The 72089-nt window shown below is 37.5% G+C and overlaps 1 protein-coding gene and 1 long non-coding RNA gene across 3 annotated transcripts; one reads left to right on the top strand and one right to left on the bottom strand.

Annotated features, from left to right (window-relative positions):
* Positions 1-43956: 43956 nt before the first annotated feature.
* On the bottom strand, positions 43957-48781 carry LOC118977503 (uncharacterized). Its single transcript, XR_005064536.1, has 2 exons — positions 48612-48781; positions 43957-44937 (listed from the first exon to the last, which is right to left on the bottom strand). It is a non-coding gene; the product is annotated as an uncharacterized LOC118977503 (long non-coding RNA).
* On the top strand, positions 44749-71731 carry DSC1 (desmocollin 1). 2 transcript variants are annotated; one of them, XM_037032428.1, is made up of 17 exons: positions 44749-44826; positions 47381-47465; positions 48728-48930; positions 50565-50684; positions 51745-51900; positions 54469-54613; positions 55929-56095; positions 56491-56625; positions 58017-58202; positions 61495-61754; positions 61903-62045; positions 66303-66515; positions 66975-67220; positions 68479-68600; positions 69341-69592; positions 70314-70359; positions 70440-70520. In XM_037032428.1, exons 1-16 carry the CDS (start codon positions 44764-44766, stop codon positions 70347-70349), a joined length of 2532 nt encoding a protein of 843 aa, XP_036888323.1. In that variant the 5' UTR covers positions 44749-44763; the 3' UTR covers positions 70350-70359; positions 70440-70520. The 2 variants fall into 2 exon arrangements, with proteins under 2 accessions (XP_036888323.1, XP_036888316.1); XM_037032421.1 differs by lacking the exon at positions 70314-70359 and having other exon boundaries at positions 70440-71731.
* The last annotated feature ends 358 nt before the right edge of the window (positions 71732-72089 follow it).

Genomic DNA, 72089 nt, shown 5'->3' with positions numbered 1-72089 from the left:
CAGTCTATATCATAGGTGGCAAACACAAGGCCCACAGGCCAAATCTGGCCCTCCACCTTGTTTTATCTGACCTGGAACCTTGTTTCTACCCAGAACCTTGTTTCTACCTGGCGGCGGCACCGAGCTCTTGCTTAACTGTTAAGGAGTAGTTACATTTATACAGTCCTCAAGTTACATTCGGCCCTTTGAAGGCAACCATGAGGCTGATGTGGCCCCTGATGAAAATGAGTTTGACACTCCTGATATGTTAATAAACAAAGTAGATATTAAAGGTCCATGTGTTGTTCAAGGCTAATGTATTGAAGGGCAATGGCTGGACTCTTAAATGTATGTGATCACTCAAAAAATATATGAAGACTTCCAGTTTTCTCATAAGATGTTGAAAGCTGGAAAGAACATTCCTCTCGTTTTTACAATAGTGTCACAGAAAGTCAGACAAACTACAAATTTATGACGACTTTAAACCCAGGAAAGAGCTGAAGTCACAGGGCAAGTAAGTAAACCTAAAAGTTAGAGGAGGAAAAACCCCTGCAGGGTAAGAGGATGTGAGCAGTTTTCCTGGTGTAGATGCAGCAGCCAGGTGCACTGAGAGGCCTGGAACTCAGTTAAGGAATGGGTGGAACCCAGAAGTCCCCACCTGTCCACACGCTCTCCCGCAGGAATTGCACCTGGCTCTCACAAACAGATTGATGAAAGTCCCGAGAAAGCAACTTATTGGCATAGGTGTGGGGGAGGGGAGTAGAAGTCCATGTAGGAAAAGTAAAAACTCCTGTGCAGATCCTTCTTGCTTATTGCTCCTATGAAAAAGGAGCCTATAACTGTAGGCAGAAGGCCAACAAACATTGGTGCATTATGTCACTGGGGAAAACCATTCTAGCTGTTCGTGGGAAACAGAAAACCCTCTCTAGTCCTGGAGAAGGCCAGGGCCACATGTAGGGTCCAGAGCTATAGCTTATAGGTGGGGCAGGAACCCTAAAAAGGTCACATCCTCAAGCTCCAGGGACACAGTGCTTCTATGAGACTAAGGACTAACCAGAATAACAGAGACTCCTCCCGTCACCCACCAAGCTGATACACACTGAGCAGCAAGTAATGGTGGAATAACGCTGGGGGAATTGTAGGAGTAAGAAAAGTGAGACTTTCTCTGAGGCACAGCAGGAAGGGAAGACCTCAAGCTAAAGACGAAGCAAGTATGGAGAAAAAAACCCTCTACAAATTAGTCACAACCTGTAGGGTAAGTGGAGGCAGTCTGCCTTCCTCACCCATGTGTCTGGGCAACTAAGGGAAGCAGTGTTTCCATAGCCTTGGAGGGGCCTGATAAGTAGTGTTCTCACAGCCTTGAGACTGGGTCTGATAAACTGTTCCCATAACATGAAATGGGCTTGCGTGTGCAGAATTATGCTTTGTCATAGAACTTTCTGGCTTTTTGATGGAATTGTTTATTCGAGTACTTAAGAGGGGCCAGGGGCTCCCTGTGGGGTTACATGCTGGGGTGCCATGCTGGGGAGCAAGGGCCACGATGTGTGAGACATTCAGGGAGACATTCAGGGAGACACGCAGCTTTCAGCATGTGTGACGCGCCCACCTGTGAATAAAGGCATGCCAGACACCCCAACAGCTCCATAAATATTTTCTGTCTGCATGAATGCCATGAACCTGAGAGACCTTGAACAGTCGCAACACACCACCCTAAATGCAAGATGCCTCTCGGAGAGCTTGAATGCTATGTTATACTGATTGTAACCATGGCATAGAAAACACCAGAACCAATGCAACATCTTCCTAGATTGACTTGCCTACCTAAAATAAAGTTCTGGTACAATTAAAGGTACGTTGCATGCAAGCATAGAAACTACCTTGGTTTCTGTTTTCAAACAAGCTGTCCAACTTTCAGCCAAAAATGACAAGGCATACAGAGAGGCAAGAAAAGACAGCAAACTACCAAGATAAAAGCAGTCAATAGACCTGAATTCATGTATGGTGGAGATGATGGGACTATCGAAAAAAGAATTTAAAATAACTATGATTAATACATTGAAGACTCTACAGGAAAAGACTGACAACACACAAAAATAGATAGGCAATTTCAGCAGAAAGATGGAAACTATAACATGGAATAAAATAGAAATGTTATAAATAAAAGCATAGTAATAGAAGTGAAGAATAACATCATAAAGCTCATTAGAAAACTTGATATAGCTAAGGGAAGAGTTAGTCAATGAGATAATTGGCATTAGGTCAATAGACCGTACTCAAACTGAAACACGGAGATCTAAACTGTACTTCTCTGGCAGGGAGAATGCAAAATGGTACAACTACTTTGGAAAACAGCCTGTTCATTTTTTATAAAGTCAAGCATACACTTACCACATGATCCAGGAATTCCACTAAATCCCCATGAGAAATAAAAACATTATGATCACACAAAAATTATGTGTAAATATATATGAAGTTAATTAATAATTGTTAAGAGTTGGCGAAGAACATAAACATCTTGAATGGATGAACAAACCATGGCGCAATGGAGTAAAAAGGAACAAACTTGATACACAAACAAGTGGCTGAATTTTAAAAACTCTTGTAAGAGAAAGAAGCCAAATCTGCACGCCGACATACCATTGGATTTCATTTACATGAAAGTCTGAGAAAGGCAAAGCTGTAGATTTGGAGAACTTATTACTGGTTGAGAAGGGTTGTAGTAGAAGTTTAGTATAAAAAGGCAACACGAAGAAATTTGGAGGGTTGATGCAACTGTTTTCATAATTTTGATGGTGGAAGTATGACTGAGTGTATCTGTGAAAATGCTTAGAACTCAAGACCACAAGGGGTAAATTTTACTCACAGTTTGAAAATATGTTTGAGAAATGATGTAAGTTGTTTGTGTTGCTATACACAGGGTTTGGAATTAGAGTAGTTTTTAGGGCTGGTGGTGTTTAGCAATTACATTCTAAATACAATTCAAATTTGTTCTTACCCTTCAACGTTTGAATGGTTCCAGGGTGAGATCCCAAGACAGTGCTTTCTCAAACACTCTGTTCTAATAGACAACTCTAACTTAGAAGTGGAATGAATTTCTCTCTGGTTCTATGACCTACCCAGATTGAACATAATGTGCATTATAATATTTACTAATTTAAAAATTGTTTGTTTCTTAACTACTTAACATTTAGATTAGCCCTTTTCTTCTTCCTCACAAATACTCGCTGTCACTATCTCTCTCCATCATTTTACAAGGCATCTGATTGTTAATTCATTAGAGATGGCTTGTGGGTGTGCTAAAGAGCTATGAGGTGTCTTGGAAACATGCTGTCCTTGCCTAAGTTTGTTCCAAGTGACATACTTACATGGCATAGCTACTCAATTGACACTGCTTTGCTCCCCAAAGGAATAATGGTGAAAATTTAAATTATAACCAGCTTTATTCACATTTTTAAAAATCCTTTCAAATACTTTCTTGAATAATATGCACACATGCAAAGGAGAATAAATGGATGGAAATTTTAAGCACTGTGGGAGCTGTTTTTCAACAAGTGTTCATTTGGGTCCATTACTCGTAATGTTACCCTACTGTCGCTAATCAACCGCTCTGAAATGTAGAGAGATTAACGGAAACGCTCCGTTTAAAGTGTGGAGGAGGTTAACGACAAGAGCCTGAGGTGGAACCCTCTTCTTTTTCAATCCATAATATGCGAATGTTACCAAAAAGCTTTTGGAGAAAAATCCTCCACCTACTACTTAAAGCCAAAGGGAATCACAGAAATAAGTTACAAAAAAGAGATTCCAAATATGCCAACAAGTTCCTGATTGACTGAAGCATAACACAGTTTTCTTTTTTAGTATAGTATCTAGGATTTAATTTTTAGAATCAACATGCAATTAAAAAATGAGACAATTCTTGTATGATTGAAGCAAAAATTTACATATGCTCTTTCCTTTTGATAGGTGTATTGAGTTATGTCGGTAGCACCAAAATTTGTTATCTCAAGATTTAAGGATAAGTTAGGTTAGAACTACACGTCCAAAGCAGAATTCTTGTCTTTCTGGATGAAGTGTTCTCCTCGTGTTTCTTCTCTTTGTTGTTACAAGCACCTTCCAATTCACTTAGACCCAAGCCACACCATCTGCGACTCATTCTTTTCCCAGCTTCCTTCACCGCCACCCCTATTTGTCATTAAGTTGCTCCTGTCCTGTATCTGCGATATCTTCTGGACGAATCCATTTTTTTTTCTGATGTTCTGCCACTACAACATTTCTTCCCTCAAAACTTTTCACCGCTCTCTGCATGGAGCTTTGCTTTGGTTTCCTGCCCAGTGTCCTTTCTTCTAGAATTGAAGACTTCTAGATATTTTTGTCCTCATCCTGAATTTATTTGTGTGGTTGTTCTCTGTTCCCAGTCTCCCCTGTGACAGTGAATGACCACTAAGGTAAATATGACAATGCCTATATTGGATATGATTTATAGTTTTTTTTTAATACTGGGGTAAAAAGTTTCATTCACTCAAGTGGCAGAAGAAAGGTACTGCTCTTTCCTTAAGAAAGAGAAATATGCAGCAGTGTGAGGGTTGGACTTGAAGAAAGAGAGGGAGGCAGTCTAGGTGAGTGTGACTAATCTGAAGGACATACGATGGTTTGGGGGAAAGGTAATGAAGGCCTGAGCTAGGGTGGCTGCAGTGGGAAGGGAACAAATGACAGACTGAAATCTTGTTCAACAGATACAATCCGTAGGGTTCTAGCAAGGAATTGTTTAAAGAGAGTGATTAATAAGGAGGAGTGATGAATGACCATGAGGTTTCTAGTCTTTGTGATGAAGAAGATCAAAATGCCAGTAACAGATGAATGGGAGAGCAGATACTGGAGGCACTGAGAAGCACAGACAAGCTTTGCATTGATAGAGACTGGGTTTGCATCTTTTCTGTCACTTTATTCCACACGGTAACAGACAGGTGTTGTAATTTCTTTTTTTCTTAGTTTGCACATCTCTATACTGGGGTAAAAATACCCATCTAAACAGGATTGTTAGGAAGACTGAGTGAGCAACTACATGAAATGCACCTGCCACACAGTGAGTTCTGGACCCATAAATTGAAGTTATTATTATTATTGTTATTATTATGATTAAGGAACTAAGCAGCATCCTAATTATTAATCAGTAGTTAATGACTATCTATCTGTACTAGAACGGACACCGTGCAGCATTTCCACGAGGCATTAACATTCCGGGGGACTGACCTGGCTAATTAAGAGTCTAGCAGCCCATTCATGTAAGATGATCTGTCTTTGTGAAGAGCCTTCCAGAAGGTTTACTCAGTTCGTCTGGTTTGCTCGTGATTTAAAGTAATGTGGAGAGGATTCATAAGACCAAAAAGGAAAATGCAGAAAGACAGGCTGAAAAATCTAGGTGGGACCTGTCTGTGGGAGTCAGAGAGGACACATTAATGAGAGGCTTCATTGAGGGACACGCTGAGAGACAAAGGGTGCGGGCAGAGAGAATCTGCTGAAGTCAGAGCTAGCGCAGTAGACAGGGCGTGGGGTGTGAGCCGCCGGGGACAGGTGCAATCACCATAAAAAAGAGGGAGGTCCTGGAAAAGGCAGGCAGCAGGAGGGTGGGGGTATGGGAAGGGCAGGACTGGGAACTACAAATGGGAAATGGCCGGGCCTCTGGGGTGGGGTTCTCCCAGTAAAATCACTTGCCGTTGCTGGAACTGGTTTGGGTGTCTGACTTCCTTTATACTGTGGCTCTATTAAAAGGGCACTGCTTCCTTTCGGTGTCGGCTTTAGTCACTCCATTACTCACCTGAGGCAGCTAGAAGGCTTCATGCCGCTCTGGGAGTGAGAGGTTTGGAGCAGTTGCGTCTGTCCTGCTTGAGCAAGCACAAGCAGGATTGCGCATGTCTGGGACACGGAAGATGGTATCAGGACTGGGACAAACATAATATCGGGGTGGGACAGAATTATTACTTGAAATGATTATATTGCAAAAATGTGTTACCCATGAAGTTATGTGCGCGATACATACATAAGTATGTATTTAGGCTTTTGTGATTATAAATCCTTTTTTTGTTCTGTATTTTAAATTATAACCTACAGCACTGTGTGGTTGGTATGTAAGAAATAAGAAGAGGAGAGAGGACCATTGGAATGAAGACCATGGCTTCACTACATAAGTTGAACTGGGTTCAAATCCCAACTGTCAGTTAGCTGTGTGGCTTTAGGCAAGTTGCTTAACCTCATTAGACCTAACTTTCCTCACTCACTGAGAGTGAAAAGTAATACCTATTAAAGGGCTGTTATGGGGATTAAATAAAATATGTAACGGAGCCGGATGTAGTGCGTACTTAACAAATGACAGCTGTTATTATTTATTAAGTTTTAAGTTTGTGATTTTTGTTTCTCTTTTAATTTTTATTCTTTTTCCATTACCATTTAACCTCCTCATACTCCCCTCCCCCCTGCAATCACCCCATTGTTGTCCATGTCATGAGTCCTTTTTCCTTTTTTCTCAGTCCCTCCCTCCTCTAACCTCCCCTCCTTAGCACTTTTTTTTTTTAAGATTTTATTTATTTATTTATCTTTAGAAGGGAAGGAGAGAGGGAGAGAAACATCATGTATGGTTGCTTTTCATGCGTCCCCTGCTGGGAGTGGGCCTGCAGGGAACAGGCCTGCAACCCAGGCATGTGCCCTGACTGGGAATTGAACCGCGATCCTCTGGTTCGCAGGCCCGCGCTCAATCCACTGAGCTACACCAGCCAGGGCAGCACTTTTTTAAATAGTTATCTCACATGTATTTTCAAAACTTTCAAGGCAGGAGTGTGATCCCACTACCCCTCCCTTCCCATAGAGGAAGGGCACGACGTTATATTGGTTAAGCTATTTGCTGAAATCATAGAACTGAGGGGTACTAAAGCTAGAAGTCAAGTTCAAGTCTTTTGACTTTCTAGCCCAGTGTCCTTCCCACACATGATATAAAGACACTATTAAGAAATAATCAAGACTACCATTCGGCATTTATTCAGTCTAGTGGTCCATTTGTCAGTACAATATAAAAAGCACCACATATTCTAGCTCTGTGAAATGGAGTCTGGTTTGGGGGCAGTCATTTTGGTTTGAGAAGCTTTTCGTAGACCTGCTCAACCTTGTAGCTCTGAACATCTAGAGCAATATCCTCTTCGTTCACAAAGAGGGAGGAACCTCCGCACACAGGTGTACCAGGGAGATGGCCAAAGGTATGGGACAGTGGGAGAAAGTGTGGACGGGTTGAAGGCCTCTCCTGCTGCAGTCAGTAATCATTTCAAAAAGCAGATAGCTGCCACAAAGGCGGTTTTCATTTTCACCTGTGAAATGACTGCAGTGACTATCACCTATGCATGCTAACAGAGAGCCCCAGTACAGATAGAGGCCAGGCACTTTTGTGAAGGCCCTGCCTCCGTGGAAGTTTAATCTAGCTAGTCTAAAAAGTTTGACCTCAAAGTGGACATCAGTGGTTTTTCTTAAGGTCACTGCCACCCCTGATATGTTGCTACACTGGCTGGAGCTCACTGCCCTTAAAAAAAAAGCCCAAATATTTTAAGTATTGCTAGAAAAACCCTGCGAAGCTGGCTTTTTTTTCAGCTACTCATCTTCATCTTTTTGTGCTGTCCACCTCAAACTCTATGCTTTAGCCAGATCAAGATACTTAATGTCTATAGAGCAGACATGTGCTGTTTCCGATGCTCTTCCTTTTCCCTTGGTAATTCTTATCCTTCAGAGAGCAGTGTGAAGGTCATTTCCACCAGCTTGTCTTCCAGACCGCCCTTCCTGAAGCCTGGGATGGACTTCCTGGTGTGTGCTTTGATGACCACTCCCTTTTCCTGGCCACAGCCCTTCACACACACTGCAGTGGTGTTTACTTACCCCCCACCCCCACCCCCACAAGGCTCCTGTTCCTGGGGGCAGGACTCCCAGTTCTCCTTGTTCGCCACTGTACCCTGGGGCCTAACTCCATGCCTGGCATACGACAGTGCCGGATTTCCATAAATATTTGGTGAATGAGTAACTGTGTACTTCCCCAGTTTGTGAAGCCAGTGTCTCAAAGAAGAAAATGAAGTTTATAAGCTGAGCTTTCCAGAAAATTGTAGTCAGTTATAATACCACAAACATGCATGTTATTTTCTCTACATTTTTTTGCTTTTGAATGATAATGAACATTTTTGCCAGTCCCGAGGATTTGCGCCAGTTTGGGAAAGCAAGCAATATTAAACACGACAGTAGGTGGCTCATGTTTAAAAGCTGCGACAACAGCACCGGCTGGCATAGCTTAGTGGATTGAGCACGGGCCTGCGAACCACACAATCGCGGTTCGATTCCCAGTCAGTGCACATGCCTGGGTTGCGGGCCAGTTCCTGGCAGGGGACACACCAGAGGCAACCATACATTGATATTTCTCTCTCTCTCTTTCCTTCCCCCCTCTAAAGATAAATAAATAAAATCTAGAAAAAATTTTAAAAAAGAAGAACACTTAAAAAAAATAAAAGCTGTGACAGTAACATTCTAAAATTAAAGGGCTTGATTGGGTACTCCTAATTTAAATACAATATAATGTAGAAAGTGAAAAAGTTATTTTAATTTAAAAATAAAGAAAGAATATAATCATATTCAAAGTATAGATGAAATGAATATTGTGTTTGGTCCGCATATGATTAAATTTAGAAATAATTGCAAGACATATTATCAAGAAATTGATAAAATACCAAGCATGTATTCTGAGCAGATGTGCCTTTGCTGATTATGGAATATGTTTTACCCTAAATAGTCATACTTTGTCTTACTGGTAGATTATTTTGCTTTAGAAAAGTACTTTTGAGTTATTATTTCTTTTTTAAAAAATATAATCCTGACCCGAGGACATTTTTTCATTGCTTTTGGAGAGAGAACAAGAAGGGAAGAGAGAGAGAAACATTGATGTAAGAAAGAAGCATCAATGGGCTGCCTCTCTTAAGCTTCCCAACTGGGGATCGAACTCACAACTGAGGTGTGTGCCCTCATTGGAAACCAAAACACAGTCTTTTGGTGAATGGGATCACACTCCAACCAACTGAGCCACACTGCCCAGGGCTGAGGCATAATTTCTGAAATCTTACATTCTTTTAATGTCTAAGGCTCATGTAAGTTAAGCAGGCATTTAGTCTCATTTCTCCCTCACCAATCAGATATGTCCTTTAGAACGTGAAGATGAGGGCATACAAGCATGGATTGATGAAATGACTACGTTGGTTGTGTTTTCATAAGTTGTTTTATCCCCTTGACAATCTGCACAGGGTGCCACAGTCAGTTTTCATTTTACAGAAAAGAATGCAAAGCACAGAGAGGCTAAGCAGCTTGCTCAAGCTGGCAGAGTCAGTTTGTGAGGGTCAGGCTGTTCTGCTCACTCATGCTCTTTCTAACGTACCACGGATACAGCAGTTGCCTTTGTCTTAACTGAGCCCAGGTGCCCGAGCCCCAGTTTATTATTCCACCTGATGGACCATGTTCGCTTTGTTCAAATACACACTGGTACTGTCCCCAAGGAAACCTGGCTATCAGCAACATTTATCATAGTGGCATATTTCTGGGATCGGAATGTCCAAGTCTGAATTCTGTCTCTATCTTTTATTAACTGAGTGAATCAAGCAACTTACATAACCTCTGCATCTCAGGTTCCTCACCACTAAATAGATAGTAACTAACTCGCTGGGTTCTTCTGAGGATTATACATCATAATGAATTGAAATTGTTAAACCCAATATTGAACACATAGTAAGTACACCTCAAAATCAGGTGTTTTTTACATAAATCCTGATCACATGTTTTATTTATTCATTATTTTTTAAAAAGATTTTATTTATTTATTTATCTTTAGAGGGGAAGGAGAGGGAGAGAAACATCAATGTATGGTTGCCTTTTGTGCATCCCCTGCTGGGAGTTGGCCTGCAGGGAACCTGCCTGCAACCCAGGCATGTGCCCTGACTGGGAATCGAACCGCGATCCTCTGGTTCACAGGCCCATGCTCAATCCACTGAGCTACACCAGCCAGGGCCTATTTATTCATTATTAATAGTTTAATGTAATTGTATTAAAATAACATTTTATTAAAGAAATAACTTTGATTTACAGATTTACATAACATGTCACTGAAACTTCTGGGCCCTTGAATTCAGAACCATTAATTGGCTACTGACACTTTAGAATTTGTAAAATATACATGCACACATTTGCCATTTTCACAATTTGGAAGTGAATTTTCTTATGAGGTGTAGTGAGATTTAGAAAATGTTTGAGACATAATATAATATCTTCTTATATGCCTTTAACCGTTGATTACTGTTTTCCTAAAGGAAGCAAACAAAAGTAGATGTTTTTCATCTTACTGGAACTCGTTTTTTAAAACTGTCCGTGCCTTGACAATTTTAATTCTGTGAGTAAAATATATAGCTATTAACTCAAGCCTACATTATGGTAGTTTCCATGGCTGATTCTACTTCTCACGGAGACTTCATACTTGTCAAGAACCTCTTGCTTTGCTCTGCTCCTAATTTAAAAAAATTTAAAGGTCAAAGATAAGATATAATCTTCCCATTCCTTTACGTTGAATTTTTATAAAATCTTATTACAATTTAGTTAGACTCACCCAAAGAAGTCTTACCATATAGTCTAATGCATAATTTAAAGGAAGAGGAGCACAAATGCAAATACTTCCCTGCTTTCCTGTGGTGTCTGAGAAATTCGGTTTGTTCTATAAAGGAGAAAGTTAGACAACTGTAGCTGAATTTCATTTTTAGGTGAGATAAATAAACTCTGTAGTTCAATGCCTGACTTTGCCATGAGTAAGGTAAGAAGGCTGGGCAAACATGCTAACCATTTTAAAATTAAATTCTGCATGCCTTTCTAAACTCCACTCTCAGGTTCTAAACTGGCTTGCATCTGATGCTAGTCAAAAAATGAATCCCTTGTCTCTTTGCCTTGTTTTTTTTCACCTGAGAGAAGTCTAGCCACTGCTTTTTCCCACCCTCCCAAGGCTGAAAATCTTCCCTCATTCCAGTTTTCAAAGTATTTCATAATATGTATCTGAATGAGAGCAGTTTGGATACTCATAAGCTAGAACAACTCCACAAATTTAAATGAGAACAACAAAAAATTATCTAAACAAAAATGGTCCAAAGACCTAGTTTTCATTTTAAACTTATTTTTAAAAAACATATATATGTACATTCCTCTAATAGGACCCTTACTTCTAGCACAGAGAACACATGGCGTAAAGGTCCAAAAATTTCTTCAAGCAGAGAAAGTCGCAGGTGGAGACGCCTTCAACACTAACTTCTCTCGCTGTGCATTTTGCAGTTTTATATTACCAAGCATTGTCATATGAGATTTGTTTCCTCCAGGAGGCAATAAAGTGACTTTTCTCTGCTAAGTCAAGACTGATGTAAACAGAACTGTCAAACCCTCATGGTAAGAGACTTCCTGAAGTTTGCAGAGTTTAAACTTGCCAGACAAATCAAATACTGTCAAGGTAAACATGAAGGTTTTTGATGCAGATACCAGCATGGGATCCCTCCCCGAATTATAATCAATACACCACCACCACTGCCCAGCTGGCAAGTTGCATAATACAATCAAGTTATTCCGGATTATCTCAACCAGCAATCAGGACTTTCGCCCGGAGTTAGTCTGGCCTCAGAGGATGAATGGGGCGAGTCCCAACTTGGAGGAGCTCTGGGCTCAGATGCAGGGGTGGGGAGATGGGTGCACAGAAACCATCTCCAGCAGGAAAAGTGGGAGACACCCGAGGCCTACTGTAACAGCTTGATTGCCACTTTACGCTTTGGGAAATGGGCCTGACAAAAGGCCAGAAATATAACCTGCCCTGGTCCATGCAAATGTTAACTATACGCTTAAATTTTGCAATTTATTTTTAAACTTTATACATGCATTCTATTCATGTGTCAAATATTTTTGTTTTGGTGTAGTCTAAAAGTTTTGCTTTTAGACAGTGCATTTAGTAAATGTGCGTTTTTATTTTGACCAGACTACTAGATGTATACCTCAAGATGGGTTGGAAGGTACCAACAGACTATTTCTTGCCAAATGGGAGAGGCGGCCTAATTCTTTGACCTGGCAACCCTAGAGTTGTCACGACTTTGTGAGCTTTATAATGAAGTCAGTCATGAAAATTCAGCTGGAGTCTTGGAAGAAAATCAAGTTTCATCTGCTTGTATAAATCTGAAAGTCAGTGTCAGGTTTCTGGGCTCTTCAGATCAGGGAGATGTTTGGGCTTGAAGTATAAAGACCCAAGAGAGGAGAGGAGGAGCTGGTGATATCAGAGCTACTCTGAGGCCACAAGAGGACATCTGTGATCTGTACAGCAGGATCAAGGGCAAGAGAGAACATTTTCAGTGTCATTGTCTTGCTGAAAGCAATTCACTGCCAAGGTCCAAAGTTAAATTTGCAATAAAGAACCAGATTCTTGTTGAATAACTCAAAAGGAAGTGACTTTCTCCTTCATTCAAAGTAAATGAGAAGTAGAGACAACATGAATAACATCTTGAAGAGTTTGCTTAGATGAAGCTATTTACCCTAAATAAAACACATGGTAATTTCTCTTCTTCTCCACTATGGTGTTGATATCTGCGTAATAGCATTGAATAGAAAATGAATGGAAGCACGGTACTGCTGTGGGCCTATAAGGGTACAAGACAGTAAAGACAAAATAATCTCAGATGTTTAGAAAATGGTGTGTAATAGTAGCAATCACTACTTAATACAACCATTTTCTGATGGGACAAAAAGTAAGCATGCTTGGTACAGTTTAAGAACAAGAAACACAAAAAAGCAATGCAATAACTTAGAGACTTTTATGACAAATAATATTTTGGGATTGAAGATAAGCCAACCAATATAAGATTCTGAGAAGTTAGGTACGTAGTCAGAATGGGATGTTTCTTTTGAGATGCAATATCTTAATTTATAGTTCGTGAATTTGTCTTTTCCCATGATGATAAGTGAGGGAGAGACGAAAGGGAGAAAAGCAAAGGTATGTTTCCGCTGCGAGTGGGCCACGTACGCAGTGAATCAGTGTCCTAATCAGACAGGTGTGACTTCTCCTAAAAAAAAAAAAATAGGTTCACCCCACCCACCTGGAAATCCTCTTTTGCCCAAGCTCAGCATGCTGACTACTTTCTAGACATGTCACTATCATTTTTCTGGATTGGCAAGGAAATGACGTGAAAATGCTGAGTAGGGAAGATTAAATTATTATACAACTATAATGATGGCCTTGTCAGATAGGTTCAGTTATGAATGTGATATTTTTTCAATCCAAGAACTAAACTCATGTATACATGACTTTTTGAGTTGTTCTACATTTTTGATTTGTTCTGGCATTTTATATGACCTGTATATTTTTGAGGAAAATTGCCATAAATGTTTCAATTTACATTTTTTTCCTACAACTAATTTTTAATAGACTCTTTTAAGTTTTATTTATTTATTTTTAGACAGAGGGGAAATGAGGGAGAGAAACATCACTGTATGGTTGCCTCTCATGCACCCCCTACTGGGGACCTGGCCCGCAACCCATGACCCTTTGGTTAGCAGGCTGGTGCTCAAGCCACTGAGCCACACTAGCCAGGGCTACAACTAATTTTGTAGAATTACTTAGGTTAAATACATTTATGGTTTCTAGAAACTTTATGACTCATTTCATTAGTCATAGGGGAGAAAACAGAGGCCTGTTCTACAACCACAGAGTATTAGATTTTTGCTAGGACAATAATCCAGTCTCCACTACGAATACTCCAATTTTTAAAAACAGAATTATCTCATGAATTACATAAAATGAATAGAATCTGTAAATTATCACCAATAAAATCTGCATTTGAGTTGATTTTATTTTTATTTTTTACCACCATATAAATATTTAATTTATTTTTATTTTTTAAAAGTTTTAATCGTTTTTTAATTTTTCAGTTAAGGTTGACATACATTATATTAGTTTCAAGGGTGCACCCAAGTGATTAGACACTGTATAACTTACTAAATGGTCACCTGACAAATCTCATACCCGTCTGACACCATATATAGTTATAAGAATATTATTGACTGTATTCCCTGTGCTGTACTCTACATCCCCATGACTATTCTAGGCATTTGGGCTTAAATTCATGGTTTCCCAAGTGGCAATAATCTGAATCACCTGAAAAAATTTTTAAAAATTGAAAAAATAAAACAGTTGAAAGACCCACAACATACTTACTGACTCAGAATCCGGTAACTCCGAATCTGGTAAGTTTGGCATTATTGTATTTAAAAACTCTCCAGAGGTTTCTGAAGTCTTAAGTGTGAATCCATGTCTGGGAGATAGTAAGTGCTATCTTACTATCTCCAAGATAGTGTTTGCTTTCCAAGTCGGTTCAACAGAAAGTAGGCTGAGGTAATGAGCTCAAGTATCCAGCTACTTAAGGAATTTAACTGTAAAATTTTAGCTTGGCAAAACCCCAATAACTTTTAAATTCAGGCTATTTCTTTCAAGGCTTTTTGCTGACATTATTTCATTTGTGGTGTATGTAAAGTAATCTTTGAGGTTTACTAAAAGTCAAATCTACTGAGTTATTATGTAGGAATTTATACTGACTTTATGATCAAAATTAATGTTGGAAGATTTTAAATTGAGAGCTGTTTTAACAAAATTCTGAATAAATATGTGACAGTAATTAATGAAGTCTACACTTTTTAAAATTATATTTTACTTATTATGCTCTTACAGTTCTCCCACGTTTTGCCCCTTTGCCGCTCTGCCCAGCACACTCTCGTCCCTCGGGAAATCCCCACACCATTGTTCATGTCCATGGGTCATGGGTAGAAGTCCTTTCGTTACTCCATTTGCTATACTGTACTTTACATCCCCGTGGCTATTCTGTAACTACCTATTTGTACTTCTTAATCCCCTCACCCCTTCATCCACTTCTCCACACCCACACCCATTCCCATTGGACAACCATCAAAATGCTCTTCATTTCCATAATTCTGTGTTCTTCTTGTTTGCTTAGTTTTTTTTTAGATTCAATTATTGATAGATATGCATTTATTGCCATTTTATTGTTCATAGTTTTGATCTTTGCCTTAAATAAGTCCCTTTAACATTTCCTATAATAATGGTTTGGTGATGATGAACTCCTTTAATTTTTTCTTGTGTGGGAAGGTCTTTATCTGCTGTTCAATTCTAAATGATAGCTTTGCTGGGTAGAGCAATCTTGGCTGTAGGTTCCTGCTTTTCATGACTTTGAATATTTCTTGCCAATCCCTTCAAGCCTGTGGGATTTCTTTTGAGAAATCAGCTGACGGTCTTCTGTAGGTAACTGACTGCTTTTCCCTTGCTGTTTTTAAGCTTCTCTTCTTATTTTCAATGTTTGGCATTTTAACTGTTCTGTGTCTTGAAGTGGGCCTCTTTGCATCCATCTTGTTCGGGACTCTGTGCTTCCTGGATTTGCATGTCTATTTTTTTACTGAATCAGGGAAGTTTTTTTTCATTAATTTTTCAAATAGATTTCCAATTTCTTGCTCTTCCTCTTCTTTTTCTGGCACCCCTATGATGCAAATGTTGGGCATCCTGAAGTTTTCTCAGAGTCTTCGTATTCTATCCTTTTTTTTGGATTTTTTTCTTATTCTTATGATTGGTTATTGTTTTGCTTCCTTATGTTCCAAATCATTGTTTTGATTCTTGGCTTCACCCATTCTACTGTTGTTTCCCTGTAAATTGTTCTTTATTTCAATTAGTGTATACTTTGTTCCTGACTGGATCTTTTTTATGCTTCTAAGACCCTCATTAATTTCCTTGAGCACCATTATAACCAGTGTTTTGAACTCTGCATCTGACAGATTGTTTATCTCTATTTTGTTTAGTTCTTTTTCTGGAGTTTTGATCTGTTCTTCCATTTGGGTGGGTTCCTGGTCTCTTATTTTGGTAGCCTCCATATGTGTGTTTCTGTTTATTAGGTAGAGCTGCTGTGACTCCTCATCTCGGTGTCCAATAGGGTCCAGTGGCACAGCATCCCCTATCACCCTAGCTAGGTAGTCAAGGTACACACTTCATGTGGGCTGAGCACACCCTCCTCTCTTTGTTGAGCCTTGGTTGCTGTTGACAGGTCAATGGGAGGGATTTACATAGGCTGGTCAGTTGCAAGGACTGGCTATGACTAGTGACCACCACCCTCCACTCTCCATGCTAGATCAGATGTTCAGGGCAGGGAGGTGGTGCTCCACTGTGGTCCATAGCTATCTACTGGGTACATAGTCTCTGAGGTTTTCTGGGTTGTATAGGCCAAAGTCAGCCCCTACCTGTGTTTTGCCTGGGGCCACCCTGTCTTGGCTAAAAAGCAATCTGAGATGGCTGGTACTCGTGCTAGGCTTGGAGATTCTCAGGCAAAGCCAAGATGTTAATCTAGGCTGGCTGCTGTTAGTGCTGGGCCTGGGGTCACTTAGCAAGAGGTATGGGGAACTAGGGCCTCACTGAGGCTGGCTGTTGATTGTTTGGTAAGATTTAGGAAGTTTTGAGGCATGAGCCAAGACCCACCATTCGTTTGGAAAAGTCATGCTTAACAGTTTGGGTGAGCCCCTAATTTGGGTGAGACAGAGTCTCAGAAGATCTCCAGAGTGACACAAACAGTGTTAGCCAGGTTGATAGAGTCTCAGATATGGCATCTGCCTGCTGGCTCGGTGGCTCTCTGTGGGGAGGGCTCAGAAAAGAGACAATGACCTCTACCCTCTTTTCTATCTGGGAGAAAGCTGTCCCCCAGCTCTCACCTTGATGCCAGATACTTCAGTTTCTTTCTATACGCTGTGGTGCCTTTTAAGCTGCTACCTCAGTGCTATAGCTCAGAGGGAGTGAGTCTGAGTAAGTCCATGTGTGGGTTCTTTAAGAAGAAGAACTTGGAACTTGGAACTCGAGAAGTTTCTTCTACCAACACAATCCCTGCTGGCTTTTACAGCCAAAAGTTATGGGGGCTTATCTTCCTGCCACTGGACACCTGGGCTAGGGAGCCTGGTGTCGGACTGGGACTCCTCACTCCAAAAATGCCCCTCCCAAATTTTTATACTCAACACATGGATGTGGGACCAGCCCATTCCACATCTGCCCCTCCTACCAGTCTGGATGGATGTGGGTTCTTTAATTCCATAGTTGTTGGGCTTCCATTCAACTTGATTTCTGATGGTTTTGAGAGATGGTTGTTCTATATTTTAGTTGTATCTTAAAAGGTATGAGGTTGTGACTTGTGCTTACCTATTCCACCATCTTGACCAGAGGTCCCCCTAGTTACATTTTTTTATTAGTAGTATAAAGGTGTCTGTAGCTGACTGGTGCCCAAGAATAATATAAAATAAACCCAGCTACCACAGCGTCTTAGACCATGTTATTGACGAAATGGCATCATGGGTACGAACTAACTCACAAGTCAAGCTTGATGTACAAAAGACATATTTCACATAGGATTTTTATAAACACTGACATTCCAAGATCTTTTCCATTCTCTTTCTAATTGTGTCCCTGATCATTGCTTCAACAAGCTACATAGTTAAGCGACCAAGAAGGGTGGTTCTGATGGTGTCTGTCACATTTTAAGGCCCCAAATAGGCCAGAACCAAGACACCTCGGCCCCCAAGGTCAGTCGTGAATTCTAGGGAAGAAGCATAGCATTCTCTCCTGGACACGGACGCTCCTTCATTCTCCTGGGAGCAACACTCCTGTTCCTCTGGAAATTAAGATTCCTTTCCTTTTAAGCCTGTATCTTTATTTTTTTACTTTTTATATTTGTGTGTGTGTGTGTGTTTCTTTTTAAAAATATTTTATTCATTTATCTTTAGAGGGGAAGGGAAGGAGAGAGGAAGAGAAACATCAATGTATGGTTGCTTCTTGTGCATCCCCTGCTGGGAACTGGCCCCTGCCAGGAACTGGCCTGCAACCCAGGAATGTGCCCTGGCTGGGAATCGAACCTTGATTGTCTGGTTCCCAGGCCCACGCTCGATCCACTGAGCTACACCAGCCGGGGCTTAAGCTTGTATCTTTAGAGGGAGATTTTAATCATAATATTCTTCTCACCTGGGCACAAGGGTAGACATATGACTGAGAAATATCTGCACAATATCTTGGGATTAAAGTTAAAAGGGAAAAGAAAACCCTCTCATCTCTGCTGGTGAAGAAACAAGACAACCTTTTGTAGAAAGTGAAGGTGAATAGAGGCATGAAAAATAGGGCAAGGCAGAGAGAGTCCTGAGGGTGCTGGAGTCCTACCCTGTCCTCCTGTGAGCCATCCCCCCTCCTCTCCATCCCCAGTTCTTTGTTTTGGGGACTCAATACGCTTTTCTTTTTGGCCTCAAAACCCAGTTTTTACTGGGTTTCTGTAACTCACCACCAAAAAAGTTTTAATTCAATAAAAATTCAACGTTCCTTTATATTTCATACAGTGTTTAGGGAAAATCACATTATTTAGCTTTCTTATATAATTCACGTTAAGGAGAGGGGATGGCAGAGCGATTTTATTACTGGTTAGTCTCACATAAATTTTCATTGCTGGCTATTCTCTGGGAAAAATAGGAAGTTAAAAACAGCAGCAACAAAAAAACCTCTTAGAAAATGTTAGATTAAGCCAAAGAGAGTTAAATTAAGCTACCTGAGTTAATTTCAATAGTTACTGCTAAATATAACTTTGTATTTATCACTCACATAAATGTTAATATTTGCAGACCTCAATTTCTTGTAGACTACATTTGATACTATATTTTGAGTTCAAAATACCAGGAATTTTAGAAAAAACTTCCCAAATAAGCTAAATTTAACACTCAAACATTTGTAAGTTCTGATAGAATGTTAGATATCTCTTTCTTCAAGTGGATTTTATTTTAAGTAAATTATATTGTGTTAAAAATCTTGTGAGTAATTTGAAATGATGAATGGCTTTGTGAAAATCTGTCATGTTCATCTCATTTTATCTATAATCTCAGTTTGGATATTATTGGACCTAACATATGAGATATTTTAAAACTTTCGAAGAGCAAAATATCCTCAGATGTCTTATATTCTGAGCAATTTTAATTGTTTTACTTGAATTTTCATTAGTTTATCAGGCCTGACTTTTAATGTTTACTATAATGTAAAGCATATTGTATTTTTATCTATCACCTGCCTAATTAACACAAACTTTTGTCTTTTCAGTCTAAAAGTTTGAGTCATTATCAAAAGGCCAGTGCATTTTTTGTTTGCTAAGTGCCGTGTTTCTTGCTTCATGTGATGTCCCGAAAAATATATTGGAAGGCCATGGGTGAGGCTGACTATAATCTGTCTTCATGACAGTCATGGGAAAAATCTCTGCAGGAATGTGTCTGCATTTCTCAGCACCAGATACTTGCTGAGCAACCACTGTATCCTCAGCGTTTGAGATAGGAATTGTGAAAGAGTCAGGACGCGTGTAGGGCATGGTCCCTTTGAATTAATGTGCATGAAAACTATGAGACAACCGCCAGGACTACATTACACTTTTCATTAGACGTTCAGAAAAGGAAAAATATAGGAACTATACAGTACCCAAATAAGTGAGATGTATAGACAGAAAAAGGGAAGAAGAAGATATTTCTAGTACTTGGGCTAACCCCCTTCTGAAGAGGAACCCTACTGTATAATATCCTAATATACTGTATAATATCCTAATCAAATGATTAATCCATACCCACATATGTCCTCATTAGTGACAAGGAACTTGCCTTGTAGGGAAACTCATAATCAGAAAAAAATTTCCCCTTGTTTGAGATTAATCTGGAGTAATTAGTTTTGGCACCATCCTAAAGCTGGGCCTCTACCATCTGCAGGCTGGTCATAGAATCAGACGTCCCCTTAGGAGGAACTGAGCTCCTGTCTTCTCATTTACGTTTCTTCAAACAAGGAGTGTTAGGGACCTTGAAGCTTCCCGGAATTGTATGAAAATTCCTGTGACCCTGAAGGCTCTATGTGGTGAAGAAGATGGTTTTACTCTCTGCCATCTCTTTGGAACAATGGAATCCATCTTAGACTTTTCTTTTGGTATAATCAAAGGCAAAAGGAAATGAATGGACTGAGACCCGATCTTCTTGAGCACTTACTGTTTCCTTCAACAGGTTGTATAGAGGGGAGTACTTTACTTATGTTCCTGCACTTAATCCTCATAACAACATTGTGAAGAAGGTGTAATTATCTGTATTCTTTATGAGAAACTGAATGTTTGGGGGGATTATCTTTAAGGGTTAAGCATTTTCTCTTCACCCACCATAGCTTTCTAGCTCCTTTCTTTTAAGGAAAAGTCTTTAAATATAGAACTATGCACTTATGTTAAGGTGATCTTAGTGATTGCATGTATCTCACCCAATCCAGATGACTGCGGGGATTGGAGTTGTAATTATGTACCAACAAAAGATATCAGGTGGGATTGTCTGAGCAAACCTGGATGTCTGGTTACCACAACTTAAGGTCACTCCTAAGCCATCAGGAGGTCCCAGCTAGGAACACTGTAGCTTAAGAACTTGATCACAGTAATTGCATCTTTTGTTTCTAGCTCTCATGGCTCCTGTCTCTATGACTAGTATTAGAAAGAATATATCAATTTATATCAAGATTTATTCAAGAAGTTTTTTCCTTGTTTTCTCAAACAATGTGTTTTTTACCTAAATTCACCTGAGTTCCTGAAGAATTTCAGGACAAAAGAGGATGTCTTTAACTCCTTCAGGGTAACAGCTGAGGTGGAGTTCAGTCCTGCGTGGCATTGTGCCGACCCACGATTAGACAGCTCACTGTTGGCCTCCCATCCACTCAGTTTCTCCAGGGTTGAACAGGTTGGAGCTGTTCTCCAACTCTTTGCTCAGTCCTGTGCAATTGCTATCCCCGCCTATCTCAGGAAAAGGTGAAATTAGTATTTGTAAAGTCCTTTTAAGATCCCTAATGAAAGATGGTTTGACGTTATAAGATATTAAAATAAACATACCCTGGGATGCTCTCCGAATGTGAATACCACTGAGGAGATTAACTTCAAAAATCCACTTGGTAGTGTCTTCTAACAAATTTCATGAATTTGGATCAGTATATGTTTAGTCAGTCCATAGTGAGAAATGCTCTGTGTGATTGTTACTTACTTAACAAGAAACTAAAACTCGTTCTACGTGTGCGAGTACACTGACTCATATTCTGAGTTGGGATAAGCACTAATAATACAGGTGGAAACTTGTTCAAATTGCCTTCAAAGAGCTGACTACCAAGCAAAAGAAGACTGAATTTATCAGCATTATCCTAAGTAATTCAAGTTTAGAGAAAGCCAAATTATCAGAATCTTGTCCAGTTTTACTTTACTCTCTTAAAACTTGCAAGTGTTAGGAACAATGCTACCATTTTATGTTAAACTAAAGAACAAGGAAGTTGACATTAACTATATTCTATTAAATAAATTTACCCTGGCTGGTGTAACTCAGTGGATTGAGCACGGGCCTGTGAAGCAAAGGGTCGCCGGTTCGATTCCCAGTCAAGGCACATGCCTGGGTTGCAGGCCAGGTCCCAAAAAGGGGACACATGAGAGGCAACCACACAATGATGTTTCTCTGCCACTCTTTCTCCTTCCCTTCCCCTCTCTCTAAAAATAAATAAATAAAATATTTAAAAAATAAGTGTATTATTATGCAATTAAAATACAATTATGAAATTCAATGTGAAAAAAAGGATTTCAGTTTATCTCTTTTACTCAATTCCCATTGACTTACAAATTTGAGACATTCTTCTTTTGGTTCAATTATATGTTAGAAGATCTGATGTGCCCTGATACTGTAAGAAGCGGTACAATCACTATGCATGGGTGGACAGAATTAAGTTTATAATTGTAACACAAATAAATAATACAGTAATTAATAAATAATAAAAGAGTAAACTCTCTTTTGCATACTCACAACCCTCTTTTGCCTACCCCTCTATGTTACTGAACTTAGCAACAGATACTTATGCTTATGGATATTTTTTATAGCTCAGTATTTGCTAATATACTTTAAACCACAAAGCCTACTTCCAAAACAAAATATTTGATTGTGAGGAAGTACAGTGAGATATTTATATAAATATTTCTTACATAAAAGGAGAAGAACACTTTAGAGCACCTACATATACCACACAAATGCCTAGTGGGGCCACTAGGAATCTCTGTGTGAAATAGAAAAAGAAGCCCTTTGCTGTGGCAGACACAACTCAATGCTAGGGCACACAGCCAGTGCAAGAGGTCTTGTGGTTGAATTTCATCACCCACTCACCCTTCCCTAGGTACACTTATTCAGGGCACAACCCAAATAACCATATGCAGTAGATTTTTGGAAAAGAACTTATTAGCAACAATAACCACAACCACAATAAAATATGATACAGTTAGGATTGACCTGAATAAGATATATACATAATCTATATGAAGAAAATTGCAAAAATTTACTGATAAATATAAAATTAAAAATTGAAAGTTATAGCTTGTACCTAAGTTGAAAAATTAAATATTTTATTAACATCAATTATACATGCAAGCATTTACAGACTTTGGAAACTCCATTATTTGGAAAATACAGTGCTCTATAGCAGAGACCAGGGGATCCAATACGTGTTTCTTAGAGCAGAAAACACAGCTCCATAGAAGACACAGAAATATGTGTCCTCTTAAACTTTCCAAGTGTGTATAAACAATACTCACTCCCAACTGGGGACAACTTTTAGGCACTAAGGAAAAACGTAAGAAAGCTGAAAGGCAGAGTCATTTATTACAAGTACACTGATACTATACTTGGAAATACTATAAGGTGGAAATACTATTAGCAAGTTGGTCTATATATTATTGTTTATTTTTACCACTACTATCACCATTGCCACCACCCCTCATCCCAAATTTCCTTAGTCTTCTAATCTTATTTCTTTTGAGGACTTTGACCAAGCAGCTTGGCTATTTATTCTTGCTGTCCAGGAGTTCATGAATATTCATAGTTCAGACCACTTCTTCCTTCTATACTATGCAAAAAAAAAAAAACCCCAAGTGTACTGCTCTTGGCTTTACCCACTGGGAGAATTTGCCTTCACCACCTGGGCTACCTCTGAGTGGGGCTGTGACATCGCAGCAGCATCTTTCTAATTAGCTCTAACACATTGTGCCAACCCATGTGTGAACCAGGAGCAGGTTTTGTTTTTGCTTCTGTTTTTGCCCTATATCATCAGCTGACCATAATTAACCCCCATGAGGTTATGTGTGTTATTTGGGGAAAAGACGTGGATACAAAAGAGATGAATGCCACGAGAGTCTATGCCATATGTTCATAGAATTTATTTGTGACTTCTGGACCTTCTTGTGCCCAATCCCAAAGATATAATATCCATCATCCAATGATTTTTCATGCTTTCACAAGTGAGACCAAGGTCATATGTCTTGGTGGATTTTAAAACATCCAGAACATGCTAGAAAGGCTCAGTTGCATCACAGGGTCCTTCCTCAAAGAGACACAATTTACCCTTCAATCAATGGACTCTAGATCTGTAAGCCCACTTACATCTCAAAGCTGGGTGGGGAACAATAAATTTTCTATTATCATGACCATCAGCCTTTTGCTCGTCACGTCTTGATGAAGCAGCGTCCTGATGGCTCATCATCTACCTCAACTCTCAGAAGACTGCAGTTTATTATCCATCACCATAGATATCACTGTGTCCTGGCACCTTAATTATCACTCCAGCCTTGCTATGCATAATAACTATGTCCAACTTATACCTGGTTTCTGCCAGCCTGAAATTTAATTATCCCCATTGCTAGTTCGAAGTTGCAGGAGCATCTCGCACAGTAAACTCCAGCCTATCGAAGACAATCACTATCGATTTCTTTAAAGTGCCAGTGTCCCTGCACCAATGCACTTCCCATTGTCCGAGTTTCAGTAGTGCTCACTAGTCCTTCTCAAGGGAATAGTCATATGATGGACTCTACCATCTTACATAATAAATCCATTAAAAAATCCCCGTATCCCCAAACTTCTGACCTCCAACCTCCAACATCTCCAATTCACTTACTGTAGACCACTTCCAATCTCAGTAGCAGATGAGGACTAGTTCCAAGTATTCTTGAAAAACATTAAATTCTTAGTCAAAGAAGAGTGCTCTCCCATAAAAGATTCTCTCGAATCCAGTTTCATATTCTAAATTCTTTAGACCAGCACTAACTCCCATCTGTGATTTCATAGTCCTGCCAACACAAATGGACCAATTTCTTTGGTGGATAAGCTATTTCTCTCCAGTAAAGAGATTGTATTTACCAATAAGGCTGTGTTGAGATCTGTGGTATTTAATCTATGTGTACCTTAGCTAGGCTATGGTATCAGTTGTTTGGTCAAACACCAGCCTAGATTTTGTTTAGGTATTTTTCAGATGTGATTAGTCAGTAGACTGAGTAAAACAGATTACCCTCCATATAAGGGTGGCCTTCATCCAATTAATTGAAGGCCTTAAGAGCAAAGACAATTTCCCAGAAGTAGAGAAATTCTCAAGACTGCAAAACCTGCTGGAGTTTTTAGACTCTGCTATGTGGAATTTGGACTGAAGGTAACATTAACTGTTACCTGAATTTCACATGAGCCAATTCGTTACAATGATTCTCTCTTTAACTTTCTCTTCACATACACATACACACACATGTACATCACTATGAGATATGCAGGGGTGGACAAAAGTAGGTGTACAGTTGTTTGTATGGAAATATGCAATAATTAATAAATAAGAATATACGAATACACTCTGTATTTCACATACTCACAAATGTAAATCCACTTTTCCCACCCCTGTACTTTGGTTCTCTTAGTTCTCACTCTCTGCATAACTAAATACAACACCTAAATTTGATTTTACAATGTCCAGAAAAAGTCCAGTCATTGTTAATATAACAAGAACAGTTTGTGTGACATCAGTGTAACCTGACAGCCAAGTTGAGTGGATTGGAATGTGCATGTGAACAATGACATCTTCATTGTACTAGTCAGTGGGGGCAGTAAACACCCTTGAGTGAGCANAATATACAAATACACTCTGTATTTCACATACTCACAAATGTAAATCCACTTTTCTCACCCCTGTACTTTGGTTCTCTTAGTTCTCACTCTCTGCATAACTAAATACAACACCTAAATTTGATTTTACAATGTCCAGAAAAAGTTCAGTCATTGTTAATATAACAAGAACAGTTTGTGTGACATCAGTGTAACCTGACAGCCAAGTTGAGTGGATTGGAATGTGCATGTGAACAATGACATCTTCATTGTACTAGTCAGTGGGGGCAGTAAACACCCTTGAGTGAGCATATGTATGGTGTGGCCATCACATTCAAAATGACTGAATGAGTAGAGCAATGAACATGCATTAAATTTTGTGTTAAGCTTGAACATTCCTCCACAGAAGCTAGATGATTCAGAAGGCTGCAACAATAGCCAACTGGTGATTGTCAACAAGGTGCCTACTCAAGCATCACATCTTGTGTAGTTTTTTCAGTGAAACATCAAATTACCTAGGTGACTCAGCCCCCCTACAGTGACTTCTGGCTTTTACCAAAACTAAAATCACCTTTGAAAGGGGAGAGATTTAAGACCATCAATGATTCAGGAAAATACAATGGGGCAAATAATGGTGATTAGGAGAACTGTGTGAGGTCCCAAGGTGCCTCTTTGAAGAGGCCTGAGGCATCATTGTCCTGTGTACAGTGTTTTTTGTATCTTCTTCAATAAATGTCTCTCTTTTTCTTATTACATGTCTGGATACCTTCTAGACAGACCCTGTGTGGGCCTGAAGCAAAGAGAAGAGAGGGTTGACCTTAAAAGAGGCTACTTGGTTCCACCCAGGAGCATTCAACTTGAGGGTCTGTCTTGTGGGGCTACTTCCTGTTGTCTTGGTGTGGATTCTTCCAGAAGCAGATCCTGAGGCAAAGTAGAGCCTTGAGTTCAGGTTGTTTATTTAGGAATTGATACTGGGGAGAAGGAGTGAAGGGTAGGGGAGAGAAACATGAAAGAAGGAAAAGCTAATACCTAGGCGCATTACTGAGTTTGTCACTAGCATGTATGACTGATGCACAGAGAGACTTATGAAATGAATCCTAGAACTGTCTGGCCAGAGAATGAAAGGGAGATTATTTATCCATCAGCTTGCACCCTCGATTGTTCAAGATTGTGCTCCACATTGCACTCAGATGAGCACCATACGGACTCACTACTTCCATAACGCACCTTGAACTTGTCACAGAGAACTAAATACTCGAGAGATAAAATAATAAACTCAAACATTCTGTTTTCTGACCATAATAAATCTCCTCTAACTCAATCCTATCACTTTCTTATTTCCATTTTACCTGCTTTCTAACCCCTAACCTTTGATTCCCGCATTTTGTTTCGTTCACAGTGCCCTATGGATTTCATGTAGGTTCAAATCCTATCTCCATCACTTGCTAGCTCTCTGACCTTAGGGAAGTTACTTGAACACTGTAGGCCTCACTATTCTTACCTATAAAATGGGATAATAACAGTATCAACTTTTTAGAGTTGTTATGTCTACAACTGGAGATAGTGCATGTAAAACATTTAACAGCGTCTGACACATAGATATCAGTCACTAGATGATAGTTATTATGATTATGATGGTGGTTATAATAATGACATTTGTCCAACTACCATTCATTACTTCATGTACTCTGTCACCTTTTGACCCTTGGGTTTCTTCTGGTCCTGACCAATAAACTTTAACCTGCATTTATAGTCTGTTCATCTCAATGGGACTATTGGAGCAGAGTTAGACATCATTAACCAAAAGGAGAGGATTAGGGACCCTCTTCAGGGTCCCTAGCTTTAACTAGAGTAACGCTGCTGTTTTTCACACAGTGGGTATCTCAAAGGTTTATCCTTTGAAGTTGACTTCTGTCCTAATCTTACTTCTGCTCTGCAACGATGTCCTTACTTCTGAGAGGGAACTAAAATCCTGACATGGACTACCTCAGAACCACCCTCCTCTTCTTGCTTGTTTACACATACTTGGGCATCTTATCCTTCCTCCCTCCTTTCCTCCTGTCTCAGAAGATACGTTGCACCATTGTCTAAATCTAAGAATTTCACATTAGTTCTTACTTCACTGAATCAGTGAACCTTGTGTTACTTAGATGTGCTAGTCAGTGTGTGAGACTCTTCTTCAAAAGAGCCTGGAACCTGGCTGCTAGGCTTTCAATCTTGGCCACTTTCCAGCAGTGTACTATTGGGGAAGTCATTACTTCTTGGGTTTCTCAGTTTAATCTCTACTAGAAAAAATAATAGTACTTATTACATAGGATGGTTGTGAGCATAAGTGAATGTCTGTAAAGTGCTCAGATGGAACTGGAATATAATGAAGGTCTTGTAAGAAATAGCAGTTGTTCTTCTTGATGGTGTGGGTACATCCACTGAGAGGCTAGTGGGAGGCAGAGCAAAAGGGAAATCCCTCCCCCTGCCTTCTGGATTCCTGAGCTAGGAGATCAAATCCTCTGTCCCAGAGATTTGATGCTCAAGCAAGGGAAACAAAGGCTGAGGGACAGGAGAGAAGTATTCAAAGGTGTGTCAGGGACTTTGACAGTCTGTGCGGCTGGCAGTGTTGAGTGTCCTCTGGTAGGGCTCTTGGTGGATAGGACCTTACTGTGCTTTCTTATGGCAAAGTCTCCCTAGCCCCTCCCAGTTTTCTGAGCCTGGTTCATCAGCTGTTCTGCTGATTCTGTGATGTATCTGTTATTACGTCATTAAATTTCTGTTCTATTATGTTAACTGATATCTCTTTCCCTTGTTTGGGGCTGGGAGCCCTATGACTGCAGTGACCACTACTGTTTCTGGAGGTGCTGTGCTCCACTGGCGAACATCATTCCTTTATTACTGCCTGCACACTCCTCAGATTTCATAGTTCTCTGATTTCACTGCCAAAATCCATAGTAACCTTGAATTTTATTTTTCATAGTTAAATGTTATGTTTAATAACATAACATTTTTAATAATAACATAACATAGTTAAATGTTTATTTTTCATAGTTATTTTTTCATAGTTACTTGAACCTTCAAGTAACCTTGAATTTTATTTTTCTCTTGTTATTTTCACTCTCTCCGATTGGGCTCAACCATGCCAATGTCTTCAACTACTTCAATTTAATGTAACTATTCCTACATGCAATGTTTGGCTTCCTACTTATTATATGAGTTGGATAAACCGACTCTATCATCTTCTACACCTGAATCGGCTCATATCCCTGTGCTATCCCTTGGTAAGTAATAAGTAAGCCAAAATTATGCAAGAATCATTCTGACTCTTCCCTTCTCCCTATTCTCTTCTCCTGTTGCTAACTGCTTTATTTATGATCTTTGTTCTTTAGACTGGACAACTGTAAGATGTTCTCTACTTGTACATTTAAAAGTGCAAATCTAATAATGGTCCCTGGCTCAACAATTTTAGGTAGTTCTCTGTTTTCCTCATGTCACGAGAAGTAATTCTATTCAAATTATTTTAATGCAGACTAATCAACTCAAGGACCATTGCACAAACCTTACTGTGAGTTATGAAGTACTAGAAATGCAAAGACACGTACAAGGACTCTCAGTGCATCTTCTGGGAAGAAAATGCAGTGCTTCAAATACGCCTTCTGTTTCACTTTAGATCTCTCAGCTTCGCCCTCCTCTTGTCTCTCTCCCAGATGTGCATGGTTCGTGGTTGACTTAACATAGGCACAAGGAGAGCTTCTTGCCTCCTGCTCACATAGACAGCCTCTTGTCACTTCCCTTCCATAAATTTGGAGTGACATAAAGTCTTGAATAAATTATTGTTCAGAAAATATTTTAATTTAATAAAGTTTAAAACATAGCAACATCCATTATAAGCAGAACCTAAATGAAAATGGCTCCACATTAGCATGGGGGATAATTGGGGATTTATTCCGTGTATGTTTGTTGTATGTAGAGACATTTAGTGGCTTCTAGCTTATAACAGTAGGAGACATCTTTATAAACAAAATTCTTCTGATAAATCCGACAGCTATTTTATTGGAATGATTACATTAAACAAGTAAACATGCTAAGAATATTGCTTAATGCTATTTATTAGTGAGATTCTCCTGTCGTAACCTAACACTAAAGTTTAACATTTAATACTCTCAATAAAATGGAATGCAGTCAAACGATATATATTAAAATATTCTCTCTCTTACAAATAGTTAAACAAAATGAAATAAAACAAAAAGTCCTGCAACCTTACATCAGGATCATGCTTGTTATAAAATGTACTTACATTTTAGGATCATTTATGAATATTTGCTGAAGACATCAAAATGTCTCAACTATTTGACGTGTGTACTAACAATTTGTAAAATGCAAGATATGTGTGTCTATATTCATGAGCTTTGTTTTTAATTTTGCAGTATTGTATCATGAGACAAATATGGACTTAACAAGAGAATTGTGCAAATGGTACAGATATATTTTGTGCCCAGCTCTCTCTTACATTAACATCTCACATACCTATAGAACCATTATAAAACCTAAGGAGCTTATCTTGGTAAAATACTATTAATGAAACTATAGAACTGGGGAAGCAGGGTCCTCCAATTTATTTATGAGTCTTCTTTTTCTGTTCCAGAATCTAATCCAAGATGTTATTTACATTTAATTGTTCTGTCACCTGATTTCTCTAATCTGTAAGGGTTCAAGTCTTTCTTTGTCTTCTCTTGCCTCAACATCTCAAGGGATACTGATCAATATGTTCTAGAATGTCCCTCAATTTAGGAATCCATGATGTTTTCTCATGACTAGATTGAGGTTCTGCAGTTTCTGAAGGACACCACAGAGGTGATATCACTTTCTTAGTACATTGTATCAAAAAGTACACGGACCGGATATATCTTATCGATGGTGTTGACCATTATTGTGTAATTAATGTGGTCTCTGACAGGATTCTCTATAATAAGGTCATAATTTTTTCTTTTATGATTCGTATTTGGGGGAGATACTTCAAAGCTATGCAAAAATGTTATTTATGTTTAAACTTTTATCTACGCATTTTTGCAACCATAGGTTGATTTTGCGTATGCATTTACTATTGTGATACAGTGAATTTCTATTTCCTTCTTTTCTTGGACAGTTTTTAGTAATTAAAGGCTGTCTATAAAGAAGAATTGTCTATTTACTCTGATTTATCTATAAGTCTATATCAGTATGGGCTTGCTATGTTTGTTTTAATTTTGAGGTTTATAGTCCAATTGTATGTAATTATTTCATTTTTCTTGTTGTTCTAACTTGGCCATTGGGAACACTTCCAGGTTTGCTTTTGTGCTTTTTGGCATGCTGCCGTCCTTCTCTCTTTTTGAAAATTTCTCTACTTTCTGACATCTTAATATGCTCTAGGATCATCTTGTATTTTTCCTGCCCCAGATTTGCAACCGATCAGTTTTCAAGGGTTTCTAGATTGTTTACTGGAGATTTAGGAACCAAGATCTGGGCACTGTGGTCCTCATTGCTACTGGGACATCGGAGGTTACAGAACAAAGAAACGTATGAAAGTGATAAAATTGACAAAGGATGTTCCCATGGTGATACTGAAGAGAAGTCTCAGGACATGAGCTATGCTCAAGGCCTATAGTTCCATAAGGCTTAGCGGGAGCAGGGGGATGGGGATATTCAGGGGAATGCCTGCAAGGTTAAATGGAACTGAACAACTGCTTGATGTGTCTGATCTTATCAGTTGTCATGATAATAGAGAAATTGAACATTGACTTAATCAAAGTTTCAGAGAGACCTCCTTGTATGTGAGGTAGAGAATTACAGATAGGAGTGCTACGAGAGACATAATAGCATACTTTCTACAGTAGCAACTCAATAAATGATAATTAAAAAATGACAATTTCTGTAAAAAGGCATTGTTTAGCATGTGGTAGAAAACAGCAGAAAAAATAGTTTTAAAAGTTGAATGTCATTACTTTTAAGGAGTATGTTTTAAGATTTAAGAGGAGTAAGGCAATAAATTGCTATATTTTAAAAGTCAGTGTATTTGATATTTACATGCCTCTTTGTAATAAAAAATAAATTTAAAAGGGAAAACAATGCAAAAGTTACAATAGATAAGTAATTATGTGTCTGCCTTTATTGCAGGAGAAATAAATTCAAAGAGAAACCCACACTTAGACTTATACTGGCATTTTGGTTTTTGCTCCATGTCAAAAGAATTCTAAAAGTGTCCAGGCAAATATGTAAAAACTAAAGTAAAACAAAATATGTTAGATAAAAATAAATAAAATCTGTTACCCAAGAATATTATACCCTAACAAATTGTCTACCTTGTGTGAAGTCAATAGAAACCCAATTTCAAATGTTTTCAAGTTCACAAATATGTACCTACCCTGAAAAAAAGTGTTTTCATATTTAACCAGGTTGAAAGCACACTTCACAAATTAAGTAACTGATTTGCAGAGAAGTTTACTTAAAGTATGTAAGTATAAGAGGCGAGACTAACATTTAAATCTGGGTCTGTTTGACTGCCTATTATGCGGGTGGGAGCATTAATCCAGGAGCTTGGCACCATTGCCTGCTTCTTCCTCCTTTTTTTCTGTTTATATTCATCTCTTTCTTTCTATGCTTGAAAAAAGAAATAAAGAAACAAACAGTTTAACAGACTTTTGAGCAAGGAGGAAGAGAGAAATAATCAATTCACTATGTGTATATTTCCCAGTGAAACCGCAGCAGCAGCAAAAGGGACAAAGTCTGTCTCTTGGGCATTGTGCTGGATTCCACAATGATGGACAAGACTGTCACGAAGGGCATAGTCCAATGGGAAAGGCAGGTAAAGAGACAAAAATCAAAAATAAGTAAGATACAGTATTAGGTTGTAATAACTGCTAAGAAGGAAACAAAGAAGGAGCTGCAGAGAAAATAATGGGGGCCATGGGATCTACTTGAAATTGGGTGGCCAGGAGAAACTCTGAGAAGACAATTTAGGCTGATTCTCGGTAGATAAGAATGAGCTAACCCTATCTGCTATCTGGGGAGTAGGCATTCTACACTGGGAGACAAGCAGTGATGAAATCAAGAGAAAAAATGACCGCTGAAGTGTGTGGTCTTGTGTGGACAAGTTAATTTCTCAATACTTAATAAAGTTTTTTTTGCATTTAACAAATATTTTTTTTGGTTCCCCTTCATGGGAGAGAGAGAATCCCAGACACTAGTTACACACAGTCCCTAAACACACACACACACACACACAAAAGTTTATCTTCCAGGAAGGAAAGCCTGTAAGTCAACTGAAGATGACTAACTGGAGTGAAGAGTCTTTATCTGAGAAGGCTTTATCTGAGATCAGCCCTACTGTTGATCTGGGTGTGGGTAACAGAACCCAGAAAGGCTGCCCACACAGGTGATGTCTAAGCAGAAACCTGCGCATAAATAGGCCTTGCATGTAACAGTGCATGGGAACACAGTGGTACAACTGTCTTTTCTCATTGGATAGAAAGAGTTAAATAGGTGACTTCAACGGTGTTATGGGTCAAATTGTGTTCCCCCCAAATTCATATGATGAAGTCTTAACCCCCACCCAGTGCTTCAAAATGTGACCTTATTTAGAAACAAGGACATTGTGGGTGTCATTAGTTAAGATGGGGTCACTAAGGTGGGACCTAGTCCAATACAACTGTTATTCAGATAAAAAGGGAAAATTTAGGCACAGAGACATCTAGAGGAAAGACAATGCGAAGCGGCACAGAGAAAGACGATTCAAGGAGAGAGAACGGCAACAGATCCTTCCCTCCGGAGGAATCAGCCCTGGTGGAAGCTTGTAAACTGCAAGATAATACATTTCTGTGGTTTAACTCATCCAGCTTGGGGTATTTTGTTACTGTAGTCCTAGAAAACTGATTTCAACTATAGCACATTCTGGAAAAGGCAAAACTGGAAATAGTAAAGAGATCAGTCGTTGTCAGAGATGAGAAAGAAAAAAGGATGATTAGGCAGAGCACAGAGGATTTTTTTAAAAATATTTTATTTATTTACCTTTAGAGGGGAAGGGAAGGAGAGAGGAAGAGAAACATCAATGTATGGTTGCTTCTCGTGCATCCGCTGCTGGAAATTGGCCCCTGCCGGGAACTGGCCTGCAACCCAGGCATGTGCCCTGACTGGGAATCGAACTGAGATCGTGTGGCTCGCAGGCCTGTGCTCAATCCACTGAACTACACACCAGCCAGGGTACAGAGGATTTTTTAGGGCAATATAACTGTGTATGGTACCATAATGATGGACTCATGCCCATATGCTTGTCCAGACACACAATGAATGCCACCAAGAGTGAATTCCAATGTGAACTGTGGGCTTCGGATGATGAGGATGTGGCAACATGTTATCAGTTGTAACAAACAGCACTCTTGTGCGGGGTGTTGACGATGTGTCGGGGTAGGAGGTGTACGAAAAAGCTCTAGTTTCCCCTCAACATTGCTGTGAACCTAAAACTGCTCTATAAAGTTAATTTTATTAAATAGCCTTACACCTTGTTTCATAGAGTCTGTAAGTTAAAACATACCACAAGATATGTGAAAGCAAAATGAATTTTCTTAATTCAGTAAGAACAAATTATATTTCTCCTGTTTCTTCAAAGAAAATTATTTAAAGGTAAATATGCCAGATTCATAAATTGTACTTGATAACTTTATTACTTCTCTATCTTATTGCATAAGTAACTAAGGCATTCACAAGCAATCAATCTAAAACATACTTTTTTTAACGAAAAGAGTTTCCCCAACAATATTAATCCTAGCCATGTTTTAATTGTACCATGCACTGCACTCTGCTGGGCTTGCACATTCTGAAGGCTGGAGCAACCTCACTGGGCACTTGGTTGTATTCTTTTATTTAGACAGTTGTTGGAATTTATTAATATCAAAGAAGTGCACTTTCTCCACATGATTGGATAATAAAAATACCAAGGTAATTCTTAAATAACAAGTAGCCATTTGTGTACATAGGATAGGTTCCAGTTTAAATATTTAGGAGCATGAATGAGAGGTCCTTAGAAATGGTAAATACTCTGAACATGTGAGGGAGTTCTTTCACTTTATTTCCTCCCTTTCACTTCTTTATCTAGTGGAAAATGTACATGTGAAATACCAAGGGAGGGAATAAATTCACCTCTTTGTAGCCATTAAAACATCCAGAAGTGCCCCCAAATTGCTAATTTTTCTTCTAAACTTCTGTGGCTGTCAACCGATTGGACAATAGGTGTCTTCCCAGGGCTTCTTTGGTTCCTGTCCCAGAGCAGGACTCTGTCAGCTGACTACTTAAGTAAGCCAGTGGTTCTCACTCTTGGCAGCACATAAAATCACCTGGAAGGGTGTTTTCTTTTCTTCCCTTTTTTAAATGAATGTGTGTGCGCTCCAATCCCAGAGATTCTGATTTAATTGGTCTGGGTTAGGCTTAAGTGTTACTTTTTTTTTTTTTTAACTCTACAACTGATGGAAGTGTGTTGCCAAAGTGGAGAACTCCTGATCTAAGGTGGTGTTCCTCACCCTTGGCTACTCATCAAAATTACCCTGGTCTTTTGTTAAAACTGTAGATTCCTAGGCCACTCCCTCGAGAATCTAATGCTATAATTCTGAGGTGAGCTAAGGGTATCTTGTATTTTTACAAGCACCCTTGGGACTTCTGATAATTAGCCACATTTGAGAAACCCGAGGACATCCAATAAAAATGTGAAACAAGCTAGACTGGTCTGCTTTTTGCTTTACAACAAAATTTCCTCAGACTCATTTTACTGCCTGTGTGTTTGCGCATGTGGATTTGACTCAGCTGTCAAGAGCATTCACAAACCAATTTGTGATATTTACTTCATACAAAATGCACACAATACATTAAATAGTGGTAAAACATTTGTGTATGTGTAATTGCTTTAAACACAGACACACAAATACGTTTTAAAATGATATTTTTGTTTGGGGAGCATTTATTTCTTTACAACGAGATTCTACTTTCCTCATCAGTTTGAACCACCACGTTCTAGCCAAATTTGGTATTCTTAATTGACATTCTTCATGGCTGGCAGCATTGGGCCTAAAATGCATATATTCAAGCCCATTTCCTTCAATTTCCTCCAGGCCTTCCCTGCTTGAACACCTCATCCCGTCTTCATTTGGGAGCTAACAGCAGTAATTGGGGGTGGGGAGGGAATTCCATTCTGCTGACCAGCCTGTTCAAGTGGCTCTGCCCAATGATACTCTCTACAAAACTGCTTCTTGTTAGACAGGTATCTTTCAACCAGGGATCAGATTGTAACTACCATGTCCAGGTGGGTGGGGTGGGGATGAAAAAGTCCTGTATTTTCATACGTTAAATATTATATGCAGTATTCTTTTTAATTGTTGTTCAACTATAGTTGTCCCAGTTTTCCCCATCCCTTGCTCTCCCCCACCCATCCCCCAGTCAGTCCCCACCCTGTTGTCCATTCTAATTACAGTATCTGTTATGCACATTTGTACCTCTCAAGTTGACATGGGGTTCTAGAAATATATATTTCATCTAGAAAGGTATTTTTGTAACTGATATTCAGAAAATATGAAGTTGTGGCTGCAGACACAGTAGCATTTCCACATGTGACCAACAAACAAAACAATACAAATAAACAAAACAGTATCATCATCAACTAAAACAAAAGAACACATTCTAAGATAGTAACAAATTAGGTTTACTTTATTTTTTTTTATTTCACTGTAGTCTTCCTTTTTTACCTATAGATTTTTTCACTTAGATCTTTGAACCCTCTGTAGTTAATTTTTTTACTTTGTCTCAATATGTTTATTTTGTTTTAATTCTTCTACTAGAAAGTAAAATGTATTAATATTTCCTTCCTTCCTTCCTTCCTTCCTTCCTTCCTTCCTTCCTTCCTTCCTTCCTTCTTCTTTCCTCACAATTGGAAATAGAGTCAGGCTGTCTAAGTCTAAAAATGAAACAAATCATATAGAATAGGCAATTAATGTTATATCCAGTTAACAACCAACTCTCCAGAATGAAATAAAAATGTAACCATAACCTCTGACTTCGAACATATGTGGTGGTCACTATGCGAGGACCCCGCAAAATACTGGGCCTGTTGCAATCTGAGTCCAAACTCCAAGGAAGTTCCTAAACTCAGCATTTTCTGGACTCACTTTCCCTTAATTATCCCATTGCAGGGGAGTTGTCTATAAACAATTGATTGCAGAAGCCCTATAATGCAATGATAATTTCCGCCTGGTGGCTAATTGAGGCTATTTCATAAAGTGAGTCTGCTGTATGGGGCGTAGTTTCTTTTGTATCATGTTCACCACTCTTATTCCAATTACATGAAGGGAACCACAGTTAACAAATGTAAAGTGTATTTTTAAAGTAGTCGAGTTGAAAAATATTTATGGGTTACTATCTTCCCTTACTCCATCACATAACTATTTTATAGATTATATACTATGTATGAAAGTTAAAACTTCTTATATATTTTATTAATAAAAATAGAAATACAGATGTCTAAGAAAAGATTTCTCTTCATTCTAGATTTTGTCTATTTTTTGTATGCTACAACAGATAATATTAAAGATTTTCCCAATATTTTACATTGCTTTTAACTGAAATTCACTACTATGAAATATGCAGAATTTAGAGGTCTGAATAATATATTATAATCATAAGCACCTATCATGTAGTTCTAGGAACTACAATTGTGAAAAAACACTATTTTACAGCTAGATTTTTCAAATTTTCCACCAATTTATTATTCAAATCAGTAACCCAGATCCAAGGACTTAACAGAAAGACCTAAATTTGACTCTAACCAAAATTAATTATGTAATCTTGGGCACATCATTTTTCTCTGAGTTTTATCATGTGAAAATGGAGGATTAAAGAAAATGTTCGTGAAAAGGTTCTGCGAACTGTAATTTGGTATTTTAATACTTTTAAGAAGATATTATAAACATTAAAATTTGAAGAAAATAGGGAAAGTCTGAATAACTACTAGACTTAGGATCTCCATGGTTCAAAGTCTTTAGCCTCAGGGACCTAAAACATCAACTTAATGAAATTTTTCATCCTCTTTGGTTAAAGCAATTTTACATTTATTCAGGCCTTCCCGGTTAGGTCAGGACACACGTGAGGTACATAGCATAAAGGCATTATTCTAGTTGATTTATGGTACTTTTAAAAATCAGCTCTGAAATAAACATCAGTTTTCCTGTGCTTCCCTTTGTTCTAGCTACGCAGAGCTGCCTGCTCATGCTGTGAACTGTGCACCTTCCCTTCCTCGTGCCGCTGTTTATTGCGCTACCAACACAGGAAGACTTTCTTTCTTCCTTTACTAACTCCTTCCTCAAGATTCATTTCAAATGTCAGTTTCTGGAAAGATCTCCCTGCCTCTTCTGCTCTGAGTTGGTTAATTATCCCTCCCTTGTCCTCGCACCAGAGCGAGAACTTGTTGTAGTCAGATCGCCTTTCGCTTTTGTTTGAGCGGATCCTGGTCTTGCGCATGGGACATCACAAGCATTCAACAAACTGGTGGAATCAGTCATCACTCTTCTATCCTCTTCTCCTCTATCTTTTCTCAGATCTTCTCTCTTTTTCACTCCTCTAATTTATTTAACTCTTATTCATTTTAAATATCTTAATGAAGCATATTATTTCAAAATTTATATGAGTATTTTCTCTTAATTTTTTTGCTATCTTTACTGTCTAATTCTGTGCGGTAGAACTTAAAAATAATAGATTTTGTGGTTTTGTTCTGATACATCAAGATGTATGCAAATATTTTATTTAGTAAAGACTAGAATTGTAGAATGCTTCATGTTCCACTTTTAAAATAGTACAACTAAGCTCTTCCTTCAAGCTTATATTCATTTTCTATTATCCATTTTATAGCATATAAAATAAACAAAGAATCTGTCAGGCTACCCATAATCCAGTGACAGTTGCAGCCTGCTTCTTGTCTATTACCTTGTTCTTCCTCTCTCCTCTGATTCTCTTGCCAGCCTTGGCTTTCTTTTTTCTCTTCCCCATATATAATATATATTATATAAATTAAAATTTACATATTTAAAATTATAAACGTATAATATATACGAAATTTTATAACATCAGGCAAAATTAAAACAATTCAATTCATGAACACCCCTCTCAAGTCCAAGCAGAAGAAAAAAAAGAAAAGAAAAAAGTCACCAGAAGTTAATCATTGACTCTCCTTCCTAATCTGGCCCAATATGGTGTCAACAGTTGTTCATGGTCTGAATCTGTATATCATTCCTGTTCATTAAGCTCATTATCCATCCTCCTCCCCCCGTCAGAACAGTCCATAGGACATAGTGGTTAAAAAAATGCATTCCCTAGAATTCAAATGATTTGCTTACACTATCAGGACGTCAGCAAAACATACCATAATGTGCTTCCCTCTCAGAACAGTGGTAAAATATATCAAAGGAGTCAACATAACACTGGAGGCTAAGTTAAGGTAAAGCTGAACTTTTTCTCTGGACCTGAGATCTCTGATCCATCTTAGGAGAAACACGACGCGCAGGCACCATGCTCATCTTCAAAGTACAGGCAAAAATCATCAGAAACATTTTGTTTCAAATTCGCATGATGAAACTTTTACTGAAAGTGAACTCATTGTACATAGCACTTCTCTGCCCACAAAGGACAAAATTTTTTGCTTGATCATGCAGAGCAGTTTCTGCTTCCCATTACCATCTTTCTCATGACCTTCCAGATACAGTCGAGGTTCATAGCAATCATTGTCAAGACCAGCAATCTAATCCTTGCCTTCACTCTTAGTCCTGAAAAGCAGCAACAGGACCATTGCAGTGACAGTCTATTTTAAATTAACCTTAGGTAAGAACATATTCTGAGGGACATTTCATGAGATACTATGCAGAATCTGATTAACAGACGTTTATTTTCTTATATCCAAAACAAGCTACAGAAACCTTAGGGAATGGGTTTGATTTGTAGTTCAGTAGCAAAAAAATTAGAAGTGGATCCTTTGAGTATGTATTACATTTGCTATATAGAAATGGCGATACTTTTTTTTTCTATCTAGTCAACAGATCAATTGGTAAAACTCTGGGTGAATTTTGTGGTTGCTACTTCAGAAAATACCAATAGATTTTCAGAGAAGATGAACATTTCAAAGAACTTATAAGGCAAAAATACTTTTGCATGTTATCAGATTGAATTGCAAGGATATAAAAGGCTATAAACTAAAAGTGTAACAACTTTCTAGTCTCAAAGTCCATTGAAGAGTTTTAATTATTAACTTGCTTGATTTATTTCAACTGTGCCAATTTCCACATAGTTTCAAATGTATGCCAATATATTGAAAGAGCATATACATCATTAAAAAAATTCAGTAGCTTGACAGTTGTGGAAAATGCTCAACATTATGACCAAGCAAATAATTCAGATTATACTTAAAATGATAATGTCTTAATTATCAGAATAGCAGGATTATTAATGAGATAATAATATTCAATCTTGGCTTGTATATTTATTATCACATCCATTGTTAGTAAGAATGTACATTGGCACTCTGCTTTTGTGATACAAGTTGGTTTTATATACCAAAAGCCATTAAATACCATTTCTTTTGACCTAGAACTTATACTTGTGAGACACTCTGTAGAAATGATCCTATATTCAGAAAGTTTTATCTAACAAGGTGGTCTTTACGATAATGAAAAACTGGGAACAACTTGAATACCATATATTAGGGAGTGGCTAAATCAATTGTAATATATTTATTTGAAGAAATTTAATACAGTCACTAACATATCTATATAGGTTATAGACAGCCATGACCATAAAACAAATGTTTGTTTTCTATTATCCATAGGGAAATACATGCTATAAATTTACATTTACAGCACAGTATAACAATGTTATAATTTTCATATGCGTACAGTAGATTGAAAGCTATACATTGGAAGATTACCTTTAGATTATGGGCAAACTTTCCCTCCTAATTTTGTGCCTTAACAAAGTTTAGGTACTGAGTATACATTCTTATTTTTAAAATTAGCATTTACTAATTTGATTTTTAGTATGTAAGATAAATAAATGAAAGTATGAATCCATCTATCATAAAAAACACTTTACACATTTAATTTTGAAGGGTGCCAAGGAAAATAATAATTGAAGGAAACACCAGAAAGTGAATAAGAGTCATTCACTCTGTTCATTACACCAGGATGTAATCTTGACGACATCATAGGAAGCACTTTAACACATTTTCAAAACATATAGTAGATTGTAAACTTTGTGAGGCCAGAGATGGTATCTTCTTCACCTTTTGGTCATCAATAATGCTTAGAGTATAGGAGGTGTTAATGAATGGTGACTTGTATTATTGAAATTAAAACAAAGAAAAGGTGAGTATGGTGGGCATGTTTTGATTTGCCTGTCTAGCCGATATTCCTCCTTTTTCAGTTCATAGACCAGAGCTGTCTTTGGGAAATGACCCCTCAACACTTTATGCCCCTGTGTCTGGTTCATCCCTTCACTTTAGTATAATGGGCAAGATTTGGCCAGTGGGATTATTTTTGCTCAAATTATTAGAAACAAACCCTGAATTTGGAATATTAAGGCAATAGGATGCAATCTTGGAGTTTCTGGTGACCCTCTTTGCCAAGAAAACTCAATAATAATGAAGCCAACACAAAGGCAAAACTAAGAAATGGAGAGAAACAGCATCTTGGTAACACCATTTGGTCACTTGGCTTGAGCTATGCCTGAATTTAGGGTATCCCCGGACTTTTCATTACACGATCCAACAAATTCCTTTATCCTCAACAGTTTTTTGTTTGTTTCTCTTATGCCAGTTTGAGTTTGGTATGTGAGCTGAATAGAGAGAGCTCTAAATTATATATAGGCTAACATTTCTTTTTCATAAGTGTGCCAACAATTATGATAGTAACAGAAAGTGATCATTTTACGTTAAATTAATCAGTATTCTATGCAAACAGCCTTAAGAAATCATTGCCAGCAATTATTGGTACCTATGTTATTTTAAAATTTTAGTAACTTTTTACCAGATAAAAGTTATGAGTCTAATGGAATTGAAGGTACTTTCCACTGCAACTCATTGAACTCATAGGATCCAAGATTTCTACTCTCCCATATTAAGATCACACATCCTATTTTACGGTGTAAATGCCTGTAGTGTCTCTTATCTTTGGTCATGTATATTTAGCAGAAGGGTCTTGTTATGGCTTCCTTCATGTGCACAGCATTCCTTCCAGTTCCAAGTCTTTTAGAATAAACTGTGTCCCCCAACAGAGATAATAATCCTAACGGTAAGTGGCTATTTTAGGCCTGTAATTTATTTATACCCAGCACTTTCTGCGAGTGCTGTATAAACATGAAATTTGTAACTGTATTTCTGTAAGACATATACTTTGAACTTTCATAGGAAAGCACATTTTCTTGACATGCATTATGCTAAAAACTAAAGAACTATAAGGGCCATATGGATGTTTAGATTTAAATCTTCTCTGTACAACCATAAATTTGTGGTGGAAAACAGATCATGCCACATTTACATATTTAAAATAAATTCTTCTCTTCTACAGGAGTCTCTGCACTAAGAATGTGATTATTACCTGATCTTAATTCCAGCTATTATTACTCCTATTTTATGAAGAGACTGAGGCATAAGGGTTTAAGTGCCCGGCCCGATAGTATATTGCTAATAAGTAATAAAGCCAGCTGTTGAGCCCAGGGAGTCTAGCTGCAGAATTTAAGCTTTTAATCACTCTACTACATTATCGATGACTTAATTAGGTTGTTAACATAGATTAAAACAAACATACAAATCACATAAAAATAAAATAGAGCTCTTTCTGTTTTTCAAAAAAGGATTTTATTTATTTATTTTTAGAGAGTGGGAGGGAGGGAGAAAGACAGAAAGAGAAATATCAATGTGAGAGAGAAACATTGATTGGTTGCCTCTTGTACACATCCGGACCAGGGACTGAACTGGTGACCTTTCATTTTGCGGGGTGATACCCAACCAAATGAGCCACACAATTCAGGGCAAAGATAGAGCTGTTTCTGAAGAATCTGATGGCAGGAAATTGGAAGAGATTAATTCTGTTTTTATTTAATGATTTTAAAGTAATCAATTTTATTATAATAAATTGTTTTATTATAAAGTACTTAGGTAAGGAAAACTTTGTGTATAAGTAGAAAATGTGAGAGCAATATTTCTGATGTGACCAGTTTGCAAGCCAATGGCTTGGAATTAACTTTTGCAGGTATTTTTTGTTGCTTTCAAGAGACAAAATGGGAGAATAAAACATGCAAAGGCAGCCTAAAAGAAATAGGATCAAGAGAACCAATTTTGCAGAACCATGGAGAGTATTGTGGGTTTGCTTGAACTTAGCAATGCCTTGCATCTCTTCAATAGGCCAGTATATGCTAATTTTTTCAGTATCACCAATTTAATTTTTGTAACACATTCTTTCTCATTTTCATAATATAGGAAGATGTAATGATGACTTCATTAGATGGAAAATGCATCCCCACTTTCCAGGACCGGAGAGCTGAAGAAATTGAATCTTTGAATTCTTTAAGCTATAGGCATATGCATTTAGATGTACACCTAGATACGTATGCTTAAACATATACAAACAGAATTACACTTAGATGCACACTTATAAACTTAGGTAACTACTACTATTTCTATATTCTCATTCTTTTCTTTTCCCCCAAAATAGCATATATGAAATATTTAATAAAGGTGATTTTATTTTCTAATTGAAAAATCACATTTCAATGCAAAAACAAAATATATTTATTGGCAGCTATAGTTTTGGCAATAAAACACTACAAGATATCTTTTAGTTCTTGTTCTAGAGTTTTTATTTCCCAAATCTTCCAGGCTCATAATTACAAAGTGGCAGTTATATTATTATTTTCACCTCTATATACAAGAAAGAATTACTCTTAGTGTCAAATAAACAAAATAAAATTTTCTTCCTTTTTTACTCAACAGCCTGAGTATTGGGCTGGACCTTCACTTTTTAGTTAAGCATTAAGTATAAATGTAAGTAGTAAGAGCAGGGAAGAGTAATTTCTGGTATAAAAATGTATAAAGTAAGTAGTTTAACAGCCATTTTCCTTAACTATAGAATAACTCTCACATAAGAGCTCACATGCCAGTATTCTAGAATAGCTGGCGGTCGTTTCTAAGAGGTGTAGATTATAAGTGCTTCTGAACACATCTTACTAGTCTCTAACTTGCTTATTGCTCAGCAAGACAGAATTCTCACATGCCTGATCATCATTTTGCGTTCCTTTTCAAAGAGACTACACTTAGTGGCAGTCAGACTTAGGTTCAAAGGTTCACTTCTCCATTATCTGTGGGTTAATGGGCAAAGGATAATTCCTTAATTTCTCATGGCTTCAACATTTTAAAAAGCTCTCATTGGACTATTTGGGCGGATTCACTGAAATGCCTGTCATGGTTCCTGATTCTTGGCAGTGGCTCAGAAAATAAGACTTACAGTTCCCTTTCTAGATCCCAAATTGAACAATTACGTTCAATAATATTTTCCCTCATTTCCTAAATTCCATCATTGATGTTGTATGCAATTGACATTGACATCTCACTAAGGCCTGAGAGGAGAAACAATGCTAAAGTCCTCAGCGCAGCAGTCATTATTGTTTAAAAAACTAAAGTGGCTGAAATACCATACTTTCAGGCGAGGGTATCCTGCAGGTAATGTACAAGTAGCTATGATGAATAGATTGATTTTAAAAACAGTTGGTCTCACATAGTAGGTGTTTTTGAATAGATACTGAAAAAAATTTCGCTTCATAAGTAACAAAAAAGAATGGAGTGACAAAATCCTATCTCGGCTATTTCTTTATTCTTTTACTTTTATGAGGTCCACATACATTCTGGTAAATCCCTTGGAGCATCTGGAAGACCAAAGTGCAGTGGACAGACAGCAAAGGGAGTGGGCACAATGCATCTCTGAAGTTACTGCTGCAGACCAGTGCCAGCTCTCTGAGGACTACAATGCTGTAGGAGACAGCCTCCACCTCAGTGCCTAGATGGGGAGATAACTTCTGATGATGCGATTACTTGTTCGTATGTCCCCTGATTTGCCAATGGCAGCTGAGTAGGTATCACTTCCGTGCATGGAGTTTGTGCACAATTGTACCCAGGGGCAAGATAGGTTAATAAGGCCAAGAAGGAGGGAAGGACGTAGGAGTGGGTAATAACTGGGGAGGACATCAGAGCATCAACCTGGGGGAAAAGGGCGGAGGGCCAAGGATTGAGGGTGTTCCCTCTTGCTTCTGCTTATGTGTCAAGTGGTAGCAGAAGTTTTGAAAGCTGCTGTGAGGAGGAGCTAGTGACTGGGTCTGGGGCTCTTTTCTACCTCACCCTCCCCAGTTGTAGGAAGCCTCTTTGCATTCAGAGGTAATTGAATTGGATGGAGAAAGACTGACCCAGGAATAGAAGGAAAGCAAGTGTCCTGCTGCTTGCTCCTCCTCTTGTCACCACTTGACTCCTGACTCTTCTCCAGATCAAGCTAATTGTACCAGTGTCGCAGCAGAATACCCTGCACAGTGCCAGCCACTGCGGACCTGCATTGTGCATCCCCAGCTGTCCTATTATCCAGTCACCATCCCTGACCATTGGGACCACTTCTGATGGCTATGGCCTCTGCTGCCCCAGGGAGCCTCCTCTGCAAGCAGCTCCTTTTCTCTCTCCTGGTGAGTAACCACTAAAAGGTTAAGGAATTCAAGCAGGTTGCTGTGTGCTTCCTCCCTCCAGTTTGGGCTTCAAAGAGAGTAGGGGTGGGAATGGAAGGCAGAGAAGATAAACTGGGAGAAACAAAAACAGATCTCAGAAAAATCTGAGGACGAATGAAAAGACTTAGGACCCAGGAAGGCAGCTGTTTCATTGACTCTTCAAGGGCCCAAGGCCAGATTGTCAGATTTTTAAGGGAATCCCCTGTTCAGTCTTGCTGTGATGTTTTGTTTTGTTTTTTTTTAAGGAATAGTGGAATGAATTTATTCCTCAGGCATTTGTCCCAGAAGGTTCTGAGGTTTGCTTTTGCTGCTAGTCATTAAATAAGCTATTGTTATTTAACAGGCTCAGTTCTATTAAGCTGTGAGAAGCTGAAAAGGATTCTGGGCACTTAAGATGAGGATTATCCAAGATTTTCTTAATTTTACACAGGAGGAGCTGATGGAAGGGTGGAGCTCTTAGTTCAGGCAAGGGGTTTTACTTGAGAAAAATGATAAGAAAAATGTAACAGTTTTTAAAACAAATAACATTAAACTGGCTTCTACTTACATTTTTAATAGCTTTGTAACTGTGTATTCAGCTGCTTATTTTAATTGTGGTGGAGGGGGGTAGAGGGGAATGATTTTACATATCTGGCATTTCTAAACCATGCATTTTCTTTTTACATTTTGGCCAAATATTTTAACTTCAAATTATATTTTCAGATCGAGTAACTTTATTGTATGGGGATAATTATTTTTCCATATAATTAATACATGATGTGGGATTGATGGTCTTGTTTTTCCCCTGCAACTGCCTAGGTGAGGGGAAGTGTAGAATAAAACTCAGAAACCTACTTGAGTTAGTATGGGTCAGTTAAAATGTGATGAAATCTTTCCAGGGATTCTTTTCTTTTGGTCTGTGTTCTGTTCAGCATCTTTTGGTTCATCCTTTGCTCATCCATCCCTGATCCTCATAAAGACCAAATGAGTGTCTGACTCCTCCCTCCTCCAATTTGCTAAGCTGCTGATTTAACCTGAAGACTTGCAATAGTATTTTGGGAGCATTCCATTGGCTCTGCTGGCAAAAGCAGAACCAATGAAGTGGGGATCCTGAGCAAGAAGGAAAGAAGATGGGTGTAGGAATGGGAATGTGGATCTATCCTACCAGCATAATGTGTATATATGTATATGTGTATATGTGTGTTTATTCATATATATGTATGCAGATGTGTATATGTATATATATTTCTAATTACAAAATACTCTTTCCACATTATTTGGATCATCAAGTAATAGAATATTGTATGCTTAGAAATGTTTTTAGATATAGTTTAGTTCATTCCTTGGCATTAGGAGTAAAAATATTAAAAATTCAAATAAACCTAAATGTTTCATGTTTTAAAAAGTGGTTATTTAAATTAAAACAAAAGACAAATAAATATGATCTTTTCAACTCCAGTCTTTGGTAATATCTACCTCATAGAGTTTTTGTAAGATTACAAACTGCAATTGTGCACCACATAACAATGTTAGCGTCCACAATGGGACCACATATACAACAGTGGCCCCATAAGATTCTAGTGGAACTGAAAACTCCTTATCATCTAGTGACACTGTAGCTGTCCTAGCACCACAGTGCACACATTTCTTTGTGTTTGTAGTGATGCTGATGCAAGTAAACCTTTTTTCCTTGAACTACCTAGCTTGAAAGTATGTTTTTTTTAAATTGACTTTGAACAGAGAGAGAAAGGGGGAGAAAGAGAAACAATGAGTTGGTGTTCCACTTATTTATGCATTCACTGGTTGTTTCTTGTAGGTGCCCTGACTGGGGATAGAACCTACATCTTTGCGGTATCAGAACAATGCTCTAACCAACTGAGCTACCCAGCCAGGACAAGCTACCTAATTTTTTTAATAAAGACAATAGTTGTGCCTTGAATTTATTTAAATATCTCTACTCCATTGAAAGCCACTCTCTATATTTTGAAATATAGATGTTTTTAGATTAGTTTGTGAATGAGATTACTTAGACTGACATTTATGCCAAACCTATCTAAGGAGTGGGTGTTGTTCTTTAAAAGGTTAAAAATTTTTTCAAATATTTTTAGACTTGACTTATACCCTCAAATTTTAGGGGTCTGTGAAAATGTTGATTTGTGTACAAATATGTGATTGTTATATTCCAGAGTTAAGTACTTTCTTTATGCTAAAAAATTCAGAGTGACACTTATGAATGCCCTTAGAGATGATAACGTTTATTTAAAATCAGTGGTTTGTAATACATTTTGTTAAAATTATACGATATGATTTAGGTTCTAAGAATTACTGCTCATTTTAATTTTTTCATTGATACTAAATGACAGTGGTACCCCTAAAAACACTTTCTTTGCTATTTCCTTTAAAAATACATGTGAAAAAAATCAAAGGATTAGAAGACTTTTTTGTTGCTAAAATTGACAATACTTTTATCAGTAGGACAAAGCTGTAATGTGGAAGTTTGTAATCAAATGTAACTTGTGCTTTTTTTCCTTTTGAGGTTTTAATATTGTTTTGCGATGCTTGTCAGAAAATTTCTCTTCAAGTTCCCTCTCATCTTCAGGCTGACAGACTGGTAGGCAAAGGTGAGGAACAGTATTAAAAATTTCATAGTTTTAACTGCTACACTTAGTTTCAGGCTACTCTTGTAAAGTTTGGGTTAAAAGCCATATAGTAGGTACTTGGCATTAAAATTTAACATAAATGAAAGACGAACTACTTGTTTTTTGAAAGTGATTAGAAACAACTAAAGTGCTGAGTTCACTGTATACTTTTCATGCCAGTAAAATTTGTAAACATTAGAGTTCTCTTAGTTTAGTTCAAACTAAGCAAGACAACAAAACCAAAAGCATATTTTAATTCATATTGACTAATCTGCTGCCAAAGTTCCAAAGTCAAGATTCTTTAATTGATTACATATAAAACAGATTTGTCAAAACTTAAATGCCTCTGAAGAAAATTAGTGCTTGAGGTTGATTGCAATGCACCAGTGCCCAGCAAGAATTTACGTGATCTGTTTCACAAAATAGTTTATGAAGGCAAATGACATTTCAACTAGTCTTGCTAGCACAGCCCTACCAGAAGCACAGGTTGGTTGTTCTGAGTCCAAATATAACATTCCTTTCATCAAAGATTTTTATTAGCTTAATGTTGCATTTAGAAAAACACATTTTGAATTCAGAAGTGATACCCTTTCTAAGATAGAGGTTGCGTGGACCTGTGCTTTAAATCAACCCCTTATATATTCTTAACACATTTCAAAGGTATACAGCCTGTACTCTACAGATACACAATAAATATGCTAAATGTATTAAATATGGATTTGTGAAGAAAATAGTTTGACAACAAACACAACGTGTACTAAGCACTGAGTTTATTAAACCTCCAAGATATGTTATAAAATGATTATTTGCAATATTGTTGAGCGATATATATAAGTACAGACCAATTTTCTTATTTTTTGCGAGATTTAGCTATCCAAGGTTATTGTAGACAATTTCAAAATCTACTGATGTCATAGTTATACTATATGTAATATAAAACGACAAATTTATATATGTACAAATCCATAAGTAGAAGCTAAAGTGGAAACAATAAATCCAGTGACACAAAGAAAACATTAAATGTTTATTCATAAATTAATTTATGATGAAAGTGCTAGAAACTGTGACTTCATTATTTTAATTATTTAATTTTCATGACCCCTCAGTTTTAGAATAGCAGATACTCACCGAATTCCAAGTGTGACTTTCTGCTTCTCATGTGCTGACTTGTAGTTGTTATTCCTGTAAAACTTGTTCTATTCTTGATTCATCTTACAAATTACTGTGATATTTCTTCCCTGCAGTGAATCTGAAGGAGTGTCTCCAGTCAGCCAGCCTAATCCTGTCAAATGACCCTGACTTCAGAATTCTTGAAGATGGCTCAATTTACACAACACGTGACCTCATTTTGTCTCCCCAAAGGAAGAGTTTTTCCATTTTTCTTTCAGACAGTCAGAAGCAGGAACAGAAAGAGATAGAAATTGAACTGGAAGCAAGAGGAAAGAAGGTATTTTAGGCAAAGATTTGACTGTATTCATTGGCTTACGTGAGTCCTTCATTTCATAGACTTCTTTCCATGTTAAAAATCATTGTTCTTTAATACCCACTTGTTTGTCTATTTGACTGATAATTGACACATGTAAATACTAGACTGTTTTAAGGAGTGATAGAGCTGTGTACAAAATGGCATAAAAATGAACATCTCAGAAGCCAGGGAGCAGAGTCAGGATATCAAAGCTTTCAGACCGTGCTTCGTGGGGTGGCACTGAGAACAACGAATCTGAAGAACAAGGCGTGGGTGGGTCTAAAACAGTGGGAGCTGATTCATGGTGGGGGTGTGGAACTCCACCCTGGGTGGCTCTCTCTCTCTCCAGTGACTCGAGGGGTGTGAGTCTCTCTTTGAAGAGGGAAAGAGATTATCCAAAGCTTATTCCTACCTTAACTGAAAATCCCATGGGATCCTTCTGTTCAGAAAATGAAGTAATGACCAATCCACAGGATTGGTTTGAATGTTCTGAGCCTAGCCTCACTCTTTTGTAGTGAGTGGTGGTGATGGAAGGACAGGAAGGGAGAAAGTTACTGAAATTCACACAAACCTCACTTTAAGCCAACTCTGCACATGACTTTGGTATTATAAAAACATTTATTAAGTGATTTGATTTATGATACTTTCCAAGCTAAATTCCTTTTAATTATGAGAACTCTTCTTCATTAAATTTAGAATGTGCTTAAAGCTTACAAAACAAACTGAAGGAACAAGCAAAACAGAGACAGACTCATAGGTGGAGAACAGGGGACAGCTAGTGGGGGTGGGAGGAGGAGAGAGAGTGGAGGGATTGAGCCAGAAGGCATAAGGACTCAGGGGCATGGACAACAGTGTGGTGATCACTGGGGGAAGAAGGATAAAAGGGGACTAAATGGTAATGGGAAAAATACAATAAAGATTCAATTAAAAAACATTATTCTTATGTTCAAATTTTAAAGTCTCCATACTACCTAAAATAAAGCATACATGAACAAACATTTACCTGTATCTTTATATAGGTATACAGATGCTTTGAAATGCAGGTAGTGTTCTTTAAAATTTTAACTGTACCACTTCTAGTGGAATAAGATAAGTTCTTAAATATTTTTAATAAGTTATCTCTTTTTAGGGGGTCTATTCTTAAGATGGCCTATTTTTACCAATGCCTTATAAAGTTCTGGTTGCTTAACTGGTTAAATCAGGAATTAGGTGAGGAACTGATTCTTCCTCTTGTGTGCATATGTGTGTTTATCTTATTAATAAAATAACTAAACAAATAATTTGGGAATTGGTTATTCACGATATTGTTATGTACGTCCCCTATTTTCATGTGATATACATGGTCCAGCATAAATAACACCCCTTTTTATTACTAAATCTTTCATTACAAAATCATGAGCATGTAATTCTATAATATAACAATATCACACTCAAGCACACCATATGACATTTTAGGTGAAATGTTCATATTAAAACTATAAATTATTACATCCATATTATTACCCTACCAACCACACTCATGCAGGCATTACTTCTGCTGGACCCTGTATATATAAAAATCACAGTTCCTAGAATGATAAGCAATGCTGTATTTCTTCCTCTCTCAACAAATGCAGGTTTCTAAAAGGAGACGTAGGAAAGACACAGTCCTTCAGCGCAGCAAAAGACGGTGGGCTCCTATTCCATGTTCACTGATGGAGAACTCATTAGGTCCATTTCCACAGCATGTCCAGCAGGTACATTTCATCTTGCTCAATTTTACATGTTGGAGGGTTTTTTGTCATTGTTTTAAAATCTCAATTTGAATCGCATAGTATTTTGAATCAGAGCTCTAACCTGTTGTTAATTTTAAGGATCATGTGTTCACCAGAAATAAGGTCCTATAGAAGTGAATCAGTGTTATTTGTTACTTTCTTTTAGAAACCATATTTAGCACTTAGAAAAAGTTTCTTGTTTTGGGTTTTTGATGCTCTTGAGTCTATACCTTGATTTTCCTAAATATCTTACTAGACTTCGGCATTCAAATACAGAGAACATGCTTACAGATTTTACGTAATTTGACTCTCCATTTATCACATATCTTTACCCCCCAAAAGTCCAATATTTCTGTTTACAAAAAAGGTGGTGTCATTGCCACACAGCTGTAGTGTCAACACTAACCAGCTTTAAAAAATTGCACAATTATTGAAGAATTAATTGTGGGAGGAAAGTTACATGATTTCTACTTTTTTTAAATCATAAAAACTTTCAATTATAAATAACTCAAAATTACTGAAACTGTTGCTATAATTCATATGAAAATAAAAACAAATGAATAAGAATGATAAAAGTAGCCATGGCTGGTGTGGCTCAGCGGTTGAGTGCTGGCCTGCACACCAAGGGATTGCTGGTTCGATTCCCTGTCTAGGGCACATGCCTGGGTTGTGGGCCGAGTACCAATTAAGCAACCACACATTGATGTTTCTCTCCCTCTCTTTCTCCCTCCCTTCCCCTCTTTCTAAAAATAAGTAAATAAATTTTAGAAAAAAGAGTTGTAAGAGTATATTTAACTCCATGAGTATTCCATAAATATGCAGATAACATAAAAGAATGTGAGCTCAAATAAGTGATAGAGTTTGAGGATTTGCACATTCAGACTATGAACAAGAATTTAAAAAATATGGGGCATACTGATTAGATAAACAAAGGAAAGAAAGAATAGGTTAGTAGGGAAAAAAGCAAGTGACAAAAAACAAACTATCGCAGATACTAGGTTGAAGATACTTTTTTATTCTGAATTGTCACTTGTTATTACAGGTCCAATCTGATACTGCACAGAACTACACCGTCTTTTACTCCATAAGTGGACCAGGAGTGGACAAAGAGCCCTTGAATTTGTTCTTCATCGACAAAGATACTGGGGATATTTTTTGTACACGAAGCATAGATCGTGAGCAGTATCAAGAGTTTCCGGTGAGATTATTGGACTACTTATACAGAATTATGTTTATTACTGGTTTAATATTTTCAGTATTGTTTGTTTATATATTAGAAGAAACATACATTTGGCCCTGGCTGGCGTAGCTCAGTGGATTGAGCACGGGCCTGCGAACCAGACGATCGCGGTTCGATTCCCAGTCAGGGCACATGCCTGGGTTGCAGGCCGGTTCCTTGCAGGCTAACTACCAGCAGGGGACGCACAAAAGGCAACCATACATTGATGTTTCTCTCCCTCTCTCCTTCCCCTCTAAAGATGAATAAATAAATAAAACATCTTTTAAAAAAATTTTAAAAAAAGAAACATACATTTGATTTCATATGTTAAATATTATCAATATGTAATATAAACTTCAATTTCTATTGATGCCATTGATGAAGAAAAACAATAGACATAAGGGAAGGAAAGTGGGGGATAACTATAGAAAACATAATGATAGAGTTCTAAAGGATAAGTTTTGCTTTGTAGAATCCTAGGACAGCAGTAGTAAACTGTATTGACCTCAAAGTTATGTTTAATAATATAGTTCGATTATTCTCAACTCTGCCTGTATGTTAGAAATGACACCAGAACCTGAAAGAATGCTAATGTTCTGGTCTATGCCCAGAAATTCTGAATTAATTGTTCTGAGATTTAATTGGAGTGATATGCCCAGTGAGTTGAAAATTTGAAGCCACCCAAGATGATTCTAAATGCAGCCAAAGGAAGGCTGAGATCTGCTGCTCCAGCCTCAGTAGCATCGTGCTTTTCTTTCTTTCCCTTTGAATGCCTTTAGCAACAAGAATCTTGAATATCATTTTATTTCCTTAGTAGTCCAAAATAAATTCACCAATTTATTTTATTCTATCTAATCATGCCCACAGAAAACTTAAGGGGTAGTTTGCCTTTCTAAAAGGGAAAAAATGAGTAGAATCGAATGCAAAAGCTGATTATTAAAGAATACCCAATGTAAGTCTCCATGTTAGGTGTTTAGACACACAAAGATCCATAAGACTCAGGCTCTGTCACAGAGAACAGTTGTAATCTAATAGAGACATAGAATAATTCCATAATTTTCTCTAGTCAAAACTCTCAAAATGGCAGCAGTTTAAAGAAAAAAAACCCATATCATATCCAGGGGAAGAGGGAGGGGGGTTGAACAGTAGGACATTTGGATGTGATGGTGATGAGGATGATGGTAGTGGTGGGGAAGGGTAATGATATACTCCTGTATTACACTCCTGCGTTTAGAATTTGTTGAGAAATAAGATATAGGAGTCAGACTGATAGATAGCAGAGTGTAAATGTTATTACCCCCCAAACCCACCTAGGGGTTGTTGGGGAAAAAGTGAAGAAAGGGACAGATAGAACATGGATGGTTGTTTCACAACTTGCTGTCTTAGAGCTTGGACTGGGAATTGCTTCTCCATGTTAACAAGAGCAGTGAAGAGAAATGTTGCCCTGTAACACCACAGTGGGGATTTTGTTGTTACTCGGGTTGAAGATAGGCAGATCACTGAAGAGTGTGATCAGGGAATGTCAGGATTGAAGTTGTGCTTTATGGAAGCGAACCCGACTCCTGAGCTGCACGTAGATGGGAGGAGGTCCCTTAGAACAACAGCAGCAAAGTTGGTAGAGTACAACATGAAAGTTGGTAGGATGCATCTGGAGTCACATGAGGGTGATTGCATGGGAATAGAAGAGAAAAGACACATGACAGAGACATAAAAATGCCATAATTGCTAGAACTTGGCAACAGCTGAAAAAGACTAACAAAAGAGAGGGGGGGAGTTACAGACCTAGAATCATAATTCTGGATCATTTTAGAAGATGGTTACCGCAGGGAAATCAGAAAGCTAGTTGTGTGGTAAAGAACGGAGTTAATGCAGATCTCACTTTGGGCAGGTTTCGTTGGGCCTGCCAGTGAGGAGAATCTGTTTCACTCGACAACCATCCATTAAACACTCAATCATGCATAAAGCACATAAGAAGACTGCAGAAGTAATTTGATGGTGCTTAAAAGGAAAGGACATTAAATAGCTTCATTTGAGGCTGAGATATATCATTTTGAAGTGGAATTTGGGATGGGTATGTGCATTCATTAGCATTTTTATTACACAGGAAGGGCATGCTTATGGTAAAAACTAAGACAAGGCAGGTACATAGAGAAAAAAAGCATCACTGAATCACCCAGAGGAAGATGGTATATCAATGGCAAGGAAAAAGATTTATATTTTTATAAACTTACAATAATAATTGTTAATTAACATAACTGGTGGAAATCTACATGCATTCTAGCAAGTAGAATAGCATGCAGGTAATGCCGGGAATAGAGCAGCCTCATTCAGCTAGAGTACGTGGTACTGGGAGAATAATGAGAATGCTGAAAGAAGACTGAAGTCATATGGCAGGCATCGACCGTGCTGGTTTTTGTCTGTCTGTTTGCGTAAGTTCTTAGTCACATACATGTACCTTTTAAACATATCTTTGCCCAATTGCTAGGTTCAATTTTGGGCATAACTTGTTGTTTAAGAGTAAGCTGATGGCATTTGTTTATCTTTCAGATATATGCTTATGCCACAACTGCAGATGGCTATGCACCGGAGTACCCACTCCCCCTATTATTCAAAGTTGAAGATGATAATGATAATGCCCCCTATTTTGAAACCAAAGTGACTATCTTTAATGTGCCTGAAAATTGCCGAATTGGTAAGTTCACATTTTAGGAAAACACTAGATTTTTGTTTCAATTGAATTACTCATTAATGTTTTAAACATGGTTATGCTAAACATATTTAAATGCTTGACTTTGAAGGATATTCTTTGTAGTCTCTAAAGATAAAACTTTGTAGTCTTATCCTCTTCAAATGCAAACTTTTTGTGCTCATTTTGCTATGCATATATAGAAAGCAAGTACCACACGATCGCGGTTCGATTCCCAGTCAGGGCACATGCCTGGGTTGCAGGCCGGTTCCCAGTAGGGGGCTCATGAGAGGCAACCATACATTGATATTTCTCTCCTTCTGTCCTTCCCTTCCCCTCTAAAGATAAATAAATAAAAGATATTAAAAAAAAGAAGACAAGTAATACATAAACCTACTAACTGTTAGATCAATCCTCAATGAGCAGGAATGTATGACAAATGCTGTATGTATTTTCTGATTTGTACATGTGTCACAGACATATTTGTAAAGCAATGAATAATATGATATATATGAAATCTCAACACATTTTCAAAGACTGAAACAATATCACAGTATGAAAATGCTAATCTGACTTATGACAACATACACATTGCTTTTCTTGGCATATTTTCCAGACAAACTGAAAAAAAATTTAAAGTTGTTTGATGCTGTGGGCAGCCAAATATGTGATCTTGGTCTACTCAGGGGCATAACAAGATTGTCCAGCTTTTCATAGAATCTGCAAGAAATGTCAGTTCGTTGATCCTCTAGTCTGTTGCCATTACATGTGTATATTTATTGTTCTCTCACAATAAGTGGTTTGTTAAAGCAACATTCTACACTGATTTCTGGGCCATAGAGCCTGACTCTTGATACTCAGACTGATGCACAATGTTTTTGTCTAACATTCATTAATAATTACTGTGCATGTTAATAATTCAGCACATTTATTAAAATGTAAATGCATAAAAACTGTTATCCTATAGAACGCTGTACTATTTCTAACAACATTATCAAGTTGAGCTATGAAAGAAACAAGATATACAGAGAGGATCCCATCCCAAAATGGCTCATGAACTGGGGCGGTGGGTTGGGGGAAGAATTTTAGAACCACTCTTACCGAGGGTGGGGTGAACATCCTCATATATGTAGAATACACATCATGTTCTTCACAGTAATTACTTAACGGAAGTTTCTAAGTAAGGGAAGCTTAGAGTTTGGAGAGTATTTATACTCTTCCACTTATTATACTTGTGGTTTTGGGGGAGAATATGTGACAGTAGTTATTTTTGTGGTGTTGTTATTTTAAATTATTGATGACATTGAATTTCTTTAAACAGGAACTTCAGTGGCAAAAGTGACCGCCATAGACCTCGATGAACCAGACACTCTCCATACCCGTCTGAAATTTAAAATCTTACAGCAAATCCCAGATCACCCAAAGCATTTCACTGTACACCCAGACACAGGCGTCATCTCCACAACGTCACTTTTATTGGATAGAGAAGTAATGCACTAATTCATTTTTCCCCAGTCACTACACTGTATTTAAACTCATAAAAACTCCCAGAGAAATAGCAGGAAGCCCTTTGTGGCCTCCTCCCCAATCCTGCTTCCGCACAGGCTTTGATTAGGGCTTCTCTGGACCCCTGTTTTGTCTGTATAGAGAATTTGGGAAGGTACAAGGTATTAGACGAGGTCTCACTTGATTATTGACTTGATTTGATGTGTGGATGCTGAAATAGTAAAAAAACAATAGCTTTTAAATGTTGAGATGTTATCTTGGACACATCAACTTTCCATTGTCTTGAGTCACTGACCAATCTCTTGTTCTATTTTTAGTTATGCTGTTGTTGGCGGTGGGCGGGGAGCTCATCAATATTCCTTTTTCCTTTTGTTCAGACATGTGATACGTACCGGTTAATAATGGAAGTACGAGACATGGGGGGCCAACACTTTGGCTTGTTTAATACAGGAACCATTACTATTTCACTTGAAGATGAAAATGACAATGCACCATATTTCACAGAAACTGCTGTGAGTATATTTTCTGTACTCATTTATCTAAGTTCATTTACTTTTTCTGAAAACAAATCTGGAATTTGGTAGCTCTGTGAGGTTACACGTTTTAGTTTTAGTAGCTACCACTTGCAAATAACACAGACAAAAACAAAATTTCTGTAGGAATCATTGAAGCGCCAGTTATTCTGGATGGTAGGGAAATAACGATTCTGTTGGCCATATAAAAGCTTCTTATCCCTCGAAGATGTTCATGTATTCAGTGTATTCTTGGATGCCAAGTTATGGTATCAGATTCCCTGGGTTTAAACGCCTTTCATGGAATGAAGGAGAAGAGGCCCTGTCTCTGGAGTTGTTTATACTTCGACATCTTAAGAAGAAAAAAGACTAGCTCTATATCCTTTGGTCTGCTGCCGAGTCGGTAAGACAGGCTGCCCACTGCCATTGACATGCAGGCTCTTCCCGTGCTGTATATGAACAAACGTTTTCTGTAAGAAATATAGATAGCAGGAGAATCCAGGGAATAGTTCTTCTTTCTTGACCTTTTAGTAAGTCATCTTCAGTTTTTCATTTATCTATACCATAGTACAAGTGGAAGAAAGGAAAACCCGCAATGATAGATCCATCCGTACTATTTTTATATCAATTGCTCTAACTTGTAATGATAGGCATTATTCCTATCCTTTATTTTACACGAGAAAATGGAAGGTCAGTTAAGTGACTTGTGTATGATCTCATACATATACACCACGTAAGAGGAAACAGTGGGGTTAGACCCAAGGTCTGTTGTGCTCCCATGACTGCCAGGCAGTCATCCTTCTATGAATTCATCCCGCATCTCTAGAAGATTCTGGTTGACTACTTATTTTAATCTTTTAATATCATATGCTTCCATAACCTTATTTAGTTCTTGGATGTGGGGGAGACTATGATTTAACTTCTCAAAAGAAGGAAGAACTCTTTAAAATGTTTGCTAGAGAATCAAAGGTAATTTTTTAAATTGGCATAACAGGTCATCCAGTAATAATAAGAAATCATTGTAGGTTGTAACTAGCCATAAATATTAAAGGCTAAATATATTAGTAGAAGCACTTGCTATGTCTAAGAAGGGTGATAGACTGTACATATTATGGGTTCAGAATAGAGGTAAATGTGAGGGCTTGGATGAGTAGGAAAATTGCCAAAGAAGTTGCAAAGTTAAGGCATAAGTTGGTTTTTCAAAGATGGATAAGACTTGAAAAAGTAGTGAGGAAAGAAGCAAACTCTGCCTTACACTTACAAATTCTTCCCGGTATATGGTTGCCCATTTCTATATTACTTTGCTCTCTTTTACTTTAAATATAAACTTTAGAGGAGAAAATTATATTGTTAAAGCTATAAATTTCTAACAATGAGAGACTTTTTTTTAGTATTTTGCAGAAGTAGAAGAAAACAGAATCGATGTTGAGATTTTACGAATGTCTGTACATGACCTGGATTTGCCAAATACTCCTTCCTCAAAGGCTGTATACAAAATCTTACAAGGGAATGAAAATGGAAACTTTAAAATTAGCACAGATCCAAAAACAAATGAAGCAGTCTTGTGTGTTGTCAAGGTAAACAAACAAAAATAATCAAGCAATCCTTTAAAAAATTCTAACCTAACTGATTCATAAATTTCTAACTTCATATATAGACATTTATATATATATATATAAATATAAATTTCTGTGTGCACATGACTAGAGAATTACAATGAAATGATTACATTGGTTTAAACATTTATTATTATTATGATAATTTTACATTCATTTCCTTTCTTAGAGGAAAAGCATGGCAGGTACAAAACTTACTGTTCTATAGATGTGACAAAGCAAGGCAGAGAAATATTGAATTAGTAATTAGATACTAGCTTTAGAGGCATTTTTAGACACCCACTTATCCAAAATCCTTTTTATTTTATTTTATTTATTTTTTATTTACTTATTTTTTATCCTCACCTGAAGACATGCTCATTGATTTCAGAGAGAGGGGGAAGGGAGGGATAGAGAGAGAGGGAGAGAAACATGGGTGTGATAGAGAAGCATTGATAGATTGCCTCTCATATGCGCCCCACCTGGGGACAGGACCTGTAACCCGGATGTGTGCTCTGTCCAGGAATTGAATGTACAACCTTTAGGTCTACAGGACCTAAAGGTCCACTGAGCCACCCTTGGTCAAGGCCAAAACCTTTATTTTATAGAACACAAGACAGAGAAAAATGAAAGAATCGCTATTTGAAATCAAACTTGTAACATACTTTCATCATTAATTATTTATAAACTGCACTTTCTTAGAATCTTTATGTACAAATTTTGTTTCCCTCATAAGGTTTATAGAAAATATCTTTTAATTATTATGTTGACACACTGGCTGTTGTAGCTCAGCGGATTGAGTGTGGATCTGCGAACCAAAGTGTTGCCCCTTTGATTCCCAGTCAGGGCACACGCCTGGGTTGTAAGCCAGGTCCCCAGTAGGGGCACAGGAAAGGCAGCCACACATTGATGCTTCTCTCCCTCTCTTTCTCCCTCCCTTCCACTCTCTCTAAAAGTAAATAAATAAAATCTTTTAAAAAATATATCACCTATACTTTCTCTTTCTCTTTTCCTTCCCCTCCCCCTCCTCCTGCCCTCTCCCGTCTCCCTCCCCTTCTGCCCCTCCTCCCCCTCCTCCCCTTTTTCCTCCTCTGCTTCTCCTGCCCCCTTTTCTCCTATGTTTCTTTCTCTTGTTTTCCTTTTTTTTGTTTTCTTGATAGATTTCAGTCTCTAATTTGACTATTGTTTAGGATTCTTTTGGATTATTCAGTTTGGGACTGAGCATTTTGAGCAGAAACCAAGCAAACCAAGTATAATGTGCTTTCAAAGGTGCTGCTTAATAATATCATTATATCTTTTGAGTCAAGTACTCAGATAACTGCTCCAGCATAGCCCAATGACGTCTGCTGGGAGTCTAATGATAGCTTGGAGGGGGCTTCTGCCATTTTGTTTATCACTATTGTACCATTTGATAAGTATAGTAATCTGTTTGAACTGGAATAAGTCACACCTTAATTCTGTATTACTATTAATATTTAAATTAATAATGCAAAAAAAATGAAGGCAAGAACTTTCCAAAGAAAAGTGAGAAGAAAAATTGATTAAATTTTAGTTTAGTTTAGCATTTTTGGCTTTTTAAACTCAACTTTTATTTTGCAAGAATTCTAGATTAATGGAAAAGTCGCAAAAATCATATGGAATTAATTCCCATAGACCCTTTCTTTGCTCAGTTTCCCCAGTGTTAATGTTTCATGTAACCATGGTACACTCGCCCAGAGAATTTAACATTGGTGTGTAAGTACTATTAACCAAACCACAGACTCTTTATTTTTTTCTTAGACTCTTTAGATTTCAGAGTTTATTCACTGATGTTCCTTTTCTTTTTTTAATTGAATTTATTGAGGTGACATTGATTTGCAAAATTATACAAGTTTCAATTGTACAAGTCAATAAAAAACATCATCTACACACTGCATCCTGCACACTTTGTCCCAAGCAAATCTTTTTCTGTCCCCCTTCCCCGCCCTTTGTCTCCACCCAGCCCCCACCCTCTTCTTCCCTTTCTCTCTGGCCATCACCACACTGCTGTCTGGGTCTATGTGTTATGTAGGTATGATTTTTAGCTCATCTCTCACCTTCTTTCACCCAGTCTTCTCTCCTCCCTCCCTCTGTCAGCTCTCAGTCTGTTCCATATTCCCATGCCTCTGTTTTATTTTGTTCATCAGTTTATTTTGTTCACTAGATTTCACATATAAGTGAAATCATATGGTATTTGTCTTTCTCTGACTGGCTTTTATAAGGGGTTAATGTTCAAAATATACAAAGAACCCACACAACCCAACACCAGGAATACAAACAATCCCATTAGAAATGGGTGGAGGAACCCTGGCTGGTGTAGCTCAGTGGAATGAGCGCGGGCCTGTGAACCGAAGGATTGTGGTTCAATTCCCAGTCAGGACACATGCTTGGGTTGCAGGCCAGTTCCCAGAGCTGGGGACACATGAAAGGCAAACATACATTGATATTTCTCTCCCTCTCTCCTTCCCTTCCCCTCTAAAGATAAATAAGTAAAATCTTTTAAAAAATGGGTAGAGGACCTGAATAGACACTTTTCCAAAAAGGACATACAGATGGCCAATAGACATGTGAAAAAATGTTCAATGTCACTAAGCATCAGAGAGATGCAAATTAAAACCATAGGGAGGTATTGCCTCACACCTGCCAGAATGGCTGTCATCAATAAATAAACACACAACTGGTGAGAATGTGGAGAAAAGGAAACGCTTGTGTACTGTTGGGAATGCAGACTGGTGCAGCTGCTGTGGAAAACAGTATGGAATTTCCTCAAAAAAGCAAAAATGGAACTGCTTTTTCATTTAGTGATCTCACTTCTTGGGATATATCCTAAGCATCCTGAAATACTAATTTGAAAGAACATATGTACCCCTGTGTTCATTGCAACGTTTTTTATAATAGCTAAGATCTGTAGATGTGTAGATTGAAAACTGTGGTACATTTACACAATGGAATATTACTTGGCTATACAGAAGAAGGAAATCCAGGCAATCTTACCTTTTGTGACAGTGTGGATAGACCTGGAGATAATTATGCTAAGTAAAAAATTGGTTAAATTTTAAAAACCACAATTTTGCATTTGATTGTTTTTGTCATATTAGGAAGCTAATTATGAGTCTTGAACTACATGAGCACTTTCTTTTGGTAATATTTTATACAAAACAATAATATTCCTTTTTGTACTAAAGCTTGGATTATGATTAGAAGTCTTCTATATATAGTGTTACACATTGACTAATTAAAGTATGGCATTTAACAGGCATTGAACTATGAAGTCAACCACCAAATTATTTTGAAAATTGGTGTCGTTAATGAAGCGCAGTTCTCTAGTGCACCAAACTCTAAAACTCCTACTATGTGCACTACAACTGTCACTGTTAAAGTTAAAGACAGTGATGAGGGCCCTGAATGCCAACCACCGGTAAAAGTTATTCAGAGTAAAGATGGCCTCCCAGCTGGCCAAGAACTCCTTGGATACAAAGCATTGGACCCAGAAACGCGTAGTGGTGAAGGCTTAAGGTAATGTATTTTTCAAAAAGTTTCCTATTATTAATTGTGATGTAAATTGATTTTAAGTTTAGAAAAGTTATATGTATTTTTAAGTGATAAATTTTGAGATTATATCTAGTTTTTGGTTTGATCATTTACACTGATTTCTTAAAATTAGGTATAAGAAGATAGGAGATGAAGATAACTGGTTTGACATTAATGAACAGACTGGTGACTTGAGGACTGTAAAAGTATTAGATAGAGAATCAAAATTTGTAAAAAACAACCAATACAATGTTTCAGTGGTTGCAACTGATAGAGGTGAGTGCAATTTTCTAGAAATAAAATATAAATATGGGGTATACTTTATAGAAAATCTTGGTGTGAAATTTGTTTATTTCCAGATCAAAATTTTATGCAAAAAGTGTTTGCATTATGATTGTTTAACGTTTTGGAGACCACCTCAGTTTAGTCTCCAGTACAACAATACACAAAGCTAGGAAGCGGGAGTCCAAGTTTCGTGATCCCTGTTACTTGATCTCTGCCTTGGACATGCGGCATCCTCAAGGATCTCCATTTTTGTACAGGAATTTAGGTTTAGATCACTATGACTTGGACAGGCTGAAAGAATTCAAACTGCCTAAAACATTTGGGTTCAAGGTAGGTTGATTTTGAGCTTCTCTTAGTGGGGAACAAAATTTTTCTCTATGGCCTAAAGGTACACTCGCACAATGACTCTTGAGCAAGTCTTTTGCTATACTCTGCAATCCTTTTCCAAGGTTAATTCTAGAACCTACCTTGAGAAGAAATGTTTTTCAAATGTCATAAAGTAGTCTCTCAAAACCCTTGAGAATGACACTCCAGGCAATAAACCATTGTGAACCTGTAACATTGTGGTGTAATCTGTATATGTACTGACTGTTGGTTTTTCTTTTCGTAATGCGAGTGCCTGACTTAAGGAGTGTTTGCTAAGACATCTACTTCAAAGATGGCTCTTTTGAATAAACACATTGCCAGCCACAGGACTAGAAAAAGGAGCCAGGCTGCTTTCCCCATCCCTTGTTCTTTGAATTCCTGCTCTTGTGTTTTAAATTCACTGATAAAGAGTAAGCCTATGAAATCCTAGGCCTCCCCATCCTGACTTGAAGGCCCACGAGAGAGAACGTTCCTCCTCCAGCTACATCCCTACCCTACTCCACCCTGTGACCACACTGGGTAGCCCCTGCTGTGCCATGAAATTTCTTGTTTTTGAAAAATCAGTAATAAATATGTGTTTTCAAAGTTTCCTTTGAAAAGTGGCTGGTCTACCCATAACATTGGTCATCAACAGGCTGAGACCTTTTAATGTAATTCTTTCAGTATAGGTTAAGAAAATCTGCTAAAGAATGGGACAACATTGACTGAGAAATAGAATTAATATTGTCATTGCTCTGTAGTCTTGGGTGATTTGCTACTCCCATATAAGTAAAAGTAAAATCTGAATGGTTCAAAGCCATAATTATGCTGTCAAGCAATAATTATATTTGCTCACTTAGTCCACAGATGTTGATTGTCTAGGCAAGTTACTATGAAAACTAGAATTCATAGACAAGGTCAGAATTTCTCATGGCATCAATTAAAGGATTGTTATAGTCTCATAGCATTTCTATGGTATGAAAACATTCCCCATAAAAGAAAGTATAAATATCATAAAAAGTGAAAATCAGTTAAAAGCTGTGTAGATTCAAGGATAAAAGTAGGAGGTGTCACAGAAATACAGAAGCTTGGTGAGTGAAGTGCTATTTGGAGAGATGAAAAACATGCAGAATAGAACTGTAAGATATTAACTTTGTCTTTTAGTGCTAAAAGAAATCCAGTGATCGTAACCCAAAGAAATGAAATGCTAAATCTGAAATGTAGGAATATATGCCCCAGGCTTATGGATAACCTGGATATGCTCGAGAAGAAGTAAAGATAAGGACGTTATAAATTTGAATGGAAAACCATATTGGTGACATGAAGGGTTTTATTTATTAGAACTTCATTCCATCGATATATTCTTCCAAAGGCCAAATATATAAATAATTGTTTATATTTCCATGCAAACATTTAGTTTTGATGCTCACAAACTCTTCAGGATGATGACCTAAATATTCTTGTAGCTTTTTTAAAAGTCCAGCTTATTTCCCAGTCATTCTTGTGTCCATCACCTCATTCAGGCTGGTCTTCCTGCTGTCACTCTAGAAAGCACTCTTTAACACACCCTTTGCCTAGGAGAGCATTGACCTTTCTATTTGAGAGGGAACAATGCCTCTTACTCAGCTCTCTGCTGACTTTCAGTCACTCCTCCCACTACCCACATGCAAATCGTGCCCTTCTGGTGCTGATTCCCAGGTGGGTGGTTTGTGTATGTTCTCAGGTGGGTGGGTTTGTGGGTTTGTGTATACCCTGTGGGTCCCTCTAACAAACCCTTCTTTGAGGCTGGGAGTTTCTCCTGCCACTTCCACCCTCACAGGTTTTTTTAGTCAGGGGCTTTGAGGCTTTATTTCCTTGTGCTGGAACCCTGGGCTGTGCGGTCTGTCTCATTCCCCAGTTGTTCCTCCTGGTTTATCTGCATTGAATGTGGGACCACCAGCTCTGCCAGCTGCCACCTTGCCTCCAGTCATCTGCATTCTTCTGCCCAGCCCCACCCCTCCTTCTCATCTAGATGAATGTTTCCTTGTCAACTCCTTGGTTATAGGACTTCCATACAGTTCAATTTTCTGGAAGTTCTGGTTCTTTTTTTGTTTTTAAATTTGGTGTCCTTCTTTTGGTTGTGTGAGGAGACACAGTGTATTTACTTATGCCTCCATCTTGGCCTGAAGGCCAATCTATGAGTCTTTCTATTTTATCAAGCATTCATTTTTAACAATATACTTAAAATAGAGACTGAGATGGAAAATAATAATTCATGTGGTAAATGTTGGTTAACTATAGGATTAAGTAAGTCTTGATTTTCTTTTGGTTGGTTGTCCTACTTCTCTATTAGTCTTGTAGTGTGGTTTCTCTCTATTGTTTCAAGGAGAGAAATGGCTCTCTATTTAAAACTTTTTAAATAAAATCAGCACATGTGTTGGCTCAGACTGTAGTGTCTATAACTACATTTTTCAACTTTAAAAATAGTTTCTTTTTTCATAACTCACTTCTTTGTTAATTTACTGATTTTAAAGTTACTTGTATTCAGATTCATGTACAACTTTCTGGCAGTCTCAAAATGTTTATATGCTATTTCAGATTCTATCTTACAGGAGCTATACCCTTCTTTTATTTACAGATATTTTTAAAACTTGCCAGATAGAATGGTTTTAAAATAGGTACATATAGTAATTATCTTTTGTAAGTAATTAATTAAAAAATCACTTTTAAGTGATTGATTTTATAGTTATTCAGCAGAAAAAACACTGAAATGTACTACATTATATGGCTTAAGTGATATTTCAAACTCAAAAGAAAAAAATCAGATTTAATTTACATATGAGTTTTAGTAGTCTTCATGGTAAACACCGTAAATGCTCCAAAATTTAGACTAGCATTAAAGCAAAACACTGAGAAATTTCATCAATTATTATCTTATTTCAATTTTGAAAGTTAACATTTATTGTAGTTTGTTATCTTATCACATATGGTAAAATTTGAGCATGTTTTCTGAACTTAATTATCTATTAAACACAACTAATAGGCACTATTTTACTTAAAAATATTTATTGAAACTTGTAGGAGCCGTTAGTCCAATAATAGTGGCCATGTAGTAATGAATAAGAGTCCCTATTCTCAAGAACAAATTAATTGATTTAGGGTGGAGCGCAAACTTGTGTTTATGGTTTGTTTAATTAAGTTTTTGTTTTATAGATTACAGAAAGAGTATGTGCATTTGGCTCAATGTGTTAGTATTAAGTTATAAGTTAGTCAAGACATATTAGGTGTTTCACTAGGCTCTCAAGATGAATATGATTTAGCTCTGAGAATGAGCAATGTTCACAGTTCAATATGTGAGCCAACGATGAGCCAAGTGTTGTGAGAAATGAAAGCAGAATATGGCTGCCATTATCCATGCACGTCACGGAAAGTCTCATGAGGAAGTGATATTTGAGTAGATCCTGGAAGGATAATGAGTTTTTTTCAGGCAAAGAGGAAGGAAAAAGTATTCCCAGCAGCAGCAACAAAATATGTCAAAATAGACATGGGAAGGAGCACACCTAGTGGGTTTGATGACCAATTTTAAGTCTTTGTATTTTGTCTTTCCTCACATACTGAGCAAAGAGTATGTGAGGAAAAGGGTCAGGAGAACAGGTTGAAGAAGTGATCAGTGACCAAATGTAAAGTCTTTGTATTTTGAACATGAATATGGGTCTTCAGAAAGATGAATGTATGGAATCAATTTTACTTTCAACCAATTATTCTGTTAGTGGCATTATTCACAATCTCATACTGTTAGTTTTAAAAAGTACCTGTCACAATTTTGTACTTGTAGTAATGTGATCTGCAGTCAAGTGTGTATCTTAGAGATGGTGGAAAATACATTATTCAGTGAAAATATGTGTTATTTTCCATTTTTCTTAGATGGCAGATCTTGCACTGGCACTTTAGTCGTTCTGTTGGAAGATCATAATGATCATCCGCCGCAAATTGACAGAGATGTGACCATTTGTCAGCATAATCAGGATTTCGCTCTTCTTGCACCTGTGGATCCAGATGGACCTGAGAATGGTCCACCTTTTGAATTCCGTCTGGATAATTCTGTCAACAGACTTTGGACCTTAGAGAAAAAGGATGGTGGGTAATTATGCTAAATCTTGTAATCAATAGAAACTTGAGATGGATTATGGTTTTGACTTTCACTTAACTTTATGATGATAATTAAGCATTAATGTTATGAAATTATTTTAATCATCCCATAAGAATAATCCCCTGCTATTTTAAGTGATAATGCACTTATGGGGTTTAGACTCATTTTGAATATACTTTAAGAAAACAAATTTTCTTAATATAATATTTGAATAACATGTTAAGTATAGATTAGTCTAATATAAGCATAGATCTATATCAATTAGTCTTCCTTATTTGTCAAGAATTCAAAATCATTTTTAAGAAAAAAAAGGAACCACTAGGAATTTTCTTCTAAGGTAAACTCTGTGCCTCCTATCCCTGATCCCCACCCCAAGAATTCCAGTCAAAACAGCATTATTATTGAAAGGTGATATCAATATATATTCTCTTCTACTTTTCTCACAGATAAGACTGCATTTCTTCGTGCAAAGCAGCAACTTGATTATAACATTTATAGTGTACCTATTGAAATAAAAGATAAACATGGTCTTGCTGCAAGACACGTATTGTCAGTCAGAGTATGTGACTGTACAACTCCATCTGAGTGTAGAATGCCTATGGAAACAAAAGAGCGTGATGTCAAGGTAGCCAAAGTCATACTTGGAAAATGGGCAATTCTTTCCATGGTGTTGGGTTCTGCATTGTTGTTATGTAAGTATAATTATCTAGCATGTGTTACCTGGAATTTTTCCAATATTTTAAAAAACATGACAGTTCTTTATATCAATGACATTTATAGCCTTTTGGTTAATGTGCTCTTTTTGAAAATCTTGCATGTAATAGAAGACTTAGGGTTCTGAGTCATAGAAGAAGAAACATATCATTAAGAGCAGATTAAAGTAATTTTCAGAAGTGTAGCTCTAATTCTTCCCATAATTATCTGTGAGACACTGGGTAAATCATTTCCTCTTTGTAAGTTCTTTTATCCATATGTAGAATGAAGAGGTTGCATAAAATTAATATCAAGATTCCCTCTCATACAAAATATTAGTAGAAATGCAAAAAAAGAATTAGTGAAAAGAGTAGCTCCAGAATTTATTTAGATGTTTATGCTCAATGTTATTAATGATATGATACAGCATATACCTTAAGAAAACTGTAATGGAATGAATGGAAAATAGTCATATGGTGAGCTACTGAGGAAAAGTGATGCATGCAAAGAATGCTAAGATTTTGCATTCTGCAAACTGTTTTTTAGAGATGCAAAACTGATGAAAATCATTGCCCACACTTCCTGCCCTCCCTCCCTCTTTTCTTTCTTTATTAACAATCTATTTGGCTACACACATCCTATTCACATTTATAAGTTTTTGTCACAGTTTTTGCTGTCCCTAATTCATTGATTTGAGTTTCAAGTTAAACTGGTTGTTCCTCTTAGCGCTATGTTAGTGATGTACACTTTCAAAACCAGTCACTGATTTTATGTAATTGCCTTTCCTGTTTGTATTTATGCCTAATACATAATATGGTTATGCCCAAAAGCATTTGTTAGGTTACTCTAAGCCCATTAAGAGTGCTCTGTATGGGTTTTAAATACTAATAATACTAGCTGAAATTTCAATAAAATGAAGTTAGTATTTCAGTGTGGAGGAAATAAGAGAAACATTTAAGTTAATTCTGGACCTGGGAAGTGAACTATTAATAAACTATGCTCACTTCATCTTCTCTACTTTTTATTGATCTATTTCTTATTTACTCTAATAACATAATCTCGCTAAAATAGAGATGGTCTGTATACTAATACATTTGTTAACATTCTGTTTTAAATTATATGACCCAAGGGTACTTTATGAAATAAAAATGTTTAAGTTCTCTGAAGAAGCTTTTAAACAATCATATGATTCAAATGATATAGTATGTAACAGCATCAAAAAATAATTCTACTTACCTAAATATTTTTATTTTTTAGGTTCCCTTTTTACATGTTTCTGTGTTACTGCTAAGAAAACAGTAAAGAAATGTTTTCCAGAGGATGTAGCCCAACAAAATTTAATTATATCAAATACTGAAGGACCTGGAGAAGAAGTAATGGTGAGCCATATTTCACTTTTTTTGACTGTATGGTGACACAATGATGACAGTTGACTATTATATAATAGTAATAATAATTCATTTAATGTTTATTGAGCACTTAGTATGCCCAGCAAAGCTCAGTGCCCTTCATGTGTTAGTGAAATTAAAATTCATAATTCTGCTGTATTAGTTTTCTAGGGCTGCCATAATAAAGTACTACAAAGTGAGTGACTTAAATGACAGAAATTTATGGTCTCACAGATCTGAAGTTTAAAAGATCAAGGTGTTGGCAGGGACACGCTCCCTCTGAAGGTGCTAGAGAAAAGCCTGTCTCAGGCCTCTCTCCTAGCATCTGGTGGGCCGTTCCCTAGTTTATGGCAGCATGAATCAAATCTTTCAAATCAAATGGCGTTCTCCCTGCGTGCATGTCTGTGTCCAGATGTCACCTTTTGGATTAGGGGCCCTTTCTAACTGATGACTTCATCTTCATTTCACTAATTACATCTATCATGACCCTATCTTCAAATAAGATCACATTCTGAGGCACTAAGAGTTACGACTTCAACAAACACATTTGGGGGGAGACACAATTCAACCCATAATACCTGACATATGGGTACTATTATTATCCTGATTTTAGGAATGGGGAACTGAGAAGCCCAGTAAGTAAGTGAGTTGCCTACGGTGGGAAAGACATAAAGGTAAACTGTTAGCTTCAATTTGATTTATTCATTTTACAATTCTAACTTTATTTTTAGGAAGCAAATATTAGACTCCCCACACAGACATCCAACATCTGTGACACAAGCATGTCTGTCGGCACTCTTGGCCAGGGAGTCAAAACACAGCAAAACTTTGAGATGGTCAAAGGCGGCTACACTTTGGATTCCGGCAGAGGAGTTGGACAGCAGACCTTGGAATCTGTCAAGGGGGCAGGACAAGGACTAACAGATACCAGCCGATACACATACACCGACTGGCACAGCTTTACCCAGCCTCGGCTTGGCGAAGTGAGTGCCAATGTCTCTGAGTTCCTATTCTGTGAAAGTTAAACACTGTTTATGAATCAGGATTTCCCAAAAGTTTTATTTCTCCTACACCCTAAATTCATCGCTTTTTAAATGTTGAATTATTATAGCTAGGGATGTCGAGTCCAGCCCCAAAAGGAAAAATGATTTTGTAAAGTTCAAAATAAGGATTACAGAACTTTATCTAGGAGTGGCGTAGGTAGACACGATAGTGTCTTCCCTAAAAATTACAAGGGAATATCACCTAAAGTGAAATGTTTGTTAGAGAGTAATACACAGATCCTGAATGACAAACAATTTTTAGTGTGTTAAATCCTTCATGTGGTTATAAAATCCTGGCTGTCAATATCATCCAGATAAACTCTTCAGCTTTTATTTGGGGTTTTAGTTCCTTGTTTTATGTTCAGATCAATCATTATAAGTTAATATTAGCCAGTTTAATATATTATATTAATATAGCTATTTAATGGTATATGAACAATAAGAATCCTAGCCAGCATTGGTTTCCCCCAAAACATGTGAAGCTACGGAGATCCAGTTCAACTATACAAATCTTATGTTCAGGTGGAAAATAACAAGTTGTTTGTATAATATACATGTAGCTTTAGTTTTCATAAGTGTTTTCACTGGGAGCATTTATATATTTGCTATATTTTAAGAATGACTATAATATAGACCAATCATGTGCATTTTTTATATGTAGGAATCCATTAGAGGACACACTCTGATTAAAAATTAAACAGTGAAAGGTAAATCAAAGACATTATTTTTATGCTAATATATTTAAGTGTTTTTAAAAAATAATAAAATGTGCTCTTCTTCAATACAGAAAGTATATCTGTGTGGACAAGATGAGGAGCGCAAACATTCGGAAGACTGTGTTCATTCCTACAACTATGAAGGGAAGGGGTCCATGGCCGGCTCCGTAGGCTGCTGCAGCGATCGGCCGGAAGAAGAAGGGCTTGAGTTTCTGGATCACCTGGAACCCAAATTTAGGACGCTAGCAAAGACATGTGTAAAGAAATAAATGTGCCTTTCCAAGAGAGTAACATCTACAAAGGCATATGCGGGAGTTTAGTGAATCTAAAATGATAGCAGCACCAGCTAACGTGTTTGTTTATTGGAGGTGAAAGTTAAGACATGTAGATAAGGACACTATAAATAGAAAGCTCCCTAAATTCTCCTTGTCTGACATAACTTTCCTGCTCTCTAGAAATAACAGTTTCATCGTCTCATTTCTTGTATATGCCTGTACATATTGCCCTTTTCAGGACTGTACTTTGTGCTTCCTCGTACTTTCTGTTACTTTGCATGCTATGGAAGAATATGTGGGAGAGCTGGGTATTGTGGAGGCTAATAAAAGTGAATTTTTATTTTAGATGACGATTACATGCTTTGTTTTAGATCTTGGGGAAAATAACCTATTAAGAAATAATTGTCTTTGGTGCCAGAGAATTGTTCCCTCTACGCAACTGGCTATGTACTGAAGGCTTTTTACGTATTCTTTGGTGCAGTGTTCAATTTGGTAAATAATAGCTGATTTCTCACCTTACATTTTTCACCTGCAGAGATGCTCCTAGCACTGCTTATTTTCAGGGTCCTTCAGAGCTTGGTCCTTGGATCACTGCCCACGAGAATGCCTTATCAAGTTCCCATAGCTTCTAGGACCATTGGAAAGACATAGGCCAGAATAAGTTCACAGCAATTTGAGCCATGGAGATTTTATAAGGGTTACATGAAAGCATTTCTATGAAAGAATTGCAACCTTGGTGCCCATGGGCCGACTTAGACTCACAAATATGGTTTCTTTGCTCATCGTGATATACAATTACTTTTTAAAAATATAAATAACTTGGCAAGAGCATGCATTCACTAGGTTGCCACAGGTCCACAATCTTTAAGCATTTGTGAAATAAGCCCAGCAGATATTAGGCTTGAAATTCTGATCCACAGTGCTTAGAACTTTGAAGATGCTAAAAACTAAATGACCCTTCATTCATTGTGAAACCTAACACTCAGCTTACACTTGTAATTACTGTAAGAAAATAGAAAATCACAAAGCATGTCTGGAGTGTATATGTTAAAAACTGAAATCTATTAAAGCAATACCCAATATTTTTTGAATGACAGGTGAATAAAAATGTGAATTAATAAATTATTTCAAATGCATAATAATTTAATAGGATACTATATATTATTTATTTTGAAAAAACATGTATTTAAATAATACTTTAAGAGTCTTCTGTGCCAGGCTATAAAGTTATAAACAATAACTGAATACATCACACAGATTTCTCATGCAATAAAAACTGTTTTGCATGGGTGGGTGGTTCAGTTGGTTGGAGCATCTTCACATACACCAAAAGGGTGCAGGTTCCATCCCAGGTCAGAGGACATGCCTTGTTGTGGTTTTGATCCTTGGTTGGGGTGTGCCTGGAAAGCAAATGAGTGATGTTCTTTTCTTACGTCAATTTTTCTT

Source organism: Sturnira hondurensis, unplaced genomic scaffold (assembly GCF_014824575.4).
Source record: "Sturnira hondurensis isolate 20B ecotype Veracruz unplaced genomic scaffold, ASM1482457v3 Scaffold0001872, whole genome shotgun sequence".
Lineage (NCBI taxonomy): Eukaryota > Metazoa > Chordata > Mammalia > Chiroptera > Phyllostomidae > Sturnira > Sturnira hondurensis.
The sequence above is the reverse complement of the archived record's forward strand: the minus strand, read 5'-3'. Positions and strand labels throughout refer to the sequence as shown.

Bases quoted from the DNA above. Each gene is read 5' to 3' on its own strand.
- DSC1 (XM_037032421.1), top strand. From the start codon at position 44,764: ATGGCTATGGCCTCTGCTGCCCCAGGGAGCCTCCTCTGCAAGCAGCTC. The intron at 50,685-51,744 runs GTACATTTCATC...TTGTTATTACAG, and splicing joins TTCCACAGCATGTCCAGCAG to GTCCAATCTGATACTGCACA. The intron at 61,755-61,902 runs GTAATGTATTTT...TCTTAAAATTAG, and splicing joins CGTAGTGGTGAAGGCTTAAG to GTATAAGAAGATAGGAGATG.